Raw genomic sequence first — 72,089 nt, 5'->3', positions numbered from 1 at the left:
CAAACAAAAAACCTAGTAGGATCTTTGCTAACAGACTTGCCTTACCAGAGACACCAGGGGAAATTCTTTAGGCTGAAAGCAAGTGATATCACATGATTACCACATGAACAAAACAAAAGCATCAGTAAAGTTAATTATGTAGGTAATTATAAAATAAATTGAATTTAACATTTCCTCAAATTTCTTCCCTGCCTTAAAAAGCAGTTCTATAAAATAATATGAATGTAATTGTGCTATTGGGCCTATAACATATAGAAATCTAACGTATATGATGATAACAGCACAAAGAAAGCAGATGAGTATAAAGTTGTATTGAAGTAGGAAAATGACACCAGATGGTAACTCAAATTCGGAGGAAGAAATGAAGAGAATCAGAAATGGTATGTAGCATAGTAACATTAATATAACAAACTCTATAAATATGTACTTACTCTCTTATCTCAGCTTTTTAAAAATATATGAAATTATATAATGTAATAATTATAACAATATACTTTTGGATTTGCAACATATATAGGTATACTATCTATAACAATAATAGCCTCAAAAAGGGGAAAAATAGAATGATATAAAAATAACATTTCTATTTCTCTCTACAATTAAGAGAGTGTTAAATCAAGTTTAGCCTAAAGCTGCCTCCTTACATATTTTAAGTTTGGCCTACAGGTTTCTCTGTACATTGTGAACTATAACTTAAGTGGAGCTGTATACAGACTGTAGTTTACTCTTGTGCCAATCACTGAGTTTTGGCCAATCAAAGGTGGCCAACTGTTCAAACCATGTTCAAATAAGGCAAACACCAAACTGTAACCAATCCAACTTTTTCTTTACCTCACTTTTATTTTCTGTACATCACTTTTTTTTTTCTGACCATAAAACTTCCACCGTGTGGCTTCACTGGGGTTTCTGAGCCTACTCTGGCTCGGGAGGCTATCTGATTTGTGAATTGTTCTTTGGTCAATTAAACTTCTTTAAATTTAATTCAGCTAAAAGTTTTTCTTTTAACAATAGTATGTAGTTTAAGTAGGTTTTGATAAATTAAGATACATGTTGTAATCCCTATTGCAACAACTAAGAAAATAACTTTTAAAAACAGTAAACAATTTAATGAAGGAATTATACTGTTATACTAGAAATTATTCACTTAATGCAAAGGAAAGCAGTGAAGGTAAAACAGAACAACAAAAATGACATGAGGCATATAGAAACCAAAGAGTAACATGACAGACTTAACTCCATCCACATCAATAATAACATTAAGTGTAAAAGTGTAAAAGGATAAACAATACAATTGAAGGTCAGATTTTCTCACACTAGATAGAAAAACAAGATCCAACTATACATCATCTGTAGGAACACATTTTAGATTCAAAGACACAAAAAGTTTTAAAGAAAGTGAAAAAATATATACCTCATCTGAATAGCCACCATAAAAAAGTTGGCGTGGCTATACTAATATACATGATAATGGAATTTCAAGTTAAAAAGTTACCAAATATAAAGAAGGACTTTTTTTTTTTTTTTTTTTTTTTTTTTTGAGACGGAGTCTCGCTCTGTCGCCCAGGCTGGAGTGCAGTGGCCTGATCTCAGCTCACTGCAAGCTCCGCCTCCTGGGTTTACACCATTCTCCTCCCTCAAATTATAAAAGGGTCTAAGTACATATGGACTTAAACAGAGTTGCAAAATATATGAAGCCTAAACTGATATATTTAAAGGGAGAAATGAATAATTCAGTAATAGTTGTAGATTTCAATATGCCACTTTCAACAATGAATATCATAACTAGGCAGGACATCAAGAAATAAATAGGACAGGCAGTAGCAAGATGGTGAAATAGAAGCCCACACTGTTCATTGTTCATCCTCCCCCACCCGTGCTGGAACACCAAATTTTAACAACTATCTGGAGGCAGAAAAGCACTGTCGCAAGAACCAAAAATTAGGTGAGTAATCACAGTACCTGGTTTTAACTTCATATTGTTATAGCAGGCATTAAGAAGGGCAGGAGAGACGGTCTTGAATGGCTGGCACCACCCTTTCCCTATCTCCTGGCAGCAGAGAGAGAATCTGCACTTTGGGGAGGGACAGTACAGTGATTGGGGAACTTTACATTGAACTTAGTGCTGCCTCATCACAGCAGGGAATAAAGCTGTGCTGGTCTCAGCCAGCACCCCTGTACACAGGGAGCATTTGGATCAGCCCTAGCCAGAGGGGACTCATCCATCCCAGTGGTCAGAACTTGAGTTTCTCGGCATGCATCGCCACCATGCCATCATAGGCTGAAGTGCTCTGGGGTCCTAGGTAAACTTGAAAGGCAGTCTAGAACATGAGAACTGCAATTCCTAGGCTGCGTTTAGAGTCAGTGAAGTAGAGTGGCACATGACCTAGGGAAACACCAACCAGGGTGGCTAAGAGAGTGCTTGCACCATCTGTCCTGCAACCACAGGCAGTGCTGCTTACAGAAACAAAAGTGACTCCTTCCATCCGCTTAAGGAGACGAGAGAGAAGAGTAAACAGGACTTTGTATTTCATCTTGGATACTAATACAGCCACAGTAGGATAGGGCAACAGGCAGAGTCATGAGGCCCCCATTCCAGGCCCTAGTTCCTGGATGACATTTCTAAAACCCTGGGCCAAAAAGAACCTGCTGCCTTGAAGGGAAGGACCTAGTCCTGGAAGGATTCATCACCTGCTGGCTACAGAGCTTTTGAGTCCCAAATAATCAGCAGTGATACCAGGGAGAATGCTATGGGCCTTGGGCTCTGAGATGTGCTGGCATCGGGGTGACTCTTTACATTCCCAGCTGTGGTGACTACAGTGAATGGCTCCTTCTGTTTGAAAAGAGCAAAGGGAAAAGTAAAGGGGACTTTGTCTTGCGCCCTAGGTAGTGGCTTGGCTATGGTGGAGTAGAACACCAAGCAGGCTTTTGGGGTCCCTGAGTCCCACCTAGGCTCTTGGACAGCATTTCTAGACCTACTCTGAGCCAGAGGTGAGCCACTGCTTTGAAGCGTGAATCACAAAACTGGCAGTATTCACCACAACCTGACAGAAGAGCCCTTGGGCTTTAAGTTAACATCAGTGATGAGCTGGCAGAATCCCTATGGACCAGGGATGGTGGTGGTCACAGGGAGAGGCTTCCCTGCCTGTGGAAAGAAGAGGGAAGAGTGGAAAGGACTTTGTACTGTGGTTTGAGTGCCACCTTAGATGCAGTAAAATAGAGCATCAGGTAAACTTCTAAAGTTTTTTTATTTTTTGTTTTTTCTTTGAGATGGAGTTTTGCTCTTGTCGCCCAGGCTGGAGTGCAATAGTGCGATCTTGGCTCACTGCAACTTCTGCCTTCCGGGTTCAAGCAATTCTCCTGCCTCAGCATCTCTAGTAGCTGGGATTACAGGTGTGTACCACCACACCTAGCTAATTTTTTTTTTTTTTTAATTTTTGCAGAGACAAGGTTTTGACAAGTTTGCCAGGCAGGTCTCGAACTCCTGACCTCAGGTGATCTGCCCACTTCGGCCTCCCAAAGTCCTGAGACTACAGGTGTGAGCCACCATACCTGGTCAACTTCTAAGGTTTTACACTCCAATCCCTTGCTCCCAGACAGCATCTCTGAACACACATGGGCCTGGGTAAATCCACCACTCTGAAGGGAAGAGCTTTGGGCAAGTTCCAGTGCTGTACTGTCTACAGGTCTGACCCAGTGCAGTTCCAGTGGTGGCGGCCACAGGGGTGCTTGCATCACTACACCCCCAGTTCCAGAAGGCTCAGCACAAAGGGAGAGACTCTGTTTGGTTGAAAATAAGGGAAAAAAAGAAAAGAGTCCTTGCCTGGTAACCCAGAGAATTCTTTCAGATCTTGTCCAAAACCACCAAGGCAGTACCTCTGTAAGTCTACAAAACCACAGTATTATTGGGCTTGGGGCCCAAGTCCTTCAGATTCCTGGAATGTCTTCCCAAGGAGAGGTACAAACAACCCCAGACTGTGAAGACTACAATAAATACCTAATTCTTCAATGCCAAGGCACTGAAGAACATCTGTAACAGGGGTGTCCAATCTTCTGGCTCCCCTGAGCCACACTGGAAAAAGAATTGTTTTCAGCCACAAATAAAATATACTAACACTAACAATAGCTGATGATCTAAAAAATAAATCACAAAAAACTTATAATGTTTTAAGAAAATTTACAAATTTTTGTTGGGTTGCATTCAAAACCATCCTGAACCACATGTGGCCCACAGGCCATGGGTTGAACAAGCTGGATCTACAAGCGTCAACACCATACAGCAAAATATGACCTCACAAAATGAACTAAAAGGGACAAATCCTGGAGAACAAAAATATATGACCTTTTAGACAGATAATTCAAAATAGTTATGTTGAAGAAACTCAAAGAAATTCAAGATAACACAGAGAAGGATCTCAGAATTCTATCAGATAGATTTAACAAAGAGATTGAAATAATTAAAAAGAAGCAAAAAGAAATTCTAGAATTTAAAATGCAAATGTGCTAAAGAATGCATCAGAGTCTCTTTATACTAGAAGTGATCAAGCAGAAGAAAGATTAAATGAACTTGAAGACAGACTATTTGAAAACACACAGTCAGAGGAAACAAAAGAAAAAAGAATAGAAAACAATGAAGCACACCTATGAGATCTAGAAAATAGCCTCAAAAGGGCAAAGCTGAGAGTTATTCTCCTTAACTCTTTTTCCTGTTAGCCCCAAGAACACTTGCCAGCAGTGCTTGCAGCTGCAGTGTTTATCCCAAGATAACTTTGCTACGAAATACCTCACTTTTATTATTATTTTCACATCACTGTAGTATATCGACTTTGGAAACAAAAGATATCATTCTACTTATAGCATTCTGTTTTTACTAGCAGTATTTCCATTTACAAAATATAGTAACTTTCAATCACTGAAAATATCAAATCCTAGAAATTGTAAAATTTCTGCAAGTGATGTTAACATCGTTTTCAAATTATTGTTGGCCAAAGTTTCATTTGATTAATCCATTTTTTCTGAAATAGATGATGAGGACAATTCTGATGCTCTTTTTAGACAAAACTTCAAGAACAGTTTTTATATTTTATTTTCACATTGAAAATATGTCAGATTTGCTTCAGTCTCAAAGAGCACGTCTATATAAAATTAAATAAGTACTGGCAGCCAGCTACACTTCAAAAAAATCTAAATGGGTAAAGGGTTAAAGAGGAGGTAGAGAAAGGAGTAGAAAGTTTATTCCATGCATTATATCAGAGAACTCCCCAAACCTAAAGAATATAAACATCAAGGAAAAGAAGGTTATAGAACATTAAATAGATTTAACCCAAAGAGGCCTGTATCAAGGCATTTAATAATCAAACTCCCAAAGGTCAAGGATACATAAAGAATCCCAAAAGGAAGAAACGAATAACATAAAATGGAGCTCCAGTATGTTTGACAGCAGATTTTTCCGTGGAAATCTTTCAGGCCAGGAGATAGTGGCATGACATATTTAAAGAGTTGAAGGAAATTTTTCTTACCCTAGAATAGTATATCTGGTGAAAATTACACTTCCAACATGAAGGAGAGATATACTTTCCTAGACAAACAAAGTTGAAGGATTTCATCAACACCAGGCCTGCCTTACAAGAAACTCTAAAGGGAGTTCTTCAATCACAACTAAAAAGAGGTTAATGAGACATAAAAAATTATCTGATGGTACAAAACTCACTGGCAATAGTAAGTACACAGAAAAACAGAATATTATAACACTACAACAGTGGTGTATAAACTACTCGTGTAGAAAGACTAAAAGATGAACTAATAAAAAATGATAACATCAACTTTTCAAGACAGACAGTAAATAAGATATTAAGAGAAACAACAGGCCAGCAGTGAATTGGATCTCTATGGAGGTGGCATAGGTGATAATCCTGAACTGAGAGCATCACCCTGTCCCTGAATCCTTTCTTCCTCTATTTTGTTTTTTATTATTCTCCCCCTCTTCCCTGACTTCAGTCTATCATGACTGACTCTTGACCCTGTTTCAGTCCTCGGTGAAAGCTTTTGGTTGCTCTCCTTTCCACTCCATCCCTTAATTTTATTCTTTTGAAGAGTCTGCATTTCAAGCTGCCAAGGTGAAGACAGTGATTACAAAAGGGAGTTCTCCTCATTTCAGCTGAAACATTGGATGATACCTTCAAAAGACTTCTGAGGAGATCCAGCACTTTAAGGAGCCCACTTTAGAAAATATACATATTGAAGAAGGGGCTAAGATGACTGATTAGAAGCAGCTGCAGCCCACAGGTTTTGTGGAGAGGAATGAAAACAGTGAGTGAATTCAGCACCTTGAACTGAAGTATCCAAGTTCTTGCATTACGACTGACTAGGTGGACTACTTGACCCAGGGAGAATGGAGAAAAGCAGGGTGGGGTGACAGCCCACCCGTGAGTGGCATGGAGCCAAAGGAACCCCACCCTAACCAAGAAAAGCAGTGAGTGATTGTGCAACATCACCAAGGAAACCATGCTTCTCCCATGGATCTTTGTAACCCACGTATCAGGAGATCCCTTCATGAACCCATGCCACCAGGCCTTGGGTCTGATACACAGAGCTGCACAGAGTATCAGCAGAACAATCACTCAGGCTCACAGAGAGACCCAGGAGTTTTACAGACTCCAGCCCTGGGAACCCAGGCAAGGCTAGAGATTCATTCCTACATTCCCCTAGGAAGGAGGCTGAATCCAGGGAGCCTAGTAGTTTCATTCTGCAGGCCACACTTTCATGGTACATCACAAGTTAGGACCCGCTGGCTTGGAATTCCAGCCAACCAGAGCAACAGGCTGGGAATTGACTGAGATAGCTGAGTTCCTGAAGGGAGGAGCAGTCACCATTTCTGCGATTAGATTGATCTCCTCAGTCATTCTATCCTGCCAGCTCTGGGGAGTCCAGGTGGTTCAGATGAGGAGGAGTCCCTCACAGTGCAGCAGAGCTGCTGTGGCAGATTGTGGCAAGGCTGCTTATTTAAGTGGGACCCTGATCCATCCCCCCTCTCTGTGGGAATTTCAGCAACTCCAGCCAGAGTTATATAAACAGAACTCTGATCTCCCCCTGGGATGGAGCCCCTGGGAGCAGGGGTGGCCAATGTCTCTGCAGTTCAGTTGACTCAGCCTTTTCAGCTTGATGGCCCTGAAGAGTCCAGGCAGTCTGGATGAGGAAGGGTTTCCCCCAACCCCCTGACAATGCAGCACACCTGCTCTACCAAAAAGCAGCCAGACTGATTCTTTAAGTGGATCTCTGATCCCATCCCTCCTGACTGGGTGAGATCTCCCAACAGGGTCTCCAGATACCTCCTACAGGAGTTTCCAGGCTAGCCACAGGTCAGTACCCCCATGAGACAGAGCTCCCAGAGGAAGAGCAGGCTGCTATATTTACTGTTTCATAGCTTTCACTGGTGATACCTCTAGGTAAGAGAAAAACTAAGGGAACTGGGACATGGAAGGATCTTCCAGAAAACTGCAGCAACCCTAGCAAAAACTGATGTCACTGCTAAAAGAAAAACAAACAGAAAGCAACAACATCAACAAAAAAGGCCCCACAAAAACCCCATTCAAAGGTCAGCAACCCCAAACGTTGAAGGTGGATAAACCACAAAGATGAGAGTCAATGCAAAAATGCTGAAAACTCAAAAAGCCAGAATGCCTCTTCTCCTCCAAATGGTTGCAACATAAAGCACAGAGCTGACTGAAGCTGAGATGGCTGAGTTGACATAAGTAGGCTTCAGAAGGAGGGTAATAATGAACTTTGCTGAGTTAAAAGGGCATGTGGTGACCCAATGCAAAGAAGCTAAAAATCATAATAAAACAATAGATGATAAACAGAATAGCTAGTTTAGAGAGGAGTATAACTGACCTAATGGAACTGAAAAACACAACACAAGAAATTCACAATGCAATCACAAGTTTTGAAAGCAAAATAGACCAAGACGAGGAAAGAATGTCAGAACTTTAAGATTGTCTTTCTGAAATAAGAAAAGCAGAAAAGAGTAGAGTAAAAAGAATAAAAAGGAACAAACAAAACCTCTGAGAAATATGAGACTGTAAAAAGACCAATCCTACAACTGATTGGGGTACCTGAAAAAGATGGGGAGAATGGAACTAAGTTGGAAAACATACTTCAGGATATTATCCAGAGGAACTTCCCCAATCTAGCAAGACAAGTCAATATTCAAATTTAAGAAATCCAGAGAACCCCAGTAAGATACTCCATAGGAAGATGAACCCCAAGATACACCATTACTAGATTCCCCAATGTCAAAATGAAATAATAAAATGTTAAGGCAGCCAGAGAAAAAGACTAGATTACCTACAAAGGAAAACTCATCAGACTAACAGAAGATCTCTCACTGGAAACCCTACAAGCCAGAAGAGACTGAGAGCCAATATTCAACATTATAAATAAAAGATTTTCTAACCCAGAGTTTCATATCTAGCCAAACTAAGCTTCATAAGCAAAAGAGAAATAAGATCCTTTTTCAGACAAGCAAATGCTGGGGAAATTCATCATCACCACGCCTGCTTTGCAAGAGCTCCTGGAGGAAGCACTAAATAAGGAAGGGAAAAACCATTCCCAGCCACTACAAAAACACACTGAAGTATACAGACCAGTGACACTATGAAGCAACCATATAAACAAGTCTGCAAAATAACCAGCTAGCACCATGATGACAGGATCAAATTCACACATAACAATACTAACCTTAAGTGTAAATGGGCTAAATGCCACAATTAAAAGATACAGGATGACAAGCTGGATAAAGAGTCAAGACCCATTGGTATGCTGTCTTCAAGAGACTCATCTCACATGCAAAGACATACATAGGCTCAAAATAAAGGGATGGAGGAAAATTTACCAAGCAAATGGAAAACAAAAAAAGCAGGGACTGCAATCCTAGTTTCTGACAAAACAGACTTTAAACCAACAAAGATCAAAGAAGACAAAGAAGGGCATTATATAATATACTGATAAAGGGTTCAATTAAACAATAAGAGCTAACTATTCTAAATATATATGCACCCAATATAGGAGCACCTGTATTCACAAAGCAAGTTCTTGGAGACCTACAAAAAGATGTGGACTCACACACAATAATCGTGAGAGACATTAATAACCCACTGACAATATTAGACAGATAATTGAGACAAAAATTTAATAAAGATATTCAGCACCTGAACTCAGCTCTGGATCAAGCAGACATGATTGATATCTATAGAACTCTCCACCCCAAGACAACAGAATATACATTCTTCTCATTGCCACATAATACTTACTCTAAAATTGGTCACAAAATTGGAAGTAAAACACTCCTCAGCAAATGCAAAAGAACTGAAATGATAACAAACAGTTTCTCAGACCACAGCTCAATAAAATTAGAACTCAAGGCTAACAAACCCACTAAAAACCACACAATTACATGACAATTGAACAACCTGCTCCTAAATGACCCCTGGGTAAATAATGAAACTAAGGCAAAAATGAAAAAGTTCTTTGAAATTGATGAGAACAAAGAGACAAGGTACCAGAATTGCTGAGACACAGCTAAAGCAGTGTTAAGAGGGAAACTTAGAGCACTAAATGCCCACATCAAAATACTAAAAAGATCTCAAGTTTAACAACTTAACATCTCAACTAAAAGAACTAGAGGCTGGGTGTAGTGGCTAATACTCCTGGTACTTTTGGAGGCTGAAGTGTGTGGATCACTTGAGGTCAGGAGTTCAAGACCAGCCTGTTCAACATGGTGAAACCCTGTATCTACTAAAAAAAACACAAAAATTAGCCAGGCATGTTGATGCATCCCTGTAGTCCCAGCTACTCAGGAGGCCTAGGCAGGAGAATTACTTGAATCCAGGAGGGTAGGGGTTGCATTGAGCTGAGCTCACACCACTGTACTCCAGCCTGAGCAACAGAGTGAGATTCTATTTCAAAAAAATAATAATAATAAAAATATGAAAATAAAAAATAAAAGAACTAGAGAACCAAGAGTAAACAAACCCCAAAGCCAGCAGAAGACAAGAAATAACCAAGATCAGAGCAGAACTGAAGGAGATAGAGACACAAAAAAACATTCAAAAAATCAACTAATCCAGGAGCTGTTTTGTTTAAAATAGTAAAGTAGATAGACTGCTAGCTAGATTAATAAAGAAGAAAAGAGAAAATAATCAAATAGAAACAATCAGAAATGATAAGGGGGATATCACCGCTGATCCCACAGAAATAAAAAAAATAAACACCTCTGAAATGGTTTGACTCTGTCCCCATTCAAAATCTCACTTAAAATTGTAATACAAATTGTAGTCCTCATGTGTTGGGGGCAGGACCTTGTGGGAGGCGATTAGATCATGGGGTTTGTCTTCTCATCCTGTTTCATGATAGTGAGTAAGTTCTCATGAGATCTTATGGCTTTATAGGGGACATTAACCTGCTTCACTTGGCACTTCTCCTTCCTGCCATCATGTGAAGAAGGACATGTTTGTTTTCCCTTCCACCATGATTGTTAGTTTCCTGAGGCCTCCCCAGTCATGTAGAACTGTGAGTCAATTAAACTTCTTTCCTATATAAATTACTCATTCTTGGGTATGTCCTTATAGCAGCATAAGAATGAACTAAGACAACCTCTATGCACATAAACTAGAAAACCTAGAAATAATGGATACATTCCTGGACACATACATCCTCCTAAGACTGAACCAAGAAGAAACTGAATCCCGGAATAGATCAATAACAAGTTCTGAAACTGAGGCAGTAATAAATAGCCAACCACCAGAAAAATCCCAGGACTGACAGATTTATAGCTGAATTTTACCAGAAGTACAAAAAAGAGCTGGTACCATTTCTACCGAAAATATTCCAAAAAATTGAAAAGGAGAAACTCCTCACTAACTCATTCTATGAAGCCAGCATTATCCTGATACCAAAACCTGGCAGAGATAAACAAACAAACAAAAAACTTCAAGTCAATATTCCTGATGAATATCAATGCAAAAATCGTCAATAAAATAATGGCAAACCAAATCCATCAGCACATCAAAAAGCTTATCTACCACTATCAAGTTATTTACCACTTCATCCCTGGAATGCAAGGTTAGCTCAACATATGCAAGTTAATAAATATAATTCATCACATAAACAGAACTAAAGACAAAAACCACATGATTATCTCAGTATACACAGAAAAGGCCTTTGAGAAAATTCAACATCTCTTCATGTTAAAAACTCTAAATAGATTATCTCAGTAGACACAGAAAAGGCCTTTGAGAAAATTCAACATCTCTTCATGTTAAAAACTCTAAATAAGCTAGGTAATGGAGAAACATACATGAAAATAATAAGACCCTTATATGACAAACCCACAGCCAATATTATACTAAATGGGCAAAAACTGGAAACATTCCCCCTTGAAAATCAGCACAAGAAAAGGATGTCCTCTCTCACCACTCCTATTCAACATAGTATAGGACGTTCCAGACAGGGCAATTGGGCAAGATAAAGAAATTAAAGGATATTCAAATATGAACATGGGAAGTCAAATTATCTTTGTTTGCAGACAACATGATTTTACATCTAGAAAACCCCATCACCTCAGCCCAAAAGCTTCTTAAGCTGATAAGGGACCTCAGCAAAGTCTCAGGATACAAAAATCAATGTGCAAAAATTGCTAGCTTTCCTATACACTCACAACAGGCAAGCAGAGAGCACTTTTACACTGTTAGTGGGAGTGTAAATTAGTTCAACCATTGTGGAAGACAGTGTAGTGATTCCTCAAAGATCTAGAGGCAGAAATATTTAATACCATTTGACCCAGTAATCTCATTACTAGGTATATACCCAAAGGAATATAAATCATTCTATTATGGCCAGGCACGGTGGCTCATACTTGTAATCCCAGCACTTTGGGAGGATGAGGTGGGTGAATCATGAGGTCAGGAGATTAAGACCATCCTGGCTAACATGGTGAAAACCCGTCTCTACTAAAAATACAAAAAATTAGCTGTGCATAGTGGTGGGTGACTGTAGTCCCAGTTACTTGTGAGGCTGAGGCATGAGAATGGCATGAACCTGGGAGGCAGAGCTTGCAGTGAGCTGAGATCACACCACTGCACTCCAGACTGGGTGACAGAGTGAGACTCCATCTCAAAAAGAAAATCATTCTATTATAAAGATAGATGCTTTCATATGTTTGTGGCAGCACTATTTACAAAGCAAAGACATGGAATCAATCCAAGTGCTCATCAATAATAGACTAGACAAAGTCAAGGTAGCATATATACCATGGAATACTATGCAGACATAAGATCACTTGGACTCGGGAAGGGGAACATCACACAACGGGGCCTATCATGGGGAGGGGGGAGGGGGGAGGGATTGCATTGGGAGTTATACCTGATGTAAATGACGAGTTGATGGGTGCAGCACACCAACATGGCACAAGTATACATATGTAGCAAACCTGCACGTTGTGCACATGTACCCTACAACTTGAAGTTTAATAATAATAAATAAATTAAAAAATAAATAAATAAATAAATAAAATAAAATAAAATAAAATAAAATAAAATAAAATAACAAAAAAAAAAAAAAGGGGACAAGGACACGTCTTTTGCAGGGACATTGATAGAGCTGAAAATCATTATCTTGAACAAACTGACACAGGAACAGAAAACCAAACACCACATGTTCTCACGTATAAGTGGGAGCTGAACGATGAGAACACAAGGACACATTAGGGGAAACAGCACACACTGGAGCCTGTCAGTGGAGTTGAGGGAGGGAGAGCATCAGGAAGAATAGCTAATGCAGGACTTAACACCCAGAGGATGGGTTGATCTATGCAGCAAACAACCATGGCACATGTTGACCTATGTAACAAACCTGCACATCCTGCACATGTACCCTGGAACTTAAAGTTAAGAAAAAAAAGAAAGAAACAACAAAAAGAGAAAGAGCAGGGGGACAAAGTTAAAGTGTAGAGATTTTATTTGTTTTCTTTTCACTTGTTTGTTTATTAAATCAGTGTTCAATTTTCATCAGTTAAAATGATGAGTTATTAGATAGTATTGGAAAGGTTTATGGTAACCTCAAATGAAAAACCATACAATGGATACACAAAGATAAAAAACAAGAAATCAGACAATACTGCCAGAGAGAATAACCTTCACTAAAAGGAAGAAAGAAAAAACAAGGAAGACAAGACCACAAAACGATCAGAACACAAGTAACAAAATGGCAGGAGTAAGTCCTTCCTTACCAATAATAACTGATATGCTTTGGCTCCGTGTTCCCACCCATATCTCATCTAGAACTGTACTCCCATAATTCCCACATGTTGTGGAAGGGACCTAATGGGAGATAATTTGAATCACGGGGTTTGTTTCCCCCATATTGTTCTCGTGGTAGTGAATAAGTCTCACAAGATCCAATGGTTTCAGTATCTTCCTTATTTTATCTTGTCACCACTATGTAAGAAGTACTTTTTGCCTCCTGCCTTGATTCTGAGGCATCTCCAGCCATGTGGAACTGCAAGTCCAGTTAAATCTCTTTTTCTTCCTAATCTTGGGTATGTCTTTATAAGCAGTGTGCAAAAGGACTAATACAGTAAATTAGTACCAGTAGAGTGGGGCATTGCTGAGATGATACTCAACAATGTGAAAGCAGCTTTCAAACTGGGTAAAAGGCAGATGTTGGAACAGTTTGGAGGGCTCAGAAGAAGACAGAAAAATGTGGGAAAGTTTGGAATTTTCTAGAAACCTGTTGAATGACTTTGACCAAAAGCCTAATAGTGATATGGAAAATAAGGTCCATGCTGAGGTGGTCTCAGATGGAGAAACTTGTTGGAACTGGAGCAAAGGTGACTCTTGTTATGTTTTAGCAAAGAGATCAGCAGCATTTTGCCCCTGCCCTAGAGATATGTGGAACTTTCAACTTGAGAGAGATGATTTAGGGTATCTGGCAGAAGAAATTTTTAAGCAGTGAAGCATTCAAGAGGTGGCTTGGGTGCTGCTAAAGGCATTCAGTTGTATAAGGGAAACAGAACATAAACATTTGGAAAATGTGCAGCCTGACAATGCAACAGAAAAGAAAAGCCTAGTTTCTGAGGAGAAATTCAACCCAGTTGCAGAAATTTGCATAAGTAACGAGGAGCTGAATATTAATCCCCAAGACAATCGGTAAAATGTCTCCAAGTAATGTCAGAGGTCTTGATGGCAGCCCCTCCCATCATAGGCCTAGAAGCCTTGGATGAAATGGTTTCACGGGCCAGGCCCAGGGTCCCTGTGCTGTGTGTAGCCTAGGGACTTGGTGCCCTGTGTCCCAGCCCCTACAACTGTAGCTGAAAGGGACCAATGTAGAGCTCTGGCAGTGACTTCAGAGGGTGCAAGCCTTGAGCCTTGACAGCTTCCATGTGGTGTTGAGCCTTCAAGTGCACAGAAGTCAAGAACTGGGGTTTTGGAACCTCTGCCTAGATTTCAGAAGATGTATGGAAACACCTGGATGCCCAGACAGAAGTTTGCTGCAGGGGCAGAGTGCTCATGGAGAACCTCTGCTAGGGCAGTACAGAAGGGAAATGTGGGATCAGAGCCCCAACACAGAGTCCCTACTGCGGCAAAACCTAGTGCAGCTGTGAGAATAGGGTCATCATCCTCCAGATCCCAGAACAGTAGATCCACCAACAGCTTGCACTGTTTGTTTGGAAAAGCCACAGACACTCAATGTCAATCTGTAAAAGCAGCCAGGAGGGAGGCTGTACCATGCAAAGTCACAGGGGTGGAGCTGCCCAAGACCATGGGAACCCACCTCTTGCATCAGTAGGACCCGGATGTGAGACCTGGCATGAGAGGAGATCATTTTGGAGCTTTAAATTTTGACTGTCCCACAGGATTTCAATTTTGCATGGGCCCTGTAACCACTTTATTTTGGCCAATTTCTCCCATTTAGAATGACTGCATTTACCCAATACCTGTATCCTCATTGTATCTAGGAGGTAACTAGCTTGCTTTCAATTTTACAGGCTCATAGGCAGAAGGGACTTGCCTTGTCTCAGATGAGACTTCAGACTGTGGACTTTTGGGTTAATGCTGAAGTGAGTTAAGACTTTAGGGGACTGCTGGGAAGGCAAAATTAGTTTGAAAGGTGAGGACATGAGATTTGGAAGGGCTGGGATGGAATGATATGGTTTGGCTCTGTCCCCACCCAAATCTCATCTTGAATTGTACTCCCATAATTTCCATGTATTGTGAGAGGAATGTGGTGGGAGGTAATTTGAATCACAGGGGTGTTTCCCTCATCCTGTTCTTGTGGTAGTGAATAAGTCTCATGAGATTTTATGGTTTTATCAAAGGTTTCTGCTTTTGCATCTTCTTCATTTTATCTTGCCACCACCATGTAAGAAGTGCCTTTAGACTTTCACCATGATTCTGAGACCTCCCCAGCCATGTGGAACTGTCAGTCCAATTACATCACTTTTACTTCCGAGTCTCAGGTGTGTCTTTGTTAGCAGTGTGAAAATGGACAAATACAATAACATTGCATGTAAATGGACTAAACTATCCAGTGAAAGACAAACTGGCTGAACTGATAAAAAATATAAGACCCAATGATATGTTGCATACAAGAAACACACTTCACCTATAAAGATACACATAAACTGAAAATAAATGAATATAAAAAGGTATTCCATGCCAGTGGAAACCAGAAAAGAGATGGAGTAGCTATACTTTTTTCAGAAAAAGTAGATCTCCAGACAAAATATATGAGAAGAGACATAGAACATCATTATGTAATGATAAAGAAGCCAACTGAGAAAGAGGACATAATTATAAATACATATGCACCCAACTCGGGAGCACCCAGATATGTAAAGCAAGTATTATTACAGATATAGAGAAAGATAGACCTCAATAAAATACTAACTGGAGACTTCAACAATCTACTTTCAGCATTGGACAAATCTCTCATTAGAAACTCAACAAAGAAAAATCAATCTTAATCTGTCCTGTAGAACAAATGGGCCTAGTAGATATTTACAGGACATTTCATCCAAAGGCTGCAGAATACACATTCTTCTCCTCAGCACATGGGTTATTCTCAAAAACAGACCATATTTTAGGTCACAATTCAAGGTTTAAAACATTCAAAAAATATGAAATAATATCAAGCATCTTCTCTGATCACAAGAGAATAAAACTAGAAGTTAACAACAAGAGGAGTTTTGGAAACTATACAAACACATGGAAAATTAAACAGAATGCTCTGTGATGCAATGAATAAATTAATAAGTAAATGGAAAAATGTCTTAAAACAAATGGCAATGGAAAACAGCATGCCAAAGCCAACAGAATACACTGAAAGCTGTATTAAGAGGGAAATTTAGAGCTATAAGTGCCTACATCAAAGAAGAAGAAAATCTTCAAAGAAATAACCCAATGATACATTTTTAAGAACTAAAAATTCAAGATCAAACCAAATCCAAAATTAGTAGGAGAAAATAAATAATAAAGATTAGAAAGATTAAATGAATTTGAAATGAAGAAAACAGTGCAAAACATCTATGGAATAAAAAAGTTGTTTTTTGGAAAAGATAAACAAAATTGACAAGACTTTAGCCAGAGTAATGAAAAAGAGAGAAGACCCAAATAAATCAGAGATGAAATAACTGATACTGCAGAAATTCAAAGGATCATTAGTGTCTTCTATGAACAATGATATGCCAATAAATTAGAAAATCTAGAAGAAATTGATAAATTCCTAGACACGTGCACCTTACCAAGATTGAAGCATGAAGAAACAAAAAACCTAAACAGGCCAATAACAATTAACAATATTGAAACTGTAATAAAAATTCTCCCAGTAAATCCTAGGACCCCAGGGATTCACTGCTGATTCTACCAAACATTTCAAGAAGAACTAATACCAATTCCGCTCAAACCATTCCAAAAAAATAGAGGAGGAGAGAGTGTTTCTGAACTTGTTCTATGTGGACAGTATTACCCTGATACCCAAGCCAAAGACATGTCAAACAAAAAAAAAAGAAGAAAATGAGCCAAAATCTTTGATGAATATAGATATGAAAATCCTCCATGAAATACTAGCAAGCCAAATTCAACAATACATTAAAAAGATAATTCATCATGACCAAGTGATGAAGAGGACACAAAAAAATGGAAAGATATTCCACGTTCATGGAGTGCAAGAATCAATATTGTTAAGATGTCCATACTACCCAAAGCAATCTACAGATTCAGTGCAATCTCTATCAAAATGCCAATGACAATCTTCACAGATATAGAAAAAAATAATCTTAAAATTTATATGGAATCACAAAAGACCCTACACTGCCAAAGCTATCCTGAGCAAAAAGAACAAAATTGGAAAAATAACATTACCTGAATTCAAATTATCCTACAGAGCTATAGTAACCAAAACAGCAAGATACTGGCATAAAAACAAACATATAGACCAATGGAATGAAACAGAGAACCCAGAAACAAACTCACACACCTACAGAGAACTCATTTTCAACAAAGGTGCCAAGAATATACATTGAAGAGATAGCCCCTCCAATGAATGATGCTGGGGAAACTGTAAATCCACATACAGAACAATGAAACTTGACCCCTATTTCTCGCCTTATACAAAAATCTAATCAAAGATGGATTAAAGACTTAAATCTAAGACCTCAAACCATGAAACTACTACAAGAAAACATCAGAAAAATTTTCCAGGATGTTGATCTGGACGACAATATCTTAAGTAATACCCCATAAGCACGGTTACCAGAGCAAAAGTGAACAAATGGGATCAAGTTAAAAATCTTCTGTACAGCAAAGGAAACAGTCAACAAAGTGAAGTGACAATCCACAGAATGGAAGAAAATATTTGCAAACTACCCATCTGACAAGGGACTAATAACCAGAATATATAAGGAGTTCAAAAAGTTCTATAGTAAAAATTATAATAATCTGAATAAAAATGAGTAAAAGATTTCAACAGACATTTCTCAAAAGGAGATATACAAATGGCAAACAGGTGTATGAAAAGGTACTCAACATCATTGATCATCAGATAAGGGCAAACCCAAACTAAAATGAGATATTATCTCACCCCAGTTAAAATGGCTTTTTATCCGGCCAGGTGCAGTAACTCATGCCTGTAATCCCAGCACTTTGGAAGGCCAAGGTGGGTGGATCACTTGAGGTCAGGAGTTTGAGACCAGCCTGGCCAACATGGTGAAACTTGTCTCTACTAAAAATACACAAATTAGCTGGGCATGGTGGCACATGCCTGTAATCCAAGCTACTCAGGAGGCTGAGGCAGGAGAATCCCTTGAACCTGGGAGGCAGAGGTTGCAGTGAGCTGAGATCACACCATTGCACTCCAGCCTGGGTGACAGAGCAAGACTCTGTTTTAAAAAAAAGGCTTTTATCCGAAATCAGGCAAGAAAAAATGCTGGTGAGAATGTAGAGAAAAGGGAACCTTTTTACACTGTCAGTTTGAATGTAAATTATTACAACCACTATGGAGAGAGCTTGTAGTTTCCTCAAAAAACTAAAAATAGAGGTACCATATAATCCAGCAATCCTCCTGCTTGGTGTATATCTAAAAGAAAGGAAATCAGTACACCAAAGAGACACCTGCACTGCCATGTTTGTTGCAGCACTGTTCACAATAGCCAAGTTTTGGAAGCACCCTAAGAGACCATTAGCAGATGGATGGATAAAGAACATGTGGTACTTATACACAATGGAGTAGTATTCAGTCATAAACATAAATGATATCCTGTCATTTGTAACAACATGGATGGAACTGGAAATCATTTTGTTAAGTGAAATTAGCCAGGAACAGAAAGACAAATGTTGCATGTTCTCACTTATTGGTAGGAGCTAAAAATAAAAACAATCGAATTCATTGAGATAGAGAATAGGATGTTTATCACAGGCTGGGAAGGGTAGTGGGGTATGGGGGGGGGGGGGACAAGGGGGTGGTTAATGGGTACAAAAAATTAGAAAGAATGAATAAGACCCAGCATTTGCTAGCACAATAGGGGGACAATAGTCAATAGTAATTTAATTGTAGTTTTAAAAATAACTAGAAGAGTATAATTGGATTGTTTGTAATACAGATGATAAATACTTGAGGAGATGGATATCTCATTTTCTATGATGTGATTATTAAACATTGTATGCCTATATGAAAATATCTCACATACCCTATAAATATATACACCTATTATAAACCCGCAAAATTAAAAATTTAAAATGTAAATAAATGACTGGAAAAGAGATGACTGGAACTGTATTGTTCCACAAAACCATCAGAGAGTTTATTTATTATAAACTAACTAGACCTAGCAGACATGTAGAGAAATCCACCCTACAAACTGTAAAATACCCATTAGTTTTAAGTGCACATGGAACATTCTCCATAAGAGACCAAATGCTGGGCTATAAAACACATCTTAACGAATGTAAGAGGACAGAAATTATACAAAATATGTTCCTCGTTTAGAATAGAAGAAACTAGAAATCATTAACAGAGAGAAATTTGGAAAATTCAGAAATAGTGGAAAGTAAACAATACACTCCTAAAGTACCAAAGGGTCAAGAAGATATCACAAAAGAAATTAGAAAATACTTTGAGAGTTATGAATGTGAAACACAACATACCAAAATTTATGAGATGTAGCTAAAGCAGTTCTAATAGGGAAATTAATAGTGATGTATGTCTATCTCAGAAAAGAACAAAGATCTAAATCAATAACTAGCCACTTACCTTAAAATACTCGAAAAAGGAAAACAAACTAAATCAAAAAAATCAGAAGGAAGAAAACAAAGATTCATAAAGCAGGGAAGCTACAGAGAAAATCAACCAAATCAAACTTCCATCCTTTGAAAACAACAAAATTGAGAAACCTTTAACTAGACTGACCATCAAAAGATGAGAAAAGATTCAAATTAGTAAAATCAAGAACAAATGAAGGACATAATTTTAAACCTTACAGAAATAAAAAGGATTATAGAATACTATGAATAATTTTATGCCAAAAAATTAGATAATTCAGATGAAACAAATTCCTAGAAAGGTACAAATTACTGACATTGACTCAAAAATAATAGAAAATATAAATAATGCCTGTAACGTGTAAATAAATTGAATTAGTAATTTTAAAACTTCCTATGAAGAAAAGCTTAGGTGTAGATGGCTTCACTGGTAAATTCTACCAAACTTTTAATGAATCAGTATAAATTCTTCACAAACTCTTCAAAAAATGGAAAAGGAGATAACACTTTCCAATTAATTCCACAAAGCCAATATCACTCCAATGCCAAAGATATGAACAAAAAGGAAAGCAATAGGCCCATACCTTATGAATATAGATATAACATCCATCAGCAAGATACTCTACCTCCAAATCAAACAACATATAAAAATTGTTATATATTATGACCTACTGAAATTTACCCCCGGGAATGTGAGGTTGGTTTAATATCCAAAATCAATTAATGTAATGTGCCATATTAATAAAATAGAAGACAAAACCCAAATTATCATTTCAAAGGATGCAGAAAAATCATTTGATAAAATCCAACATCCTTTTATGTAAAACAATTAACAAACTATGACGAGAAGGGGACTTCTTCAAGCTGCTAAATAGGACCTATAAAAAGTTTTTGATAGTAAAAGACCGAAGTTTTCTCCTTAAGATCAAGAACCAAAACAAGGATGTCCACTCTTGCTACTTCTACTCAGCATTGCACTAGAGGATGTAGCCATTGGGGTGGGGGGGGTGGGGAAAGGCATCCAGATTGGAAAGAAAGAAAGAAAACTCTATTTGTACATGACATGATCTTCTACATAGAAAGCATGAAGGCATCTAGAAATAAATATATATTACGGCTTAATAAACACATTTAGAAAAGTTACAGGATACAAGAACAATTATATTTCTATACGCTAGCAGTAAAGCATCTGAAAATTAAAGTAAAAAATCAATTATATTTATATCAACTATATCAGAAAGAATATAAACTATTGCAAAGACTGGTGGAGAAGTCTTTTCAACATAGGCTCCACTTATCACTGCCTGCTCCCCTCAGTATATCCAGTGTTCTTCAGTACTTTGGCAGTTTGAGAAGAAAAAGGGTGATACATTTACTGAAACACATTGTACTAACAGAAAGTGTAAAATTAATTATAAATTTCTCAGAAATTCAGGAATATCCCATTATGTCCTAATAGATAATAGGAACTTGAAGATTACACATATTCCATAGTCACGACATTTTGTATTTACCTTGGCTTACATTCTTTTAATAAAATACAGTGGTAATGGCCTTATTTTATGTTATTTATTCATAGTGTTTCTAGTGTTTTAGTGTTTCTATTTGTTTTATTTACTATATTAAATTGTTTTTTACATTGTATCGGTATGGTTTTGATTAATAAAAGAGAATCCACTGTAAATATTTCAAGAAGGAAGGGCTTTAACACAAGTATTAGACGCTAATAAAACCTTTGGACGTGCTAGAGGATGAGGTTTACATTAGTTTTCTATGACTGACATAACAAAATACCACAGACTGGGTGGCTTAAACAATAGAAATGTATTTTTTCACTATTTTGGAGGCTGGAAGTCCAAGATCAAGGTGTTGGCATGTTTGGTTTCTTCTGAAGCCTGTCTCCTTGGCTTGCGGATCTTCTGAAATCTCTTTCCTTGGCTTGCGGATGGCTAACATCCTCCTGTGTCTTCACATGGTCTTTTCTCTGTGCGTGTGCTTCCCTGGGGCTCTCTGTTTTCTTCCTCCCTCCCTCCCTCCCTTCCTCCCTTCCTTTGACAAAATATGACTCTGTCACCCAGGCTGGAGCGCAGTGGCATGATCTCGGTTTACTGAAACCTGCATCTCCTGGGTTCAAGCAATTCTCCTGCCTCAGCCTCCCGAGTAGCTGGGATTACTGGCACCCACCACCATGCCTGATTAATTTTTGTATTTTTAGTACAGAGTTTCACCATGTTGGTGCCAGGCTAGTCTCAAACTCCTGACTTCAAGTGATCTGCCTGCCTCGGCTTCCCAAAGTATTCAGATTACGGGCGTTAGCCAATGTGCCCAGCCTCTCTGAGTATTTTAATTTCTCCTACTTATAAGGACATCAATTAGGTTGTATTTGGGCTCACTTAAACAGCCTAATTTTCACGTAGTTGCCTCTTTAAAAGTTCCCATCTCCAAATATAGTCATATTTTGAGGTATTGGGGGTTAGAGTTTGCAGGTACTGGGGGTTAAGGATTCAACAGAAGAATTTTGAGAGAACATAATTCAGCTCTCAATAAGGATTGAGAAAACTGTCTATAATCAGAAAAATAGGCAGTTGCAGAAATTGCAAGACATCACCACCAACAATGTCAGTTCCCAGAGCACCAAAGTGGATGATACACAGGAGAAGGCCTGACAGTCACTGCAAGACCTCATGTCTGCTTTCTGATTAAGTTCACGTAGCTGCCTGCCTGCCAGTGTCAGGACAAATAAGGGTTTTAGCTTCTCTTTCATTTTCTATATCCCATGCAAGGATATGTTTATTTTATTTTATTTTATTGAGACAGTGTCTCACTCTGTCACCAAGCTGGAGTGCAGTGGCACGATCTCGGCTCACTGCAACCTCAGCCTCCCAGGTTCAAGCGACTATCCTGCCTCAGCCTCCCGAGTAGCTGGGAATACAGGCGCATATCACCACACCCAGCTAATTTTTATATTTTTAATAGAGATGGGGTTTCACCATGTTGGCCAGGATGGTCTCGATCTCCTGATTTCGTGATCCGCCTGCCTCAACCTCCCAAAGTGCTGGGATTATAGGTGTGAGCCACTGCGCCAGGCCGCAAGTATGTTTTTATAGAAGATCTAAACCACAACTTTGCTGGAAAGGGAATCTCAGAAACACAGGTTTCAAAAATCAAGCCTATTCGACATAGGAAAGAGCATAGAATGACATCAATAGACAATATGTGACAAATCTATTCATTTGGAAACTCAGTATCCATAAATGTCTATCCAACAATGGCAACAACACTATGCTAATGATAAGAGTATCCTTCATACGAATAAAGATGCACATACTCTTTCAACAAAAAGGAGACACAAAGTTATTAACAACCACTCTGTCCATCTATGGTTAATGATTTTTTTTCTCTTTGATACTCTGTATTTTTAACTACTTTTGTGTACTCATTTGAAAGCTCCATTTTACTTTTTGATATTTGTTCAGGACTATGTAATATGGCAAACAATTACCAACGTATTTTCTATAAAATAGTAAGGGAAAGAGACTAAAAAATTGTCAAGATATATGTGTGTGTGTGTGTGTGTGTGTGTGTGTGTGTGTGTGTGTGTGTGTATGCATTAATCTGTTCAGACTTCTGTAACAAAATACTACATACCAGGTAGCTTATAAATAACAGATATTTATTTATCACAGTTCTGGGGGCTGGGAAGACTGAGATCAAGGCACCAGTAAATTTGGTTTCTGGTGAGGGCCTCCTTCCTGGTTTATAGACAGCTATCTTTTCGCTGAGGTCTCACATGACAGAGGGGTAAATGAATTCCCTTGGGCCTCTTTTATAAGGGCACTAATCTCATTCTTCACCCTCGGCAGAGCTCTCATGACCTAACATCTCCCAAAGGGCTCTATTTTCTACCCATAACACCTTGGGGGTTAGGATCTCCACCTAATCTTGGGGGAAGGATTTCCACCTTCCACCTTAGGGATTATAAATTTTGGAATTTTCGAAGGACACAACCATTTACACTATAGCAGCATGCATATATGTATGTGTATATGTATACATGTATCTATGAATTATATAATTACTAGTTACATAAACATATGTATATAATTAATAATTTAAAAATCAAGTAAATATGCATACCTTTTGTAATTCTCATTCTTGTAGCTGAAGGTGAGAACTTAGTTGGTGGCCTTAACATCCTTCCTCCTCTGCATTCCATGTTCTCATTGCCTTTAGATGATAATTCAGTTGATAATGGCCCTTTCCTTTGTAGGGTGATGAAATCATCTTTCCAGAGGGCTTAAGTCTTTACTGGTCTTTCTGCATTGGGTTGTGTACAGCGTTCTTCCATTGGCATATAAGATCAGAGTCCAAAGTTGAGCTGACAGAAAGCAAGACATATTTGTAGGATTTGTCAAAAGGGTTAGTACTGAGATGAGGCATTCCCAGTTCCACTCCTTGTTTAAGGACCTATGTATCACGAGAAAAAAAATGGCATCTGATATCGGTTACTTGCTTGGAGTATATTTTGCATATTGTACTAATAAACCCCAGATAATGTTGTACTTCATTTGGTATCATAACTGAATGTTCAATAATATATTCCACCATTTTATTAAGCCAGTTGCTTCTAGGTATTTGAATCCACGATAAACGGGTCAATCCTATAGATATAAACCCATTACACTTTTTTTTCCTATAAAAATAAGTTTCTTGATTAGGAGACAATTTTGTGTGGGATGTTATGTCAATGAATAAAATTGTACGTGTGTCTGTAAAGAATGATGTTGACAAAAAGTTCTGTTCATAGGAAAGTCAAATTTAGATAATATAATAAAGGATGATTTTGTAATGGGGAATAATTGCTGCAACCTCCATGTCAGACAGTATACAACATAATTAATCTACTATTAGTGGCTGGCCAAGTATACCTAGGAAATGACATCTTACTGGGGATTTAACATGGGTCTCTGATGTTGGTAGGTTGGGTACTCATCTAATGTCATTGTTAGCTCATCTTTGGTGAAAGGACACCCATGTTATTGAGTGCATGTCATTTTGCTCATGAACTCATTAATTTAGCTCTGTGATAACTGGGGAGAAAGACTGACTGACGTGGGTACATTGCTCCACAATGAGCTTTCATTTGAGACACAAATATCCTCACACTCTGGCCATTGCAAGAGATCCAACCACAAAGTTTCCCCCAAGACTTTCTTATTGTTTCATAATTTGATGAAACCATTAATGTGTTGATTATAATCAGAAGGTTATGATCTGTTCTTGATAGGTGTAGTATGTATATATGTGGGATCTGAGATTGAGGAATTTTTATTCCAGTCTTCACTTAAAATCTAATATGACATGTTTTGTTCATTGCTTGTGAGCTACATATAAACTGTAAAAGTAGTGTTTTGCTCAGTACTGATGGAACAGCAGCTATGTATGCAGTAAGAAAGTGCATCAATTGTTGCATCTGAATGTCAATTCAAACACTGCTTTATTCTAAGAAAGGTTAAATTGGCAACCAATGACATATATTATTGCCTGAATTCAAAGTTAAAAACAACGGTGAAAGTAATTAACAGTGAAAGTTATTAAAGTTGTTAATAACTAATATTATTAACAGGGAAATTTATTAATATGAAATAGTGGGCACAAATATCTGTCCTGTCAATTCATTGCCCATTTACATGGGCAGTAACACAAGGCATTGTTATTTCATATTGAATAAAATTGTCTATCAAGTATAAAGATGATCAGAGGTAAAGGATAAAATATAAATATTTCATCAAAAGTCTATTATTCGAGCAAAAAACTACTTTCATTACTTCAAGAAGCTTTGTCATCAGTGAAGTCAGTATTGGAAAAGCCTAAACCTATTATTACTTGATATTACAAAAAACCATGCTTTCTAATGTTGAAAATATTCAGGCTTTATTACAAGACTAACCTGTTCTGTCATTTAAAGTGAACTTGAACATGCACTCTACTAGCATCAGCCAGTATAATACCAGGTTTACTTAGGAAAGAAAAGCAGCAGTGTTCACATGATCTCCCCAAATTCCATTATTCCACAGAGTGTCATAGTTAGGCACTTAGGTATACCTGGACTGAGAATAGCAAGCAATGGGCTCCAGGAGATGACCACTCTCTTGTAACAGGTTACATATTTTGAGGCACAATGGAGCAAGAAATATCTGGGCATCTATGTGTAGGACATTTGGAGTATTTGGGGGCTGATCAAAAAAAAAATGACAATGAGATGACAATAGCACACACAAGCTATAGTTGGGTGATACTTTCATAGACCTGCATGTGAGAAAAGTCCCGTAATACTTCCAGGGGATATAGCTCAAAGGAGGACTGCCATCCAGAAGGGGAGGAGGTCAAGGGAACTTCCAGGGGAGAGAGGGATCCGATAGGCAGTTCTATGTCCAGGTGATGTCACTTGGTAGCATGACAGAGGATCTGTAGGCCAGAGAATTCTGAAGGGCAGCAGCAGCTTAGGGTTTTCACAGCCCCAGAGTTTGTCTTATCTATAGCTAGCAGATGGTGACTATGCTTTTTTGTGGGGTATTCAAGCTCTAAATGGCCATAGTTCTGCTTATTTGGGTTATGTTTAAAACAACTGCATGTGTAAAAATTTAAGTTTGATGGTGTTGGCCAGTTTTTGAGCTAACTGTTCAGAGCCTGCTGTGAAGATGTAAATAACCTAGGGACCAATATACAGAGGCCATCTTCGGCTTATGTATACAATGCTGTATAATAATAAAGAGGTGGTTGACTGAGAGAACCACTTCCTTAGAAAGCAGTAGCCTCTGGAAAGCAGTATCTGGTGTCAGCATGATCTTCAATTGTCCTCGGATCTGCCAAACCAGCTCTTAGACCAAATTAAAGCCTGGGGCCACCTAAACTACATTTTCTCATGCTTGCTTGCCCCAGTTTGACTCTTTTCCAACACAATGTTTTATTAATTTAAGAAAGAAATTGTTAATATACTATTGATCACATTAAAAAACCCCATTCAAATGCTACAACAAGACAAAATAAATTATTTCAAGATCATAATGTAATAGAAGAATGCAGTAAGGCCACAATAAGTATTACTTGAATGAATACAGTAGTAATCTATTTGTTGGCTATTTCTTACACTGAAACATTCCACTATCCAGCTTTTGAAAATGACTTACATAATGGGGTTGCAAATATACTCACATTACTACTCAGACGTGTAAATCTTTAATTACCAATATGAGTAATTGTATATGAGCATATATTGAAGATACATTTATATACTAATATATGTAATGTGTATTTATATACTAATATATTTAATGTATATATTTATATTGTATATATTTTATATTAATTTTATTATATATGTTACATATTAACATATATCACTATAAAATACTGTATATATTTTAGTATTTAACATGTATTTTATGTATTTCCCTTTAAATTAATTATAGAGATAAAATACATATTTTTCTATAATTGCTCTGCTCTTGCTCCCTTTCTATTGCATAGGAAAAAAAAAGAAAAACCCTCCAAGTGGTGATATCTTACTCTTTTCCAATTCAAAGGGGCTTTTAAGTTGTAAAAATGATATAGTTCATATTTATTCATTAAATAACATTTAATATTCTACATATTTACTAAAAGTAGAAATTAAATTTATTAAATATATAAATTATTAAATATTAACATAATAAATTTATTAATATATTCATTAAATAGATACTCATAAAATATATATATTTATCTATACCATAATCATATATGCTATATGATTATATGCTTTATATTTTATATATTTTAATCTTTATTTTATATTAAAAATATATATTTCTCCACAAATTACAGAGAAAGAGAAAAAATATCTAAATTGTTATAGAAAAAGTAATTAGAGCAATTATTTCATTATAATTAACTAGTTAAGAAATTATGAATTAAACTAATTAAGAAATTAATTAATTATAGAGAAAAAATATTTTTCTATAATTGCTCTACTTGTCTTTAACTGCTCTGTTTCCATCATATGGCATAAGGAAAGAAAGAGCATTCCAAGTGGACTCTCTTCCAGTTCAAAGGGACATCTGAAGTTTTAAAAAGTCTCTACTGAGTAACAACTTAATAAGTTCAAAGTACAGCTCCTCTTCAGACACAAGTCTCTACTGACCCTCCTTTTCAAGATGTGGTCTATCGTCAACAGTACTGCTGGTTCTTGCGGCTTTCAGCACGGAGAGTGTCAGATCTTGTGCTTTGTCCTGCCGTCATATGTGAACATCTCCGTCCCATCCTCTTCCTTTTTGGGGTGGCATTGCCCAGCTCCCTTCCCTGGGTCTTCATCCCATTTAAGTACAGATAGAAATGGTGTACTCATTGGGGAGTATCCAATAATGTTCCTTTTTCATATTCTTATAAATACTGCATCTGGCAAAGCACTGAAAGCAGTTTTTTTTCTGGATCTACTTTCAACTCAAAACTCCAGAAATAAAAGACTTGCTACAATTCTTGAGATTCTATATCTGATTTTCAATCTATAAGATGTAATGAGTAAGAAAACAAACTGAGTCTAGGCGGAACATATTTCAGGTGGGCCAATCCTTATTTCCTAAGCCTAAAACCTCGGTTGGAGTGTCCTCTCTAACACAGACTTCGGGTAGTGGAGAAGTCATGTATCTCTAGTCCCTTACTTGTCCAGATGGCTGCTGTATGTGGCATCCTCCATAGTCATCAAAGCAATTTTTCAAAAAATTTTAAAACATAAATAGCCTCCTTTGAGAAGCATGAAAGTGCTTCTCAAATTTGTAGCTTTCATGAACAACTTCATAATCATTAGCCATATATGCATAGCACCAATTTTAAGCAAATTAAAAACAAGATTAATTACATGTTTTTACAATAAAATTAGACAATGTAAAGACAAATTAATAATAATTATTTCATATAATTAAGAAGACAGCTATTGTTTGCACTCTTTCACTGAATTGTGTACTTTGGCTCTAATAGGATCTACTAGTTGTCCATCCAATATTCATTCTCCCTTATTCTTCACTAACACAAGCCAGATTTTGCAGAGATGGCAATGTATTCAGCTATAAGAATTACATTTCCCAATGTCCCTTGCGGCCAGGTGTATCACTGTTCTGATCAATGAGATGCTTGGTAGGGTTTTTGGAAGGATCATTAAAAGGGTGGCTAGCTCAGTTAGCACCTACTCCTTTCACTCTTTGAAATTCATTCTTTATGTGTGAAAGTTGACATTGTGCCAGCAGCCATCTTACAAATGCTCATGAATAAAAGGCTAAGAATGTAGCAGAGAACTTAGTCCTGAAACCCTTAAGCAGGATTATACTAGCTCTGGCCAAGTTAACTTTGGATTCCTGTTCTGTGAGAGAAAATTAAGCCCCCATTTTGTTTTGTCCACTGTCATTTAGGTTTTTTGTTATATTTGGTCAAACACAATCCTTAACTAATACGAATTCTATGAAAGATAGGTTAAGACTTTTGGGGCCCCTTTGAAATTGATTCACTGGGGACTACCTGTTTAGTTTTGAATCCTAAGGAAGGTAAAAAGACAGAAGATCGAAGGTTTGGAGCTCAATGGCCTCAACGGTCTCAAACCACTATTGTGTTAAAATTCTTCAGTAACAAACACCTAGGATTAGGGTGGCTGTCCCCATGAAGTTTTAGTACTGAATTCCAACTTTACTTTGGTTAAATTCTTATTAAATTAATGTTTCCTAAATAAAGGTAGTAGGGTACTCTAGGTGAGGTTCACATGTCACGACTATGTGATTAGATCTAGGATACATGCAAACAGTGGTGTTGCAAAATGAAGACATTTATTCAATGTGTTCTCATTAAGCCTAGGTATTTGATAATTTCTACTTTTTGAAATCTGATCCAAAAACTACTCTGCACATATCAAGGTAGAGTACCCATTACAAATAGAGATAGATCCTGACAGGATCTCATCACTTGTCCCCACAATTACAGAATATAGAACACATTTTTGAAATTTAGTGGTTTCTATAGGAGCTTTATAAAGAAATATTTCCAGATTGTTAAGATACTCAGTGACCATGTTAGGTTAGGAGTTGGACATTGCAAGTAAAATGGAGGAAGCTCACAGTATAATAGGAATTCACTGTTCCCCCACCTCTATTCCCCTTAGCTTCTTGAGATATGCAGGAAGATGTGGAGGAAGGCCTCTAACCTGCTGGTGCTTTAGTGGATTACATAACCCCTGCCTCCCCTTGGCTGATTTTTGCTTTTCATTATCTAGAAAGCTGCCACCTTTGACTGCCTGAGGGCAGTAGTCTGTCAAAACAAGGAGAGGGAGCACAGGGTGATATCTGCTGCCAGTTGGAGTGTGTCTAGGGGTGGCATTTAGTAGTCTATTTACAAGATAGATTTCCTGGCCTTAAAATGAGTAGTAACTGATAAGTTTTGGGACTATGTATATGGAGTGTTTTTTAGAAGTGTGGGTTGACAGCAATCAAATTACATATGCGCTCAGAACAGATAACATAGAACAGGCTTGGGTTGCCATAATAGCTCACCAAGATTTTGTCATTAATTACTGATAAAGTCGCAGCAACAGAGAAGCATGTGTACTTTTCTTCTGACCCCTTACCAAGGTCACTGATATTATCTTCAGGGATCTAGTCATAGTCATTTGAGAAGTCTCAAAAAGATAGTCTATTCTAAGGGAGGAATGGATGTTAGCTTGGGGATGTCTTCCAAGGTGAGTTTATTATAGCTGTCAATTGTGTCACCATGGGCAATTTGTCACCTCCTTAATTGTGAGTGAAAGTGTAGAGAGAGGCACAATGACCTGACCATGGGTTAAAGGATGTTATGGAAGAAAACAACCGAGGACTTTTGTCTGAAATCATCAGGTTTTCTTGGAGGGTATTTGCATGTTGCTACAAACATGTTGAGAGCTGCTCAACTGTAGGTTAGTGACCAGAATAAGGTTAGTAGAAACAATTAGTGTTGCCCCAGTGAGAATATTTCAAGGTGATGGTGGCTGCATTGGCAGGCAAAAGAGTCTAGAAAGGCTCCAGAAAATTATTTTTTCAAGAGAGCAGAGGACATGCATTCCAAAATGTAAGGCTTTTCAACGCATTATGAGCATAATATGATATAAGGGTTCAGATATAACGAAACCAGATATAATGAAACAAACAAGTATAGGAAGTCTCAGAAAAGTAGAAAAAGAAGGTGGGCTTCCTAGGGACCTTTATATTTGAATAATGGCATGGCAATAAGTTCCCTGTTTTTCGGTATTTCCTCTCATATATCCCAGGCAGGATGCTACAGAAGACCCCAACTCAAACTTCCAACAATACACAGCCGAACAAAAGGTACAAGGACAAGTTCCAACACTGCGGTGATTCTGATATTGGAATTATCTGCTAATAATTTTAAAGCAGCTATCATAAAAATGCTTTAACAGGCAATTATAAATTCTCTTCAAATAAGTGAAAAAATAAAAAAAATCTGAATAAGGATATAGAAATTACTTAAAAATTAAAATTATAGAACTGAAAAATACAGTAACAGAAATTTAAAAAAAAATTTTACTGGATAGGCTCAGTACTAGAGTGGAAATGACTAGGAGTGGAGATGTACTTGAAGACAGAACAATAAATTCACCCTATCTGAACTACAAAAAATACACTGAAAATAGAGTTTCGTGAACCTGTAAGAAAGTGACAAAAGAACTAAAATTTGTATGATTGAAGTTCCAGTCAGAAAGAAATTAGAAAGTAAGGTTTAAAAAGTATTCATAGAAATATGAGCTGAAAATCTCGCCAATCTGGTGATAGACATAAACCTAGAAAAAAGTAGCTGAGCAAACCCCAAATATGATAAACACATAGAAATTTATGCCAAAACGCCATCACAATTAAACATCTCATAACTAAGAACAACAACAAAAAAAACCAATGAAATTAGCCAGTGAGAAACAGGGCACTGCTTATAGGGCAGAACCAATTCAATGATAGTGAGTTCTCTGAAGCCATAGAGTCCAGAAGGAGGAAGTTTCACATTTTCAGTTATGGAAAGAAAAGAACTGCTAACTCTCAATACTATATCTGACAACAATATCCTTCATAAGTGAAGGGAAAACAAAGATGAAGAAAACTAAGATAATTTGTTCTTAGAAAACCTACCCTTAAGGAATGGCTAAAGGAACTTCTCTAAAGAGAAAGAAAATAATAACAAAGGTTTAAAATTCCAGAAAGGAAAGAAGAACCCCAGAATAAGTAAAAACAGGGCTAACTAGACTATCCTGCTTTTTGTGAGTTGCTTAAATCATATGACTGAAGCAAAAATTTTAACATCTGATGTGGGGCTTAACGTATGTAGAAGAAATACTTAAGACAATTATATTTTTAAAGTGGGGAGGGTGAAGCACCTAAATGGAAATAAGATACTGACGCTTCATTTTAAGTGGTGGTAAAACGTCAACACTAGTAGAATGTAATAAGTTACATATGTATATTGTGATACCTAGAGCAACCACTAAGAAAACTATAGAAAGCAATATACTCAAAAACATTACACATAAATCAATATGGAGTCCTAAAAATACACTCAAACTATTCATAAAAATATAACAAAAAAGAAGCAGAGGAATAGGAAACATATGAAATAAATCGAAAATAAATGAAAAAATGGCAGAATTAAGCCCTAACATATACGTATTTGCCTTAAATATATATGGTCTAACTACATGTATTTTTTAAAATAAAATTTGGATTCCAAATTAAAAATTCATGACACAACAATATGATGTCTATACGAAACTGCTTCAAAGATAATTACATAAGCAAATTGAAAGTAAAAGGATAGGAGTAATATACCAGGCGTACATTAATTTAAGAAAAAGGCAAGGGGGCTATATTAATATCAGTTAAAGTAGTCTTGAGGGCAAAGAAAATTAGTAGAACAAAGAAGATCATTATATAATGATCAAATGATCGATATACCAGAAAGACACAAAAAAATCTTAAATGTGTACAATTCAAAGAGTAGCATCTTAAGACCCAGGAAACAAAAACTGACAGATTTGAAAGAAGAAATAGACAAATACACAATTATAATTAGAGATTCCACACACCATTTTTAGCAATTGACAGAAGTACTAGAGAAAATAAGCAAAGATATAACAGAACTGAACAACACAATCAATCAACAGTACTCAGTGGATATATATATAACATTATATTATATATACTTATATAATACAAAACAATTAGTGTTATACTTATATAATATACTTATATAATACAAAACAATTAGTGTTGTTTATACGTATATAATATGTATATAATATACGTATATAATATACGTATATATATTATATTATATATACTTTTATATGTAATATAAAATACTTATATATTATATATACTTATATAAAATACTTATATATTATATATAATATAATATATTATATATACTTTATATATATGTCCAGTGCATTAGTTTGTTCTCTGTTCTTACAATGCTATAAGGACATACATGAGACTGGGTAATATATATGGATATATAACACTCTACCACCAGTAGTAGAATACACTATTGTTTTTCAAGTGTGTGTTCATCAAGATAAACCAAGTCCTGTACCATAAGATAAATCTTAACGAACTTAAAAAAATTAAAATCATGCAGAATGTTATTTAACCATATGAAATTAAAGTAGAAATCAAGAACTGAAAAATAACAAAAAAGTCTCTAGACATTGGAAAATTGAAGATAAGTATTCCAAATAATATAAGGCTCAGAAAGGAAGTCTCAAAGGAAATTTAAAAAAACTGAATAATAATGAAAATATATCAAAATACATGGGGCATTTATTTTTTCTAAGTTGTCAAATTTATGAAGTAAAGTTGTTTGTGGTACTCCATTATTTTTTAACGGTTTCAGAATATGTAGTGGTATCCCGTTTCATTCCTGAGACTGATTATTTTTATCTTCATTAGTCTTCCTATAGATTTGTCAGTTTTATTTAGCTTTTAACATAAACTTTTTATTCCATTTATTTTCTTTATTGTTTTTCTTGTTTTCAATTCTATTGAAGCAATGATGTGAGAGAGACTTATAGCATTAAATGTTTACATTAGAAAAGAATAAAAGTCTCAAATCAATATACTAAGTCCTTGACTCAAAACACTAAGAAAAAACAAAATTATCAGAAATCAAGAAGAGAGGAAATAATAAAGATAAAAACAAACATCAATAGAATTATCCTGATACCAAAACCAAAATACATTATGATATCATAAGCAGAAAATGGTGTGCATCCTTGCCAGAGTTAATCTCCCTAGCAATGCTGGATCCTAACCTTTCTGTCTTTTTAGGTGCTTCACTTCATCAATTATCCACTATCTCTGGTATTTTAAATTTCTCCTTCTCAAATAGCTTTTAACCTACAACTTACATATTTACTGAAACCTCTCTCTAAATTTTGTATTCGTCTCCAGTTACTCCTTCTTTCCTTCCCTTTTCAGTCAGGCATTTAAGAGAATGGTCTACTATCACTGTCACACGTATCTTACCTTAAATTAACTGTTTAACCCACTGCAGTCTGGTTTCTAGTTCCCAACACTCCACTGAAACTGATGCCGCAAAGGTCACCTATAATCTCTTAGTTGCTAAATCCAACTCTCCATTCTTATCTTACTTAACATTTAACACTTACTTAACAGCAGAATTTGACCCATTGACCAATGTCTCTTTCTTTAAACTCTTTTCCCTTAGCCTTTGTGATACCTCCCTTTCCCTTTTTCTCCTTTTTCTTTTTTTCTGCTCTCTTTGGCCCATTCTTCCTCTGTCTCCTTCAAAGGCATCTATTCATTTTATTCTCTTAAATATTGGTGTTTCCCAGAATTATTTAATTACTTATGATGTACTTTCTTGCTCTCCAAATTCTACTTCCTTGTCTCACTTACCCTACAGCCTTTATTTCACTTACCCCTCAACCTTAGAATGTCATTTCTGCTGGTGGTTCCCAAATGATCTCTCCAGACCAGCTGTCTTTTGAGCCATAAATCCAAGTACAATTTTGACGTTCCTTGAGGATTTCAAATTCAAAACCCCCAAAGTGAATTCATTCAGCCTTTCAACTACTCTTCCTCCTGTATTCCCCATTCTGCCATTCACTCCCCGACTCTTTCCAAATATCTTAGAAATGACATATGATTCCTTTTCCTCTTATTATAAAATCCTGTTGATATAAATTTCTTAGTGTCTTTTGGACTTCATCCCTTTATCTCAAAAATTAGTCTTTTAAGTTAAACTGCCATTTCTTTCCCTTAGTTTAGTTCTTCCTTCCTTAGTTTAGCCCTACCATTTTCTGAAGCTCATATGTCACACAGTGTCCAGTGTTAGTTTTCTACAATAAAACTATGATCAAATCATGTTCTTATTTTGAATCCTAAAATAATATTCTTTAATATAAAATTCAACTACTTAGTAAGTGAGGTATACCGAAAATAGTAAGTAAAGCATACTTTGTGATCCCCTCCTGCTTACTTCCTGTGCTATTTGGGAACACTTTTAGGTAATGGAAAGTCTGATTTAATAAAAATCAAATATATGGGCATATTTTATTCATCTGATAAGAAGTCTGGAAGTAGGCAATGCTGATGCCACTCAAGAACGTCATCTACTGTCCGTGATCTTTTCATCGTTCTCCAGCTATAGTATGCTGCTTTATTGTCTCCTAGACACAAGAAGGCTACTTTAATTTCAGGCGTAATATCTGTATTAAAGGCTAAAAGATAAATGGAGAGGGATGTGCTAGTTACATTTGTTCACTTTATCAGAAAAAGTAATTGCCTTTCTAGAGGTCCTTAAAATATTTTTACTTGTTTTGTATTGACTATAACTGGGTCACATGGCAACTCTTAGTTGAAAGAAATCCTGGGAGAAATCATTTCTTTAGCTTTTCTAGCCTCAAGGTTGAGGCAAGCTAGGAAAGAGGTAATCAAAAATTGTACAGGCAATCAATTTCTTGTTTACCAACTAATGTTTCCCCAGCACTCACCTTTCTCCTACATGCATATCCTTACATTCTAGTCATACTAGAATATTTGAGGTTCCTGGAAGCAGTTTTTTTACTCTGTCTGCTTAGAATATACTCCCATCTTTTCTGCCCTTTACTTGGCTAACTCATGTTCAACCCAGTTGTCATTTGCATATGCTGAATAATTTCCCTGGTACTTCCAGTTGGCTTGGCTTATGACTCCTATAGTTTCTGATAGTGCCATTGTGCTTTCTTCTAGCATTGTAATCATGTAGGTAATTATTTTTTCCCCCTTGGTAAGTCCAAATTCCTTGAAGGTAAAGACTGTTTCTTAAAAAAAAATGGGATATATATATATATATATATATATATAGTGATGTTAACCATTTTTAAAGTACAATTCAATAGCATTAATTACATTAAAAATTTTGTGCATTACCACTCCCTATTCTGAAGATTTTTCATCACCCCAAACAGAAGCCGTACCCATTATGCAAGAACTCTCCATTTCCTCCTTTCCCCAGCCCGTGATCTCCTTTAATTACTTTCTGTCTCTATGAATTTGCCGATTCTAGATATTTCATGTAAATGGATCCAGAAAACATTTGTTGGTTGGCATCTAACTTATTGTACTTCACATAATGGATTCAAGGTTCATCCATGTTGTAGGATATATTGGAAATTGATTCATATTTATGACTAAATAGTACTATATAATCACATTTTGTTTTCACCATTCATCTCTATTTCTTTCCTAATTCTTCTATATCTTAATATCTTAGCACATTGCCTAGTGCCTAGTAGGTACTCCTTAATGTTTGTTGAATTAGTGAATGAATGCCAGATATTATGCACCTTTTATGTATTTTCATAAAATATGTTGAAAATCAATTTTATGTATACATTTGCAGTTATGATTTTATAGTGAGAAAACAGGGAGTGAAGTAACTGGTCATCTATACCATTTCTTTCCCTAAAGAGAGACAGGGAAAGGAGTGATTGACTAGAACATGAACAGTTGCTTGAGGCTTGCTTTTATGATACAGCTTTGATCTATTGCACAGGTAAGAGGATAGTGTTTAAAGGGCAAGATTTAAGATAAACACAGGTTATAGAAGATTTTGATGCTGTTGTTAAACAGTTCAGACTGCTTCATGGAAAATAGGCCAATTTTAAGTATTTTGAGGAAGTACATTAGATGATATGATGTGTATTCTAGAAAATTATGGATCATATAAACAATGAATTAGAGCTATAATTCATATTAATATGTGCATCAACCTGTGCATGGTGATTTTCTACCTGAAGAGTTTTACAGGAGCAGCAGTTAATAGAGAACTTCCTAGAGACCCACTAGTAGAATTCCAAGTGATTTTGAGAAATTCTATTTTTTCATTTTCTTTATTATTAAGCCAAATCAGTCTTTTGAAACAATGCTCGAACTGAGTATGAAACTCATTGGCAGGACCAAAGTGTTACGTTAAAAAAAAAAAAAAAAAAGCTCCTTTTTTTATTTTAAGGAGTGCTCCTTTCTATTATTTTAGTGCTCCTTTCTATTATTTACTCAAATAGTAGAAATATATATGCATTCTATTGATACATGAGATATTTATGTTATATACATGTTGCTTGATTGCTAGAATACTCTGAATGTGTTTTAGTGTGATGGCTTATAGAAGAACTAATTTTTCTGAATAATAAATAGTAGGCCTATAGAAACTTAGACAAAATATAGCTTGTACATCTGAGATTTCGCCAAAGAAAAATGAAAATTTCCAGGGCTTTTCCTAATTTCAAAGTATGTTGACATATCCCATTGACATGTGTAGCCAGGAGAATGGTGTGTAACACAATGGAACACTTAACTATTTAAATTAGAAATGACTTTCAGATATCATTCTCTGTTCTAGATATTTCCAAAATATGTTCTTCAGAGCAATAGCTCTGAGCAATACATCCTGTAAGAATGACCTATTGTCAATTATATTTGAGAAAGTGTAGGTTAAGATTTATGTGAAGACAAACCACCTCTAAATCTCTTACAACAAATGTTTACTTTTAATTCACATTCCATGTTTTTGGGGGGTTAACTGTTACTTTGCTCAATGTCATCTTCACTGCATGGCACACGCTGAAAGCAGTCCCTATCTGGAACACTGTTGGACTCATGATGAGCTACATAGTGGTTATTGAAGTTTATGCTAGTAAGTGACAAAGATTTCTAGCTGTTAAGATTGAAGCTCTCTTCCACAATGTAGAGTTGTCACTGAGAAATGTTTCTATAGTCAAGAACTATAATAATATATTTCTGACTGCCTTTTTCAATAAGATGCAGTTATTTTACTCAGGTCTAGGTGAATGATGGAATATGAATGGTAGCGATGTGTATCAATATAGGTATCACCTATAAAATCTCTGATAAAGTAATCTCCATGACCACTCTCTCCTCCCACTTGGACATCAACCGGGTCTGATGTCCAAGTTGGAGAAGGAGAGAGGTCATGGAGATTACTTCATGGAAAAACCTCAGATTGAAGATGCCAAAACCTCCACCTGCACAGATATTAGAACAACTCCCATCCTTGACTGATGCCAGACTTGTTTCTTGACTTGCTCTGACCAGAAGTGATGTGTGTCAAAACCTTAAAGAACCAGTGACTACAATGCGACTGCGATACCAACTTTTAATTAGATGGCTTACTCCTTTTCTGGTAACATTAAGGACACCATGATCAAGAACTACATTTTTGTTTTGTTAAACCATTGCAGAAATGACTCTAAATGAATTTCCTTCCTCTAGCCTGACCTGCTGTGCATTATGACATTGCTACTGGGGTTTCGTCATGTGGATACCAACTCAAAAACATATTTTCCATTTCCTGTATAATTAAGAAGAAAGTCGCATGTCCATTATTCCAATACTCTCTATTTGGTCATACTATTGAGTACCTTTCATTAGTTATGTTGAAGAATACTTCACAGTAGTTATTATTCTCTACATCCTTTCAGCATGGCCTTTCAACTGAAGCAAGCCTCCAATTCTCTATTCTCAGAATCTCATAACCTGATGATGATACCATAAGCTTGGCCTTTATATTGTCCAGGCTATGGATCTTAACTCCTTGATGAGACCATAGGCTCTTAAACACCAGGAAATGTAGCCTGTAGATCACCTAAAATCTGGCAGGCTTACAACTCAGAAAATTACCAATAGAAAATTTTCTTTGAGACGTCCATTCTTTATTCAAACATAGTGTCATGTAATATCAATAAAATGGCTTATCAATTATAGAAGAGATGCAAATAAAATAAAAAATTAATATAAAATATTTTATAGTTTTATTAATTTAATATTTTATAAATTCATTTATATGTATATTTAAATGTATATCTAGCTTGTCTCCTTGTTCCCACATTGTCACACATACAACTTGAAGGTGCAGAGGAAATGTAATTCCTTTAATTTTTCTGTAACTAATCTGGCCTTTCACTTACAGTCCACCTTTCTGCAGGTGAATGGGAAACTAAAATTAACTAAAACTTTCATCAAGTAACTAAAACAGACTTTTCAATGAATACTTATCTTTTTATTGAATAAGAATACCCAAGTTCTCAGATAAACCTCTCTATGCCACTTCTTTCCCTAGGATGACGTCTTGTGTAGGTGCTGGAACTTGTGACCTGGCCACTTGGTATTTGTTTGGACCTAACAGCCTTCCTGTCTGACTTGAACTGTCTCAGTCTTTGCTGACAATGTAGACCTCTCTAGAATGTGGCTGAGATTAAATTGCTTCCTAACTCTTCAACTTTGGTATTAGGTGCCTTATTCTCACTCCTACAAACCTCTCTGACAAGCTTCTCATAGTTAATTCTGGAAACAAGGGTGGCTCAGGAAGGCAACATTTCAGGATCTCCTTTTGACTGACCATACTGTCCAGCCAAGTTGACCTTAGATTGGTCTAAGACAGTCTTCAAAGGAACTTCTTCCCAGGCTCTCAAATAAGAAGCAGGAGTTGAGAGGTGAAGGGTTCCCTTTTACCCTATGCATTCCCTTTACTTATGTATACACTCCTTTTACTTATGTACCTTAACTATACTTCTTTGCATCCTATATCTCTCTTCTTTCTCCTTCCACTAGTCTCCAAAATGGAAAGAGGTGGGCTTTTCTTCTATTATCCTCCCTTTTCCAAACTTCAGCTAAGTATAATAGTGGCCGGGAATATCTCCCTGACCATGGGAGACTTCTCCAAGCATGGGTTGTACAGGTCTGGCTGTTAATGATAAAGTGAGAAATAAATTGGGAAGTTGTCTTTCAAGATAATAGTCTTTCTGTTTAATTCTATTCTGACTTTCACAAGCCGAGTGTGTCATAAACTTTTGTCTTTCTCTTTGAGTGCTTCTGCAACATTTGTAACATCTTATTTCTATCCAGATCATTCCTCAGATAGATGAACAGATCACCCCAGAGAGATGAATGCCTAAGACCAAGAGAGTGAACGTCATGTAGCCAGGAATGGGGGGAGGAATTACATTAAAATTTACAATTATTATCCTTGTTTGAAAGGACTTAAATATACAGTATATAGTCTCATTTTCCCACTTTTAAGATTGAAATTTTCCATACTGTACTTAACTCTGAAAACAGTCTCCTATTTCATGCCCATTATTCAAAATCATCTACTCTTTCAAATTTCCCCTTAAAACTTCTCTGAAACCTTTAAAAAAGCCTGAAGGTTCTCGGTAAAGACAAGAAAGCAGGTTGAATTTAAATAAAAGACATAATAAGATAGACCAGGCATATGGGAAGAAAAAAATTAGTAAGCTCACCTCTTTCAAGTAGCTTTCTCCATTAAGTTTTTGCATTTTAACTCCTTGTTTTATTTTTATCTCTAGTGTAGAAATATTCTTCATGGATCGTAATGCTTTTCATTTTGAAATACATCAAATTCATTTCAACCTCTACTAATAACAGTAGTAAATTTAAAATAAAATACCAGTAAATGTCACATTGAATTTCCTTCTTACTCAAATGGAGATAATAAAGCCTTTTCCAAGACCTTCTCAAGGAATCTATGAGGATAAAATGGATAAAGTTTTAGGATGATTTAAGCTTATTAGAGAAACAATATAAAGTATAATAATTCACTTCTCTTCAGAGTTCACACTTCCCTGGACTCATTTCTAATTCACTATACTTTTAGACTTTTGGGGTCTCTCCTGTTATATCTGTATGCAAAATAAAATCACATAAATTGTTTGGGTTGTAAATAGGTTTATTAAATAGTTAATAACACGTAAGTAGAAAGTAAAGCAAAGAAATACAAAATTAAGGATTATATGATATTTGAAACATTTATTTTTATTGCAGACAAACATGTATTTGCATAAGAATGTAATTTATGTGATATTCAGATTTTTCTCCTTTTAAGTTTTAATAAAATTTTGAGTCCAGAAATAAATTTCTACATTACTGACAAGGCTTATGGTACTATTTTTAAGTAAGTCCTAGGCTTTCACAGCAGGTTGTACTGGCTCTGAAGGCTACTAATATCAGGTTATAAAAAGGCAAAAGTGTTTTTCAATTTCAAGTTTGTTAAATCGTGGGACTGAACATGAATTACATATTACTTTTTTATAATAGAGAACTACAGGCAGTTAGAACGGTGTATTTTATGATGCACCTATTATGCTGTATCCCAGGGAGTTTTAAATAACTTAAAGATAAATAATGTCCCTTTTACATTTTGAAAAATTAAAAAGCATTATAATCATCACTAAAAATGATGCAAGATGCTACACTCCAAATGATACTCCAAGGAACCATTTGTTTATAGCAGATTCTAAACCAGAGCTCTAAAAATTACACATTTTTTTTTTAAGTCCTAAAATATACATCATACGAAAGTTTTCTTTTTGTTTTTGTCTTCCTGGGATCTATGTAACACTTGTTTTTGATCGAAGTTAGTGAAGTAAATGTAGATCTGCCATTTTCCCCCCATGTTAGAGAAACAAGGTGTTAAAAATCTCCCTCTTTCCCTGAATGACCCGGGTTTCAGATAAAATAACTGACTCCAGTGTAAAAATATTGGCAGTTCCCAGGGTTGTACTTCAAGCCGAGTCTGCTGGGCGTGGAAAGGAGTATGCAGACCTTTCCAAGTGAGCCTGGAGGGGCCTGTTTGGCAGGATTCAAATCTCTGGCAAATGACTGGCTGCAGCTCTGATGAAAATAAATGTTAAGCAAATCCTAACTTATTTAGAAATATGTGTCTGACTTTTCTAACACCAGTGTCTCTGTACCTCCAACTGCTATGAAAATGTCCCTACTGCTAAAATATCAGACGACACTGTATTCACTATTTCCTTCCTTTCCAACAAAACCTTATGATCTAATATATGCAAACTGTGTGCTCACAGTCCTCACAATGTATATTTTGGCAACAAAAACCAAATAGCCATTATTTATGTGTTAATTACCTCCTTGCAAAAAATTCTACAAAAGCAGGGGTTGTTTCTTTTTATTTTATTTATTTATTTACTTATTTATTTTGAGACAGAGTCTTGCTCTATTGTCCAGGCTGGAGTGTAGTGGGGTGATCTCAGCTCACTGCAGCCTCTGCCTCGCGGGTTCAAGTGATTCTCCTGCCTCAGCCTCCCGAGTAGCTGGGATTACAGGTGTAATGTCACCACGTTGACTAATTTTTTGTATTTTAATAGAGACGGGGTTTCTCATATTGGTCAGGCTGGTCTCGAACTCCTGAGCTCAAGTGACCCACCTGCCTCGGTCTCCTAAAGTGTTGGGATTACAGGCGTGAGCCACCATGCCAGTTCTTTGTTTCTTAATTTGCTTGGGTTTTCCATATATAGCATTAAAGAGTCACATTTAAAGTATAATAATAGCTAAATACACCTCTCACTTGCATAGCCTCCGTTCTTTTCCTTTTCTCCATCTCATTTGCTCTGTTACAAATACCCTAGTCTGCCTCTTACCTCAGAGCTCTTGTACTTGGTTATTCTTTCTGTCTAAAATGTGCTTCCCCCATATTAATTCATTCAGATCTCTGTTCAAATATCACCGACTCAGAGACATACTGCTATCTGATACTCACTGTGTTGCTTTCCTGAACACCGCGTGGCTTTTCTCCATCCCTGACACCATTTATTTTCCTTTATAGCATGTGTAGCTGACATTGTATTTATATAACTTTTAGTATACTTTAAACTGAACTCCCACTTTCATTGAAATGTAAGTTTCATGAGGCCAGGGACTTTGTCTATTTTATCCATTACTGCATCCACTGTGCACACTGTAGATGCTTCATAAATTACAGTCTAATAAAGGAATGCTCATTGTTAAAGTAGAGATAAAATGGATATGAAAAATACAAAAGTTGGAAATATATAAATGTATAAATAATAAAGAATATTGTATATATTTTGAAAATACTTATTAAATACCACAAAAAACCCACAGACTTGACCCGTAAAGCTAGTTGTAAATCCATTCTAGTTTTTCTTTGTTTCTTTTTAAATGAGTTGTACGAGTACAAGATGAATCTGTACTCCTCTCGTACTCAAGATACAAGATGTACCTTGTGTTAGATTCTATTTAGAAAAGTATATTAAAGCAAATATCCAATGCAGCCGGCAAGGATCTTTTAGTCTCAGAATAACATCATTTAAAAATATTTCTGCAAATCGAAGTTCAATCAAAAGCCTTGCAGTGTTTTCCCATTTAAGATGGTATAGAAGTAACTAGTGCTATGTTCCTGGGTGAATCTTACCCCTTTTGGTCTGTGGATAGCATAGGATCATCAGTGGTGCATATGAAGGCAGATGTTATTACGAGTGACATGACTGGCCTGGCAAACACAGCAATGTTTATAATATGCCTTGAGAAGGATCAGAAGACTTTTTGTTACCATGATTCTTCGCCTCCTCCCTATTCTCACTTCTTTGGGGGACATAAACCTAAATCATCTTCAGTTTAACATTTTAGGGACACAGACAAGGGTCTGTTTTCACTGAAAAGCACACCAATACTCAAAATATTTCCATCAATTTCCAGTGCTTACTCACAGCATGTTTTCTTCATTTCTGTGGCAGTGCATATACATGCTGCTAAAATATTGTCTTTATGGGACATTTATTGTGTAGTTCTGTTTTTCACAGGCACTTAGAAAACGCCTTTTTGATGATCATTAAACTGTGATTACTTGGCATGCTAGGATTTAAGAGATTTGCTCAAGTAGGTTATCATCAAGCATTCTCTATTTTTTAAGTGTTCTTATATTTGTCAGTTGAAGGTTATTCAGAAAACGCAAATGACTCAATGAGACTTATTGGTTAAACTTGCAAGAAAATATTCTGTGTGGAGTACTGTTCAGACAAATGCATCCATATAGTGTATAAAGACTTAGATAATTGATTATAGATATCAGCAATACCACTTTATTTATATATTTGAAGAGTGAAGGTCATATAAACTTAGTAAAGAAATTATTGAAAAATGGAGAAGTTGCCCAGAATGTCACTATATTTAAATATTATTGTTAGCATGTTGGTGTTTTTCTTCCAGTAATTTGTGTGATCATTCTATCTGTTGACAGCATATATATAATTTCATACCTGATCTTACTTATCACAACATAAGTGTTGTGATACATACATGTTGTTTCTACATGTTAGTGTTTTAACCTTTGCTTTTAGTTAGTATATTCACTCTGCTTTTGGAATAATATCACATCAAGGTGATGTACTTTATCATTCCCATTATTGAATATCCAGATAGATTCTTATATCATGCTATTAGTACATGATAATAATTAATCACTGCATATTTAAGCAATAATTAATGTCTTTATTCTTGAAGATATTTCTCTGCACTTTGCATTGCTATTTCCTTTGGATAGATCCCCAAATAGGGTATTATTTGGTTACTAGTTAGAAACATTTTTATGAAACATTATACAATGCTTTTAAATAATTTTGTGATAGCAGTAATGTTTATATGCTGATTTTACCATGATTTTGCCATACTGATTATTATCATTATGGCTTGTTGATATATTAATTTGAACTTTTTAGTTAGAAAGAAAATTGGTAAGACTGAACATCTTATATATGCTTGGTTTCTAGTACTTTTTATGGGTTGCTTATGTATTACATGTGTGACACATCCTTTGCTTATGTTATTATGACTAGTGTACTGACTATATTATACATATATTGCTGTATTCTTGAATTTCTACATTAAAATCTCTTGATAATTAAACACATTATCAGAAGACAATTTCTAATCGATTTCTATAATCTCTTCATATTGATAAAAAGGTAAAATATTTGTCCAATAACTTCTCAGATAATTTTTCACTTTTTGTTTCTATTATTTTACCTAGATAAATTTAAAATGTTTACATATTAAAAGATTTTCATGAGTAAGTTGTTATCACCTTAATTTAGAAAATGTCAATGCTTCCAGTAAGTTTTCATCTTCTGTTCCATTGCATTTGAAAGAGAATTTAATTTTCTAAAATGTACCTAAATTTTTTTCTGGCATATATTATAAAGTGAGAGCTTTTAAACATTTAAATATTTTGGATCAGTTCTTCCAACATAATTCAAGTTTCCCATCAGTTTGCCTTGCCTTCCTTATCAGCTATTAAAAACTTATGAGCCAAAGCATCTCTTTCTGACCTGGGTATTCTATTCTACTGGTTCAATTTCATATTCCAGTGCTACACCCCCACTTCTTTAACTCTTGGAGTTTATAATAGTCAATACCCTCTATTTGCACTTCTTTTGAGATTTTTCTCTTGTAAACTTTCAAATTATCTCTCAAGTAAAACTTAACAACTTTTAAAACTGTTGTACTTTATAAGAATAGAATACTCTTGTGTGTGTGGAGATAAAGATAAAATCTTCAACAACAGTGTATCCTGTTCCTTTATTGTGAATTTAAACATTTTGAGATATATTATTCTTGTACAAGAGAATACAAAAATATATATAATATATATGTGTGTATATATATGTGCATATATATTCCAAGCTCTTTTTTACCTGAGCCCTTTTTTCTTTTTCTTTTATTTTCTTTTTCCTTTTCTTTTCTTTTTCTTTTTCTTTTTTTTTTTTTTTTGAGACAGAGTTTCGTTCTTGTTGCCCAGGCTGGCGTGCAATGGCATGATCTCGGCTCACCCCAACCTCTGCCTCCCAGATTCAAGCAATTCTCCTGCCTCAGTCTCCCGAGTAGTTGGAATTACAGGCATATACCACAACACCCGGCTAGTTAGAGACGGAGTTTCTCCATGTTGGTCAGACTGGCCTCAAACTCCCGACCTCAGATGATATGCCTGCCTCAGCCTCCCAAAGTGCTGGGATAACAGGCGTGAGCCCCCACACCTGGCCTCTGAGCCCTTTTTTCTTTCTCCAACTAAATGTAAACATATTTTGACTTTTGTTACAGTAATTTCTTTGCTTTTCCTCATAGTTTTATCATCTAGATTTGAAATATCAAAAATAAATTTTAATTTTTACTGTTTTAAAACTATATATACATTTCCTTAAGTCTTTTTTAACTTAATCTTAGGTTTGAGAATTCCACTGGTGTGTCTGCAACCTATGTGGCTCACTAATTTTCAGTGCTATATACTATTCCATTTAAATAAACACAATTTATTTATCAAGTCTATTTTTGGTACAATTTGGGTCGTTTTCTCATTGTAACAATTATGAACAGGGCTTCTCTGAACATTCTTTTGCATGCTTCCTGTGGCACATATCAAAGTATTTCTCAGGAAGGGGCACCTAATAAAGAAACAGCTGGGTCACAGAATATGATTAGTGGTTATTGACAAATTGTTCTCTAAAGTGTTTGTACAAATTTACATCTCCACTGGCAAATTTGTTGTTTCTCTTTTTCTCAATAATGTTGGTATTCTTAGACTCTTTATTTCCCCATCTTCTATATGAAAAACATAAAATTATAGCTCATTGTAGTTTTAATTTTTATTTCACCGATATGAAGTTATGTATAGTTTCATATTTTTATTGGCCCTTTGTATTTTTTATGTGAGGTATTTATTCAAATCTTATTTTTTTAAAAAATTGATTCTTACGAATTCTTTTTATATTCTAAATGTTGGTCATTGCTAGGTACGTGTAACTGGTGACATTTGATGAACAGTTCTTCATTTTAGTGTAGATAGTTTATCAACCTTTTATGTTATGGTGATTGCTTTTTAATATTGCTAGTTAAGAAATTCTTTCTCACTCCTAAGGCTAGAACTTTAATCTACCTGAAATTAATTTTTGTTTAATTAAAAATGATTTTTCTTTTTCCTAGAGCCATTTAATGCAAATACTTTAATCAATATTCTTCATGCTATCTTCATGCTATCATCAATTGGTCTGTTTCTGGGCTCATATTTTTTCTGTTGGATTAATTTTTCTCTCTTTGGGTTAATACTAAATTTTTCATAATTTGTATTAACTTAGGGTAAGTTTTGATATCTTTTACCTATTTCTGCATTCTTTCTTTCCAAAGTATCTATGCTATAATTGGCCTTTGCCTTTCCATATAAATTTTAGAACCTGCTTGCAATTTTCAAAATAATTCCACAAACCCCTCAAAAAGTAGAAGTTTGATTGAGATTATATAGAATCAACATGTGGTATAGATTTTTCATTTTATGATATTGAGTCTTCGAATCTAAGAATCTGCCATCTTTAAAGACTCTTGAATCAAGTTTTATAATTTTTTCACGAGAGTCATGTACATTTTGGCAAGGGAATTGCTAATGACGGAAGTGAGAAATGAGCAGATTCGGCATATACTTTGAGGATACTCTAACCATATCTCTACTGGGTCGAATGTGGAGATTAAAAAAGATTTGAGCCTAAACAACTGCATGGATTGAGTTGACACTAACATGGGGAAGGCTATGCAGAGATGGTTTTTGAGAAAATTCCAGCAGCTCATATGCCTGTATGCTAATTTGACAATGTTTCCAAAAGAACTTCCAAGAGGAAATATCAAGTGAGTGGTTTTGTATACAAATCTGAGGTTTATGAGAAAGGTCAAGCTAGAGATACAAATGTATGAGATGATTTCAAGACAGAATAAAACTACTATTTTTATTTTTTAATTTAAATTTTTATTTTAGATTTGGGGGTACACGTGCAGGTTTGTTACAAGGGAATATTGTGTGATGTGAGGTTTGGGCTTCTATTGACCCTGTCATCCAGATAGTACCTAATAGGAAGTTTTTCAGCCCTTGCTTCCCTCCCTCTCTTCTTCCCTCTCTCCTTTTTGTGTCCCTAGTGTCTGTTGTTCCCATCTTTATGTTTGTGTATAGCCAAGGTTTAGCTTCCACTTGTAAGTGAGAATACGTAATATTTGGTTTTCTGTTTCTGTGTTAAGCTACTTAGGATAATGGCCCCCAGCTGCATCCATGTTTTTGCAAATAAAATGATTTTGTTCTTTTTTATGGCTGCATAGCATTTTGTGGTATATATGTACCACATTTCTTTGTGCAATCCAGCAATAATGGACACCTAGATTGAGCTCATAACTTTGCTATTATGAATAGTGCTGAAATAAACATACAAGTTCATGTATCTTTTAGGTAGAATAATTTATTTTCTTTTGGATATACATCCAGTAATGGAATTGCTGGGTCCAACAATAGGTCTGCTTTTAGCTCTTTGAGAAATCTTCAAACTGCTCTACACAGTGGCTGAATTAATTTACATTACCACCAGCAAAAATAGACACATAGACCAATGTAACATAATAGAGAAGCCAGAAATAAAACTGAAAAACTACAACCAACTTATCTCCAATATAGTTGACAAAAATAAGAAATGGGGAAAGGTCTGACTATACAATCGATAGTTTTGGAAAAACTGGCTAGCCATACGCAGAAGAATGAAACTGGATCCCTACCTATCACCAGATAGAAAAATTAACACAAGATGGATTGAAGACCTAAATGCAAGACCTCAAGCTATAAACATCCTAGAAGAAAATCGGAGAAATACCCTTCTGAGAAAGAATTGATCACTAAGTCCTCAAAAGCAATTGCAACAAAATAAAAATTGACAAGTGGGACCTAATTAAATTAAAAAGCTTCCACATAACGACATAAATGATCAACAGAGTAAACAGAGAACTCACACAATGGTAGAAAATATTTGCAAACTATGCATCTGACAGAGGGCTAATATCTAGAATCTATGGGGAAACTAAACAAATCAACAAGAAAGAAAAATCCAAATAACTACATCAAAAAGTGGGCCAAGGCGATGAACAGACACTTCTCAAAACAAGACATAGTAAAAGTACTAATTTTAAAAGTTATAGTGCTTAGGGAACCTAAAGGGGACAATTAGTGTCCAGGGGATAGTAACAATAGGGCACCGTGGACCCTTGGACGGGGCCTGAAGAGGCAAGAGAGGGAGTAGTTGCTTGAATCCTGACGAGAATCATATCTAACATCTACCTATCTATCATCAATCATCTATCACCTGTCTATAATCTATCATCTACCTACTTATCTCATGGTTTTAGTGTTATTGATTGCTGCTTGCAATTATAGGTTGGTTGTATCTCCTTTGAACTCCATTGAATGTCTTTGTATGTATCTCTTCCTAAACGCTTTTCTTCTCTTTACTTTTGCTTCATTTATTCATCTTTATTTATATTATTCTTTGTCACCGGCTGATCTTTCCATGATATTTCGTTGTGCTTTTTGTAATATACTTCTTATTTCCTAAATGATTTAGCCTGTTGCTTCTTTTTTTTTTTTTTTAACTGAATTCTGTCAGCCCTTTTTTACGTTTTCCTGTACCTGGTCATCTTTTCTCAGACACTTTGTATTTTTGGATTTCACATTTCTGTTTAGCAGTGGTTATTTCACATTTTTGTTTTGTTTTGTTTTTAACTCAGATTGGAATGTTTTATCTTGTGTTTTACCTCCATAGTAGAAACATTTTACTGATGAGTTTTTATCACATATAAGAAATACACATTGCTATTTTTCTTTGTTTAATTTTTTTTTAGTTTAGAGGCAGATTAAATGTATTTTCTCTAATTTATATTTGAATAGGATACATTTTTGTAGACTACAAAAGAGTAATAAGGATTAAGTACAGATATTTCTTCAAGATATAAAATTGTGCTAGTTGTCTTCCCCTTACTCAGGACATTTTCCATCATTCTCCATTCTGCTCTCACCCCCAGCATGTTCACCTGCATTGACTTTATCAATAACCACCCTTGAATTTGGTTACTAGTTAGATTTAGCCAATACAGAGATCCAGTAGGAGACTGGAATGAGGAAGAACAAAGAGGTCAAATGAATTATTCCCCTGACTCCTTCCTGTGGAAGTCACACTTCATCTCAAGGCAGCTCTTTCTATACGTCTCTCTCCTTCAAATTCTGGAAAATCCTACCATTAGTTGCCCCTTCAGGCCAAGGATGATAACAGCTGTTGTAAATAGTCCACACCCATGAAAATAGTCTCTTGATTAAACTCTCCTCATGTTACCCATTTTGAATAGGACCCTTGCTGACCCTTATATTTGAATAGGATGCATTTTTCTAGACTACCAAAGAGTAATAAGGAATAAGTATGGCTATTGCTGATACAACTCTAGTTCTCATTCCTATAGCAAATAACTTAAAATACGTCCCTTTCCTTCATCTACTCATTCTACGTAGATACCTTATGCCCATTTATGATTTTCTCAGTTTCTTTAAATATATATTTAGTTCCCACTACTTATGTGTGTATATATACATATATATATACACACACATATTCTTCCATTTTGCTTAATTCCATTTTGCTTAAAATAGTCATACTCAACTTTCCTTGCCTGCAACAAATGAATATTAACTTTTACATGTGCTTATGTAGTCAATGATAGTATGTTTTCTTTTTGCATCTAACAATGATGTAGAACAGTAAGTAAGATTTACCATTCCATAGTCTTAGGAATCAATGATTGGTATATCACAAAACTTAATACCGTAACTAAATTGAAATTTTTAACCAGTGCAATATGGTTAAAAGAGAAAAACATTAATTATACTTCTTGGGATAATGCTGCAGAGATTTTTTTTAATGGGGTTATTGCATTCACTATGACCACATACTTGGTGTAACTCCACATTTTCTGAAATGGTGGATGGTAAAATTGATAATGACAGTAAAAGCTAAATTTTATCACACACATAAAAACTTTTATAATGTTATTGTACTTGAGGTCATTATATATCATTAGACATATAAGACATGGTCCATTAATATTTGCTAGATTTTAAATGTCCCATCCTGTTTGCAATCTTTTAAATATAGCCTTACTCACATGTGGTGAGAAACATTTTCAAAGTTTCACTCATTTTATTCTCAATATATTTTCCAGTCTTAGACCAGTTTTTTTTTTCAGGAGAATAAGAGATTCCCTTTAGGAAAAAATGTGCTGGTTAAAATTAACTGGTTCAATATTTGAGAGGATAGTATTATACCCACATTAATTCTTTAAATTCAGACTCAGGAAAAAGTGGCTAATATTGCTTTCCATGTAATTAGTTATTAAGGCATGGTAGAGTGCATCAAAAATACCAATCTGAAAATTGTCAATGTAATTAAAATGCTATGGATGTAGGGTATAAGTAATTTTATTTTAAAATGGTGAGTTTTGAAATTTTTAAAGGAAATATTCTCTGAAACTTTAGAAAGTATCACTAAGTACAGTTCTAAGTGTTTTCTTTGTGCCATGAACTATAAATTTCAATTTAAAAATTTTTTAAAATTTAATATATATGGCATTTATATACAATGGAATCGTAGTCAGTAATAAAAAGGAATAAAATTCTTATACGTACATATAACACAGATGAATCTTAAAATAATTATGCTGAATGAAAGAAGCCAGGTTAATAAAAAGAGTACTTATTGTGTGATTCCATAGATGTAAAATTATCTAAAATGCAAATTAATATATTGACAGCAGATCAGTGATTGTCTTGAAGAAGGAGAAACTACAAAGGGACACAAGGAAACTTTTATAAATAATAGTGTTATTTATTATATTGATTTTGTTGATAGCTTCTTAGAATATTCAACTGTTAAAATTCACCAAATTGTACAGCTTAAATATGTATGTTTAGTGTTTGCCAATCTTGCCTCAATAAAGCTGTTACAAAGAAAAAATACAAAAGAAGGAATTCCATTAGTAAACACAATTGTATTGCTGATATCAGACTAAATCTCTTGCTGTAATAATTTCTATTAGAGTTGGATAAAATATATGAAACAAGTGTTTGCAGGTGTTGAGAAGCATCCTTGGGAGAAGGTCAGCATACACAATAAGCTTCACATTCACTCCAGTTGTCTCCTTGAGGGAATTGCCAAAATATGACCAAAGAAACAGAATACAAAATCTTTACTGATTGGATGATACACATACTGGATTTTGGGGCTGCTAAAGCAGTTGTAATTTTAAGGGCAGAATATGGAGAGAATGAAGCCAAACTACGCAAAAAGTTTCTCCTTGCATCATTGGTAACTCTTAAACTGCATGTACCCAAGATAAGACCCTGTGAGACCTAGGAACACTGTTTGCTATGAAGTTGAGAGCTAAGCAGAGACTTCTGAAATCACATGTTTTGGAGAGACACTGAAGATCAGCTCCAGCAAGTATAGAGACCTTGATGAATAGCCTAAACATTGAGGTGAGATCCAAGAAAGGTCATTCCCTATGACTAATGGCTACACTCTAGGAGTAAGGGAAATAGAACCACTATTTCAAATCCCCAAACCAAACTTTGACAGTATCAGTGTGATCTACCAGTAATTGATCTACCTCCCAGAATAAAAATAAACACTCTTTAGTGGAAAATAACATAATCCAGAATTCTAACATGTAACATTAACAATGCCTAGCACACAATTTAAAAAGGATCAAGTGAGTAGTCTTTAACTGCTAAATACATCTGACATTAAGATGTTTTTGAAAAGGATTAAAGGCATAATAGACAGAGGAGAAGACAGAATTAATGGTCAAGGACAGATACCGAAAATACCTAAAAAAAAAAAAAAAAAAAAAAAAAGGCACACATACAACTGAATGTAAAAATGAGGCAAAACTTAGGTAAAAGGTCTAACATACATGCACGCTTACTTTCAAGAGGTGAAAAGAAAAAAAATAGAATAGAAAAAATATTTTGCAAAATAACTGCCCCTTCCCTATCTCTACGATTTCCAATTCTGATGAAGGCATTAACTCATAAAATGCTCTGCAAATCCTAATCGTCATAAATAAATATCAAATTCAATTACTAAAAAATAAAACTTAAGTAAAAATATTTAAAATGACCATAGAAAAGAGTCGTATTTTCTTTAGAGGAAAAAAATAGCTAGAAAGAAATGATTTTATCAACAGAATATTTGGAAGCTGAAGAGGATGGAATTGCCTCTTTGAAATGCTGAAGAACTAAAAGGAAAGCAAAACAAAACCAGAAACCTTAACTTAAATTTCAATATGTAGTGAAAAAATTCTTTACAAATAAAAGCAAAATAAAGATGCCCTCAGACAAAAACTGAGGAAATGAAATATTAGCAGATTTGTACTACAAAAACTACTGAAGAAAGTTCTTCAGTTGAGTAAAATGATTTCAGAGGACAGAATCTATGTGAAAAAAAAATTAATAGCAACAGAAAGGGTAGATATGTGGGAAAATATATAAGACTTCTTACTGTCTAAAACAATGATAACAGCAATCTCTATGGGACCTAAAAAGTATGAAAGTAAAATATACAGCAATAGCCAAAATGTTTTTTTTTAAAGGTATGTTTAAAAAATAAAGGTAAATAGACCCAAACAACAATTTAGTAAGATTCTTTCTTTGTTTGAAATATGATAAAAATATAAATTTATAGAAGTTTTTAAAATAAAGTCAGGAAACATTAGCAATTTCTAAAGAAACAATAAAAATACAATAATAAGACAAAAGACACAAAAAAGCTAATTTAAGAAATAAAATGACTTTGGGAGGCTGAGGCAGGTGGATCATGAGGTCAGGAGTTCAAAAATAAACTGGTCAATATGGTGAAACCCCATCTCTACTAAAAATACAAAAATTAGCCAGGCATGGTGACATGCCTGTAGTCCTAGCTACTCAGGAGGTTGAGGCAGAAGAATCACTTGAATCTGAAAGGCAGAGGTTGCAGTGAGCCGAGATTGCACCACTGCACTCCAGGCTGGGCAATAGAGTGAGACTCCATCTCAAAAAAAAAAAAGAAAAAAGAAATAAAAATGGAATACAAATAAATCACTGATTTTAAAAGGAAAGAAATAAAGAATAGAAGAACAAATAGCATATGGTATAAATTAAAACAAAATTATTAAGATAGTAGACTAAAATTCAACTCTATCAATAATTACATCAAATATATATTGACAGAATATGTCAATGAAAAGACAAAGATTGCCACATTAGACATTTTTTTAAAAAGATCCAACTATATGCCATTTACAAAGCATGCTCTTTTTTTTTTTACTTCAACTCTTAAGTTCAGGGGTACATGTGCAGGATGAGCAGGTTTATTACATAGGTAAACATGTGCCATGGTGGTTTGCTGCCCAGATGATCCCATCACATCAGTATTAAACCCAGCATCCATTAGCTATTCTTCCTGAGGCTCTACCTCCCCAAACCCCCACAGGCTCCAGTGTGTGTTATTCCACCTCAAGTGTCCATGTGTTCCCATCATTCAGCTCCTACTTATAAGTGAGAACATGTGGTATTTTGTTTTCTGTTCCTGTGTTAGTTTGCTGAGGATATGGCTTCCAACCCTGAAAAGGGTTCCATGTCCCTGAAAAGGACATGATCTCATTCCTTTTTATAGCTGCATAGTATTCCATAACGTAGATGTACCATGTTTTCTTATCCATTCTATCACTGATGGGCATTTAGGTTGATTCCGTGTCTTTGCTATTGTGAATAGTACTGCAAAGAACATATGCATGCATGTATATTTACTATTAAATAATTTATATTTTGGGGGGTATACACTTAGTAATGAGATTACTGCATCAAATGGTATCTCTACCTCTGGGTCTTTGAGGAATTACCACACTGTCTTTCATAATAGTTTAACTAATTTACATTCCCACCAACAGTGTAAAAGCATTTCTTTTGCTCCATAATCGCTTCAGCATCTGTTGTTTTTTAACTTTTTAATAATTAGCATTCTGACTGGTGTGAGATGGTATTTCATTGTGGTTCTGATTTGCATTTCTCTAATCATCAGTGACGTTGAGCCTTCTTCCATATGTTTGTTAGCCACATGTACGTCTTCTTTTGAGAGGTGTCTGTTCATGTCTTTCACCTACTTTTTAGTGGGTTGTGTTTTTTTTCTTGTAAATTTGCTTAAGTTCCTTGTAGATTCTGGATATTAGACCTTTGTGAGATGGATAGATTGTAAAATTTTTCTCCCATTCTGGAAGTTGTCTGCAAAACATACTCTTTAAATATAAATACAGACAGTTTGAAACATAGCTGATGGAAAAGTTATGCCATAAATACATTATTCAAAAGAAAGCTAGTGTGAATATATTATCAGTTAACATAGATTTTAAAGCAAAATATATTAAGAGAAATAAATATTTTATAATTATAAAACATTTGAATCAATAGGAATATATAATTTTAAATTTGCATGCACTTGAAAACTGCTTTAAAATGTGTAAACCAAAAGTTAACAGATTTAAAATGATAGACAATCCAAAATCTTAGTTGAAGAAGTTAACACACCTCTCTTAATAACTGATAGAACAGGCAAACAAAAAAAAAAGCAATAAGGATGTCAAAGTTTTGAATAATACCATTAACCAACTTGATCTAATTGGCATATTTGAATATGCCAATTAATTACAGAAAATACATGTTTTTCAAGGAACTTTGAAACATTTATCAAAATGGATCATAAAGCACTTACGCAAGCCTTCTACATTTCAAAGGCTTGATATAGTGTATTTTTTTCTGCCACTGTGGAGATTAATTATAACTTAAATTACAGGAAAAAACTTGGAAAATGCGAATTATGAGACAGCAAATATTTCAAAAGCAAAATAGAGTTCAGGATGCAATGGAACAACATCTTCATAGTACTGGTAATGAAAAGCTGTCAAACTAGAATTCTGTAATTAATACTCATTCAAGAATAAATGAATAAAATAAAAACATTTTTGCCGAGAAAAAAATCAGGATTTCTAAAAGACATATATTAAAAGCAAAAAAAATTCCTCTTGAAGGAAGAATTTTATGCCAAATTTTTAAAAATCATGAACATTCTTCCAGCCTTCCACATAGGAAAGGGGAAATACACAACTCCAGCCCACTCCAGCCATCCTGCTCCACCTAAGTGGCAAACAAAGCAGCAATACAAAACAAAAAACCTGAGAAATAACAGTGAAGTTTACAGTCCAGGGGCACAGGCTCACCAAAAGACTGAGAATTAATCATAAGATAGACTGATAAGATTCATGCCAAAGTCAGATATGGCAGGAATGTTGGAATTATCAGGCCAGAAATTTTTTTAAAACTATGACTAATGTGCTAAGGGAGTTAATGGAAAAAGTAGATAGCCTATGAAATAACGGAATGAAAGCAGGAGATAGAAATTCTAAGAGATAATAAAAAAAAGAAGTGCTAGAGATTAAAAAAAATACATAACAAACTGAAAACTGCTTTTGATGGGCTCATTAGTAGACTGGACACACTTGAGGAAAGAGTCTTTATGCTTGAGGATAATGGAAACTTCCAAAACTGAAAGGCAAAGAGAAGAAATAATAGAAACAGAAGTACAGAATATCCAAGAACTACAGAACACGTACAGAAAGTGTAATACATATTTAATGTTGATACCAAAAGAAGAAAGAGAAAAAGGAACAGAAGCAATATTTGAAACAATAGTGACTGAGAATTTCCCCCAAATCAAGTGGATAATTGGATAAAGAAAATGTGATATATAAATGTGATGTGTGTGTGTGTGTATATATATGTACACATATATGTCAAAAAATAACAGATGTTAAGGAGAATGTGAGAAAAGGGGATTCTTATACACTGTTGGTGGAAATGTCAATCAGTGCAACCTCTGTGGAAAACAATATGGAGATTTCTCAAAGAACTAAAAATAGAACTACCAATTGATCTGTTAAGTTTCTTCATCCAATCATCCAATAATGGACACTCAGGTTGATTTCATACCTTTGCTATTTTGAAAAGTGCTGTGATAAACATATAGGTACAGGTATCTTTTTGATTTAGTGATTTCTTTTCCTTTGGTTACATACCCAGCAGTGAGATTACTAGATCGAATAATAGTTCCATTTTTAGTGCTTTGAGAAGTCTCCATATTGTTTTCCACAGAGGTTGTACTAATTGACATTCCCATCAACAGCGTATAAGCGTCCCCTTTTCTCCATATCCTTGCCAACATCTATTAATTTTTGACTTTTTAGTAATAAGCATTCTGATTGTTACAAGATGCTATCTCATTAGGGTTCTAATTTGTACTTCTCTGATGATTAGTGATGTAAAGAATTTTTCATATGTTTATTAGCCATTTGTACATCTTCTTTTGAAAAAATGTCTTCTTTTGAAAAATTGTGTCCTTTGCTCACTTTTTAATGGAGTTATTTGAGTCTTTTTTGTAAAGTTGCTTGAGTTTCTTTTAAATTCTGGATACTAGTCCCCTGTCAAATGCATAATCTGCAAATATTTTCTTCCAGTCTGCAGGTTGTCTGTTCACTCTATTTTTCCTGTGCAGAAACTTTTTAGTTTAAGTCAGTCTCATTTGTTGCATTTGATTTTGAGGTCTTAATCATGAATTCTTTGTCTAGACCAATGTCCAAAAAGTTTCCCCTAGGTTTTCTTTTAATATTTCTTATAGTTTCGGGTCTTATATTTAAGTCTTTGATCTATATTGAATTGATTTTTGCATATGGTGAGAGATAGGCGTTCACTTTAATTCTTCTCCATATGTCACTCCAATTTTCCCAGCACCATTTACTGAAAAGGGTGTCCTTCCTCAATTACATATTTCTATTTACTTTTTCAAAGATCAGTTGGCTGTGAATATGTGGCCTTAGGAAAAAATCATGAAATTCATATGGAAAAAAAAAAAAGGAGCCTGAATAGCCAATATTCTATGCAAAAAGAACAAAGCTAGAGGTATCATATTACCTGGTTTCAAATTATACTGCAAGTCTATAGTAACCAAAACAGCATGGTATTGATATAAAACTAGACTGATATAAAAATATTCTGTTCCAGATCAATGGAACAAAATAGAGAAGGTGGAGGTTAAAAAATAAAAGAAAACAACCTGAGCTGAGATAGGCAAAGATAAAAAATTACATCTTACTTCTTAGAAATTATGAAAGCAAGAAAAGAATAGAGTGAAATATTTAGTGTTGAGAAAAACCACCAACCTAGAATTCTGTACACTGAAAAATTATCCATCAAAAGTGAAAGAGAAATGCTTTCTTAAACAAAAATTTATAGAACCATTGCCAGTAGACCTGCCTTGTGAGAAATGTTAAAAAGAAGTTCTACAGAAATTAAGAAAATAATGTAGATCAGAACCTCAGGTTCACATAAAGAAAAGAAAAACATTGGAGAATGAATAAGTGAAGGTAAATAAAAACTTTTATTTTATTTGTCTTGTTCTTGGTTGATATAACAGATAACAGATAACAATTTTTACAAAAAATAGCAACAATATATACAATTATATACGCTTATGTACATGTATACAGGCATACATCATTTTATTGCTTCCCTTTATTGTGCTTTAAAGATATTGTGCTTTTGACAAACTGAATGTTTGTGGCAACTATGCATTGACAAAGTCTATTGTCACCATTTCTCTAAGAGTATATACTTATTTTGTATCTCTGTGTCACATCTGGCAATTCTTGCACTGTTTCAAACTTTTTCATTATTATTTTATCTGTTATTGTGATCTGTGATTGGTGAACATTAATGTTACAATTGTAATTGTTTTGGGGTGCCACAAACTGCACCACATAGGAGAGTGAAATGTATTGATAAATGTTGTGGGTGCTCGAATTGTTCCACCAACTGATTGTTCCCTTGTCTTGTCTCTCTCCCTCTTCTTCAACCTCTCTATTCCCTGAGACACAATCTTGAAATTAGACAAATTATTACCTTACATGACCTCCAAGTATTCAAGTGAAAGGAGGCATTTCACGTCTCCCACTTTAAGTCAAAACTTAGAAATGGTTAAACTTAGTGAGGAAGGCATGTCAGAAGCAAAGGTAGGCTGAAAGCTAGGCCTTTTGCACCAGCTAGCCAAGTAGTGAATACAGAGGAAAAGTTTTTGAAGAAAATTAAAAGCACTACTTCAGTGATCCCAGGAATAGTAAGAAAGCAAAACAGCCTGATTGCTGATATGAAGAATGTTTGAGTGGTCTGGATTGAAGGTCAAATCAGCATCAATATTCCCTTACATGAAAACCTAGTCCACACCAATGCCCCAACTGTCTTCAATTCTATAAAGACTAAAAGAGGTGAGGAAGTTACAGAAGAAAAGTTAGAAGCTATTATTAATCAATTCATGAGGTTTAAGGAAAGAAGCCATCTCCGTAACATGAAAGAGCAAAGTGAAAAAATGATAATGTATAAGAGGCAAGTTATTCCGAAAATCTAGATAAGATCATTGGTGAAAATCTAAACAATAGATTTTCAATGCAGACAAAACAGTCTTCTACTGGAAAAAAATGCCATCTAGGACTAATCTGGCTTCAAAGCTTCAAAGGACAGGATGACTCTCTCATTAGGGGTTAATGCAGATGGTGACTTTAAGTTGAAGCCAATGTCCATTTACTGTTCCAAAATTCTTAAGGCTCTTAAGAATTATGTGAAATATACAATCTTTGTGTTACATAAATGGAACAACAAAGACTATATGAGAGAACATTCATTTGGAGTATGGCTTATCAAATATTTTAAGCCCACTGTTGAGACCTACTGCTCAGATAAGAAGATTCTTTTCAAAATATTATTGCTCATTGACAATTCAGCTGGTCATCTAAAAGCCTGGAAGTAGATGTGCAAAAAGATTAATGTTTTCATGCCTCCATAAGAGTGTTTTCATGCCTGCTAACATGACATCGATTAAGTAGACCAGGGATCAAAGTCTAATTTTAGTTTCAAGTCTTACCATTTAAGAAACACATTTTGTAAGACTACAGTTGCCATAGACAGTGATTCCTCTGATGGATCTGGGCAAAGTAAATCAAAAAATTTCTGGAGTTTACCATTCTAGATGCTATTAAGAACATGATTCATATAAGGAGGTCAAAATGTCAATATTAACAGGAGGTTAGAATGAGCTGATTCCAATCCTCATGGATGACTTTGAGGGGTTCAAGATTTTAGTGGAGGAAGTAACTGTAGATGTGGTGGAAACAGCAACAGAACTAGAATTAGAAGTGGAGCCTAAAGATCTGACTGAATTGCTGTACTCTTACAATCAAACTTGAATGGATGAGGAGTTGCTTCTTAAGGATGAGCAAAGAAGGTAGGTTCTTAAGATGGAATCAACTGCTGGTGAAGATGCTGTAAACATTATTGAAATGACAACAGAGGACTTGTGCAGAATATTACATCACATATTTGATAAAGTAGCAGCAGAGTTTGAGAGGATTGATTTAAATTTTGAAAGAAGTTCTATTCTGGGTAACATGCTTTCAAATGGCATTGCGTGCTACAGAGAAATCTTTCATGAAGGAAAAATTAATTAATGTGGCAACTTTCATTATCGTCTTATTTTTAAAAATTGCCACAGCCACCCCAACCTACAACAACCTTTACCCTGATCAGCCAGCAGCCATCAGCACTGAGACAAGAACTTCCACTAGCAAAATGATTATGACTCACTGAAGGCTCATATAATTAAAAGCATTTTTAAGTAATACACTTTTTTTTTTTTTTGTAGACAGAGTCTCGCACTGTCGCCCAGGCTGGAATGCAGGGGCACGATCTCAGCTCACTGCAAGCTCCGCCTCCCGGGTTCACGCTATTCTTCTACCTCAGCCTTCCCAGTAGCTGGGACTACAGGTGCCCGCCACCACTCCCAGCTAATTTTTTTTGTATTTTTCAGTAGGGACGGGGTTTCACCATGTTAGCCAGAATGTTCTCGATCTCCTGACCTCGTGATCCGCTCGCCTCGGCTTCCCAAAGTTTTGGGATTACAGGCATGAGCCACCACACCCAGCCTCAATAAACTATTTTAAGATTTGTATATCATTTTTAGACATAATGTTATTGCATACTTAATATACTACAGTATAGTGTCGACACGACTTTTAAATGCACTCAGGAACCAAAAAATTCACGACTTGCTTTATGTGACATTTATGTTATTGCAGTGGCATGGAACTGAACCTACAATATCACCAAGGTATGCCTGTATATAAGAAACAGCAGATGCTGGCAAGGTTGCAAAGAAACAGGAATGCTTTTACACTGTTGGTGGGAATGTAAATTAGTTTAACCATTGTGGAAGACAATGTGGTGACTCCTTAAAGATTTAGAACCAGAAATACCATTTGACCCAGCAATCCCATTATTGGGTATATACACAAAGGAATATAAATCAGCCTATTACGAAGATACATGCACGCATATGTTCAGCACAGCACTATTCACAATAGCAAAGACATGAAATCAACCCAAATGCCCATCAATTATAGATTGGGTACAAAAATGTGGTACATATCCACCATGGAATACTACGCAGCTATAAAAAGGAATGAGATCATTTCCTTTGCAGGGACATGAATGGAGTTGGAAGCCATTATCCTCAGCAAACTAACACAGGAACAGTAAAACAAACACCACATGTTCTCACTTATAAATAGGAGCTGAACAATGAGAACATATGAACACAGGGAGAGAAACACTCACTGGGGCCTGTCAGGAGAGGGTAGGCAGCAGGGAGAGCATTAGGGCAAAGAGTTAATGCATGCTAGGCTTAATACCTAGGTGATGGGTTGATAGGTGCAGCAAACTTCCATGGCACACGTTTACCTATGTAATGAACCTGTACATCCTGCACATGTATCCCAGAACTTAAAAATAAGAATAATATTGAAAAAACAGAAAGATATCTGAAAAATCTCAAAATATTTGGAGATTAAACAACACACTTCTATGTAACCCATGGATCAAAGAAGAAATCTTAAGAGAAATTTTAAGATATGTTGAACTAAATGAGAATGGAAATACAATTTATCAAAATGTGTGGGATACAATGAAAAGTGTGTTCAGAGGAAAATTTATACTATTGAATACATGTTTAGAGAAAAAGAAAAATGTAAGATTAATCACTTAAGCCTCCACCTTAAGAAACTAGGGGAAAATGTTTAAATTAAATCCAAAGTAAGGAGAAGAAGATAAATAATAAAAATTAGAGCAGAAATCAAAGAAATTGAAAAAATAAAACCAATAGAAAAAAATCAACAAAACTGAAAGCTGGTTCTTTGGAAACATCATTAAAATTGATAAGTCTTGACTGGGTGCAGTGGCTCACACCTGTAATCCCAGCACTTTGGGAGGCTGAGGAGGGCAGATCACAAGGTCAGGAGTTTGAGACCAGTCTAGCCAAGAAATCCGAGACCAGTCTGGCCAACACGGTGAAACCCTATCTCTACTAAAAATACAAAAATTAGTCAGGCACAGTGGCACACGCCTGTAGTCCTAGCTACTCAGGAGTTTGACGCAGTAGAATTGCTTGAACCCTGGAAGCACAGGTTGCAGTGAGCTGAGATTGCACCATTGTGCTCCAGTCTGGGGGACAGAGCAAGACTCCACCTCAAAAAACAGAAACAAGAAAAAAGAAAAAAAATTGATAAGTCTCTAGACAGGCTAACGAGAGAAGGGAAGCGGAGGTAGGAGAAGAGGGAGGCAGAGGGAGAGAGTAAGAGAGAGAGAGAGAGAGAAAACACAAATTACTAATATTGTAAGATCAACCCAGATCCTACTGAAACTTAAAGGATAATAAAGGATCATTATGAACAACTCTATACCCACAGATTTTACAACCTAGATGAAATGAGCCAATTGCTGAAAGATATAATATTACAAAATTTAATCAAGAAAAAAATTGACAATATGAGCATGGCTAATCTAGTAAATAATTTGAATCAATAATTTATTGCCTCTCAAAATAGAAATCACCAGATCCAAAGTGTTCTATTCATGAAGCCTACCCAACATGTAAGGAAGAATTATGCCAGTTTTCTATAATCTATTCCAGAAGACAATACAGAAAAAGTATTTTCAAACATATCCTGTGACACCAGCATTACTTGAACACCAAAACAAGACAAAAGGCATCACAAGGAAAAAAACAAACACACAACCAAACTAAAGACCAATATCTCTCATACATGCAAAAATTCTCAACAAAATATTAACAAATCATATCCAGCAATGTCTAAAAAAATTATACACCATGGCCAAGTAGGTTTTACACCAGATATGCAAAGCTGATTTAGCATTTAAAATCAAATAATGTAATCTATCACATCAATGGACTAAAGAAGAGAAGCCACATGATTATATCAACACACGCAGAAAATGTATTTGACGAAACCCAACACCTATGCATGGTAAAAACTCACAGCAAACTAAGAAAAGAATATTTACAAAAAACTACAGCTAATATCATATTTATTGGTAAGAAACTTGTAGATTTTCCACTAAGATCAGGAAGAAAGCAAGGATGTCTTCTCTCAGCACTGCCTTCTACTATCATACTGGATATTTGGCTAATGCAATAAGACAAGAAAAGGAAATAAAATGGGAAGGAATAAATACAACTGTCTGTGGTCACAGATGAATTGATCATCTATGTAGAAAATCCAAATAATCAACAAACCAATGCCTGAAACTAATAGATAACTAAAGGAAGACTGCAGGATACTAGGTTAACACACAAAAGTTAATCACTTTTCTACATATGAATATAGATGCAAAAATGTACAAGTGAAACTTGAAATTAAAGACACTTTACCATTTACATTTACACGTCCCAAAGTGAAATACTTAGGTATAAATCTAACAAAATATGTATAAGATCTATATGAGAAAAATTGTGAAATTCTGATAAAACGTATAAAGAATAACTAAATAAATACAAAGATATAGCATGTTCATGGATAGGAAGACTTAATATTGTCAGTTCTTTTCAAGTTGATCTATAGATTTGATGCAATCTCAATTTTAAAACTCAGCAAGTTATTTTGTAGATAACAACAAACTGATTGTAAGGTTCATATGGAGAGGCAGAACACCCATAATAGCCAACACGATATTAAAGCAGAAGAACAAAGTCAGATGGCTGACACTACATAACTTCAAGATTTACTATAAAGCTACAGTATTCAAGACAATGTGTTGTTGGCAAAAGAATGAACAAGTAGATCAATGGAACAGAATAGAGGGCCAAGAAACAGGCCCACATAAATATGGTCAACTGATCTTTTGCAAAACAGTAAAGGCAATATAATAGAACAAGGATGGTCTCTTCAACAAATGATGCTGGAACAACTGAACATCTATATGCAAAATATAAATCTTAGATACACACTTAACATGTTTCACAAAAATTAACTCAAAATGGATGATCAACCTAAATTTAAAATACAAACTATAAAACTCTAGGAGATACGCTAAAATAAAAAATTAAATAATCTTGGAAATACTAATGACTTTTTAGATAAAACACCAAAGGCATGATCCATGCAAGAAATAATTGATAAGTTGGACTCCATTAAAATTAAAACTCCTGCTTTATGAAAGATGATGGCAAAAGAATTAGGATAAGTCACAAGCAGTGGTGACTGAGGTGGTTGGGGCAAGGTGCATGAGGAGGTTGGTTGGAAGGGATCGACCAGGGGACAGTGGCATCAGTGGCTGGAGGCAGCACTTGAGCTTCAAAGACGGTGCTAGTGGAGAATCTGGCTGCTTCTCCCCTCCCCACCAGCATTACTTTCTGGAGAAAACACATTCACAGTTAGTACTTTCTTCAGATGCTAACATTTGGTGAACAGTTGCTCTTGGACACAAGATTTAGAAGACACAATATCCATCCTCCCAGATTGGTTCTCTTTTCATATGGATCTTCTGTTTCTATGTTTTTTTAGAGAACTTTTGGAGAAACATTTTGGATTACAATTGTTCATCTTTATCTATGCAAAGAAAGTAAAGATATTGCTGAGATTTTTAGGAGCTTTTCCTAAAAGCATTCTTATACACCTTAGAAGTACTTGAGGAAGAGTAATGAAGGTGGCATGGACCCTTAATCTCATGGCTGCATGCATAGCCATTGTTGAAGCAACAATTGGTCTTTTTCTCCATGGTAGCCAACAGTGTGGCCCCCATTATGAAAACTTGCAATGCAGTGTTCAGTACTATATTCCCTGTGGTTTTCATTGCCTTTCTCTGAAAGCACCAGGCTGCCCCCTTCTATGTGAACTGATTCTTTCCATCCCCAAATTATGCTGGCACAGAAAGCATTGCTCACTTTTCTTGGGCAAGTGCATGCAACAGGAAGTTAGACAGCAACTTACCAACTCTGAAGTTTTCTACAATAAAAGAGTTGAGTGAATCTATTTACATATAGAATGATGATTTATTCACAAGAGACACAATTGCAATAGTGCTTTTTATATTTTATCCAATAATTTCTGGGGTGACAATCTTGGATAATTTTTATGTAGCATGATTTTCTTGGAATGTGAATCTGAAACAGTTATTTAACATGAGACAACAATCTGAAGTATACAGTTGTGTCTATACCCATACCACCTAGAACACACCAATCTCATCTGAAGCATACTGCTGAAAGAAAAGAATGTTAATGAGCAATAAGAAGTTATCTGAAGTTGCAAAGTTCACTGGTAGTAGTAAATACACAGAAAAACAATATTACGACATTGTAAACTGGTCATATCTTGACAAGAAAGATAAAGGGGGAACCAATCGAAAATAATAACTTCAACAACTTTTCAAGACATAGACAGTACAATAAGATATAAACAGAAACAACAGAAAGTTTAAAAGTGGGAAGGTAAAGTGTGAAGTTTTTATTAGTTTTTCTTTTGCTTCTTTGTTGGTTTCTTTGTTTATAGAATTAAAGTTCAGCTGTTATTAGTTTAAAATAATGGGTTATAAAGTATTATTTGCAAGCCTCATGGTAACCTTGAACCAAAAAATATACAATGTATACACAAAAAATAAAGCAAGCAATTCAAACATACTGTCTGACAAACTCACCTTCACCAAATGTAAGACAGGAAGGAAAGAATGAAGGAAGAGAAAACTACAAAAGAAAACTCAGGAAACAAATAAAATGGCAGAAGTTAGTCTTTACTTATCAATAATAACAATGAACACAAATGGATTAAACTCTCCAATAAAAAGATATAGACTGACTGATTAGATTAAATAAAAATAATACGACTCACTGGTCTGTTGACTACAAGAAACACTTCACTTATAAAGACACACATAGACTGAAAATAAAGGGAAAGAAAAATATATCCCATGACAATGGAAAACACAAAAGAGCAGGAGTAGCTATATTTAGACAAAACAGATTTCAAGACAAAGGCAATAAGAGAAGACAAAGAAGGTCATTATATCATGATAAAGAGGTAAATTCAGCAAGAGGATACAATGGTTATAAATATATATGCTCCCAACACTACAGGATCCCAACATGTAGAGCAAATATTATTAGAGACACACAGAGAGATAGACCCCAATATAATAAGAGCTGGAGACTTTAACACCCCACTTTCAGCATTGGAGAGATCTTCCAGACAGAAAATCAACAAGGAAACATTGGACTTACTCTGCACTGTAGGACAAATGAACCTAATACCAATTTATAGAACATTTCATCCACTGGCTATAGAATACATATTATTCTCCTCAGCATAAGGGTCAGTCTCAAGGATAGACCATATATTAGGTAACAAAATAAGACTTAAAACATTCAAAATTTTGAAATAATATCAAACATCTTCTCTGACCATAATGAAATAAAACTAGAAATCAATATCAAGAGGAATTTTTAAAACTATACAAGCACATGCAAATTAAACAATATGCTTCTAAATGACCTGTGGTCAATGAAGAAATTAAGAAGGAAAGTGAAAAATTTCTTTAAACAAATTTTAGTGGAAACACAACTACTGAAATCTATGAGATATAGCAAAAGCAGCACTTGGAGGAAAATTTATAGCTATAAGTGCCTACATCAAAAAAGAAAAAAAAAAAACAACAAACAAACAACCTAACAATGCATCTTAAGGAACAAGAAAAGCAAAAAAAAAAAAACAAATCCAAAATTAGGAGAAGAGAAGAAATAAGAATCAGAGTAGAAATAAATGAATTCGAAATGAAAACTACATAAAAGATCAACAAAACAAAAAGTTGGTTTTTTGAAAATATAAACTTGACAAACCTTTAGACAGAATAACTAAGAAAAAAAAAAAGACCAAGTAAATAAAATATGAGATGAAAAAAGAGATATTACAATTGATACTGTAGAAATTCAAAGGGTCATCAGTGGCTACTATGAACAACTATATGCCAACAAATTAAGAAATCAAGAAGAAATGGAAAAATTCCTAGGCATATAAAATCTGGCAAGGTTGAACCATGAGGAAATCCAAAATGTGAACAGACGAATGACAATTAATAAGATCGAAGCTGCAATAAAAAGTCTCTCAGTAAATAAGAGCCCAGAACCCAAGGGACTGGTTAATTCTACCACACTTATAAAGAACTAATACCAATTCTACTCAAATTGTTCTGACAAATAGAGGAGGAGAGGGAATACCTCCAAACTCATTCTATAAATCTTGCATTACCCTGATACCAAAACCAATGACACATTAAAAAAAAAGAATATGACAAGCCAATATCTTTGATAAATATTGATGCAAAAATACTCAAAAAAAGTACTAGCAAACTGAATTCCACAATACATTAAAAAGGTCATTCATCATGACCAAGTTGAATTCATCCCAGGGATGCAAAGATGGTTCATCAGATGCAAATCAATGTGATAGATCACATCAACAAAATGAAGGATAAAAACCATATGATCATTTCAAATGATGCTGAAAAAGCATTTGATAAAGTTCAACATCACTTATTGAAAAAAACCCTCCAATATCTGGGTATAGAAGGAGCATAACATGATAAATGCCATATGTGTTATACTCACAGTTAGTATCATACTGAATAGAGAAAAACTGAAAGCCTTTTCTCTAAAATCTGGAAAATGACACAGATGCTGACCTTCAATACTATTCCATGTAGTACTGGAAGTCCTAGCTACAGCAATCAGACAAGGGAAAGAAATAAAGAGCATACAAATTAGAAAGGAAGAATTCAAATTGTCCTTCTTTGTAGATATTTGGAAAAGTCAAAAGCCTCCACCAAAAAGCTATTAGAATGGATACATTCAGTAAAGTTGCAGGATACAGTATCAACACACAAAAATCAGTGGTATTTCTATATGCCAAGAGTGTATAATACATAAAAGAGATCAAGAAAGTAAACCCATTTGCAATAGCCACAAATAAAATTAAATTTCTAGGAATTAACCAAGGAAGTGAAAGTTCTCTACAATGAAAGCAATAAAACACTGACAAAAGAAATTAAAGAGGACAAAAACATTGAAAGATATTCCATGTTCATGGAGTGGAAGAATAAATATTGTTAAAATCCCTATACTACCCAAAGCAATCTATAGATTGAACGCAATCCCTGTCAAAATGCCAATGACATTTTTCACAGATATAGAAAAAACAACCTTAAAATTATATGGAACCACAAAGAATTCAGCATAGCCAAAGCTATGCTGAGCAAAAAGAAGAAAACTGGATGAATCACATTACCTTACTTTAAATTACACTACAGAGCTATAGTAACCAAAACAGCATGACACTGGCATGAAAACAGACACATAGACCAATGGAACAGAATACAGAACCCAGAAATAAAACCACACACCTACAGTGAGCTCATTTTCAACAAAGGTGCCAAGGCATACATTGGGGAAAAGATAGTCTCTTCAATTAATGGTGCTGGGAAAACTGAATACCTATATGCACAAGAATGAAACTACACCTCTATCTCTCACTGTATACAAAAATTAAATCAAAATGACCTAGAGACTTAAATATAAAATCTCAAACTATGAAACTACTAAAGAAAAGGAAAACTCTTGGAGAAACTCTTCAGGACACTGGACTGGGCAGAGATTCCTTGAGTAATACTCCATAAGCACAGGCAACTAAAGCAATTAGGGACAAACTGGATCACATCAAGTTAAAAAGCTTCTGCACAGCAAAAAGAAACAATCAACAAAATGAAGAGACAATTTTCAGAATGGGAGAAAATATTTGCAACTATTGATATGACAATGGATTAATAACCAAAATATATAAGGAATTCAAATAACTCTAAGAAAATATCTAATAATATAATTAAACAATGGTCATAATATCTGAATAGACATTTCCCACAAGAAGACATATAAATGGCAAATAGATGTATGAAAAGGTGCTCCACATCAATGATCATCAGAGAAATGCAAATAAAAACTACAATGAGATATCACCTCACCCCAGGTAAAATGGTTTGTATCCAAAATATAGTCAGTAACAAATGCTGGCAAGGATATAGAGAAAAAGGAACCTTTGTACACTGTTAGTGGAAATGTATATTAGTATAACCACTATGGAGAACAGTTTGGAGGTTTCTCAAAAAACTAAAAATAGAACTACCATAGGATCCAGCAGTCCCACTACTAGGTATATATTCAAAAGAAAGGAAATTAGTATATCAAAAATATCAGATATATCTGCACTCTCATGTTTATTGCAGCACTATTCCAATATCCAAGATTTGGAAGCAATGTAAGTGTCCATTGACAGATAAGTGGATAAAGAAAATGTGGTACATATGCACAATGAAGTACTATTCAGATGCAAAAAAAAAAAAGAATGCTATTTCTGTCATTTGTAACAACATGGATGAACCTGGATGGCATTAAATTAAGTGAAATAAGCCAGGCACAGAAAGACAAACTTTGCATGTTCTCACTTACTCATGGAGGCTAAAAATGAAAACAGTTGAATTTATGTAGATAGAGTAGAAGGATGATTATGAGATGCTGGGAAGGGTTTTGGGTGGAGGTGAAGCATAAAGGATGATTAATGTGTACAAAAAAATAGATAGAATAAATATGATCTAGTATTTGATAAAACAACAGGATGACTACATTTAGTAATAATCTATTGTCCATTTTAAAATAACTAAAAAAGTATAATTGGGTTGTTTGTAGCATGAATAAAGTATAAATATTTGAGACAATGAATATGCCACTTACTCTGATGTGATTACTATGCATTGTATTCCTGTATCAAAATATTTCATGTACCCCATAAATATATACACACACTATGTACTCACAAAAATTTAAAAATAAACAAAACAAAAAAAGACAAGTCACAGACTGGGAGAAAATATTTGAAAATGACACATTTTATTAAGAAGCATTATCCAAAATATACAAAGAACTATTAAAATCCAACCATAAGAAAATGAACAACCTAAAAAAAAAAAATGGCAAAAGACCTGAACAGACACCTCACCAAAGAAGATAGGCAGATGGCATGTAATTATATAAGAATACGTCTATATCATATGTCATTAGGGAATTGCAAATTAAAACAGTGAAATATTACTACCCAACTATTAGAATGGCCAAAATCCAAAACATCTTCAACACCAAATGCTGGCAAGAATGTGGAGAAACAGCAACCCTCATTCATTGCTGGTGGAAATGCAAAATGGCACTGACACTTTGGACGGCAGTTTGGATATTTCTTACAAAACTAAACATACTCTTATCGTACAACCCACCAATCACCTTCCTTGGTATTTGCCCAAATGAATTGAAGACTCATGTTGACAAAAAGTCTGATAATAGATGTTTATATAGCTTGTTTGTAATCCCCCAAATTTGGAAGCAACCAAGATGTCCTTCAGTTGCTTATCCTTGGATAAATCAACTAATGTTCTTCAATGAGTAAGTGATAAATATTATTCTGGACGGATATTTCATTAAGACAATGAAATATTATTCAGCACTAAAAAGAAATAAGCTATCAAGTTTGAAAAAGACATGTTGGAACCTTAAATGCGTATTTACTAACTGAAAGAAACCATTCTGAAAAATCTACATACTGTATGATTCTACCTATATAATATTTTGGAAAAGGCAAAAACTATGGGATCATAAAAATATTAATGATTTCCAGGGATTAGGGTAGGGAGGAATGAGTAGGCACAACACAGAGGGAGTTTGGAACAGTGAAAGTATTCTATATTATACTATAATGATAAATATTTGTCTTTATATACATGTTAAAACACTGAGAATGCAACATGCCAGGACTGAAGCCTAATGTAAACCCTGGATTTTGGGTCATGAGAATGATGATTATGATCTAGAAGCTAAACTTCTTAATTTTTATGTCTTTAGGCTTTACTCTCATATTGGCCTTGCTACCTTTTGCAAAACAAAAATACCCTTTATCTGTTTTATCCAAAAAGGAGTAGTGTTTTCCCTAAGATGCACTTGATTGCATCTCCCTTGTACAAGTTACACAAACCATCAGTAGCTTTTATTCATTATGCAAAATGTTAAAATTCTGTCAACTAACTCATATAAATAGCAAAAGATTATAGAATAACAAAAGTTTATAATGAAAGGCAACATTCACTGAATTCACTCTTCTCCTTCTCAGTCTCACTTCCATGAAGCAAAAACTTATAAATAGGTATTTAATTTTTAAAAAATTATCTAGTGATTGTCTCCTTAACTTTAAATATTACTAAGTGATCAATAATTTAATGCATTTTGAATTGATGACCAAACATTAAAAATACAAATTCACTTATAAAACCTACCTTTTTTTTAATTTTTGTCTCACTATTTTGTTTTTTATTACTTTTTTTCTATTGTTTATCTTTAAATAAGAAATTCAGTGGCATAACATTTATAATATTTTCTACTGCTTTTCTCTCAAACCTATTTTT

This window comes from Chlorocebus sabaeus, chromosome 8 (assembly GCF_047675955.1).
Source record: "Chlorocebus sabaeus isolate Y175 chromosome 8, mChlSab1.0.hap1, whole genome shotgun sequence".
Lineage (NCBI taxonomy): Eukaryota > Metazoa > Chordata > Mammalia > Primates > Cercopithecidae > Chlorocebus > Chlorocebus sabaeus.
This window is presented reverse-complemented; position numbering follows the sequence as displayed.